Below are 72,089 nucleotides of genomic sequence, written 5' to 3' on the forward strand. Positions count from 1 at the left end.
ATCCTGTCGAACCAGAGCGGTGACCGCGCGTTCGCGTCCATGGCAACACCGCTCCGTTCCCGAACTCGCGATCAAGATTCTCTAATTTAGTAATGTACTCATCAGTTCTGTCTCTGTATTGACAGTACATCGACATAAAAATTAACCGCGCTCGCCCGAACTCACAGACTACCGTAATAACATTAGGGCCCCCGTGCAGGCCCAGCACGGTGACCACGAATGTCTCGTTCAGGATTACGATGGCCGCGCCAGAAGGATCGCCCGCACTCTTGACGAGTCTTCCCACTTTTGTCAAGGAAGCCTCTACCTTGCGAGAGAAGTAGGGCTCCTGCAACATCAAAACGTCTACCCCCCTCTCCGTCGCGCACTGCACTACCTCCCCCATCACTGCCTTTGAGTTTTCCCCGTGCTGAACAAAGCTTGCAACGCGCAGGGCGATCCTTGCCGGGACACTCGCTCTCGCTGTGGCCCTTGCCCGCACAGTGCCTACAGGCCACCTCCCCAGTACACATGCGCGCGATGTGGCCAAACTCCAAACATTTAAAGCATCGCGTAACCGGAACGTAATCGACGACTCCTGCACACACGACGGTCGATGTATATGCGCTGCAGGTTGATCATCTCCCGCCACACGGTCGGTGTCACCTCGAGAACAACGGCGCTGATGTTGGTGCTCTCCTTCTTCCCCAGCGTCGTCACCAGTTTGGTCTCCCTGTTGAACGCATCCCATCTCATGCCCTTCTCCTCCAGGTTCTTGTTGAAAATGTCCTCTTTTAGTTCATCGTCCTTCAAGTCGAGAGGCACGTCATAGATCTGGACCGTAGGCATCATCGCCTTCGGCTTCTCAACCCTGTAACCAAGCTCCCCTATTTTCGGGCATGTTAGTATCTTACTTAACTCAGCCTTATTAGCCGCCTCCAGCAGTATCCCAGTGTTTCTGGTCGTCCGGTATTCCGTATGAATAATCGACGAAGACTGAAGCAAAGAACCCCTAGACAATGGATCCTCAAGAAAGCGGATTGGTCACGTTTTGTTCTTGAACTCCGTCAACCGGCTTTCCGGGGCGACATCATGAACGATGTGGCCGCTTTCACGGAGGCAATTCAGAGCGCAGCCGAAGCGTCTATGCCACGTACGAGCGGACGCCTAAGAGCGGGATCCGTTCCGTAGTGGAACGCAGATATAGAGGAGGCCATTAAGGAGAAGAAAAAAGCGTTCAACTGTTTTAAAAATGTACCGACTCGGGAACGTCTCATAGAATAACGAAGCTAACGAACTCCGTGAAGTACGACGACAACTTCCTCGCTATTAAAATGGCGAAGGAATCGGCGCCCCTTGATTTCGTTGACGAAACGTACAATTTGCCTTTTACAATTGGCGAACTCCAGGAATGCTTTTAAAATACTAAACCGTCGTCCACTGGCCCCGACACGATCCCGTACGAATTCGTAAAACATTTTCCCATGATTGGCTGAAGCTGTTGCTAGACCTTTATAACGCTGTGTGGGCTACCGGGACGTATCCGGCTTTATGGAAGATTTCGATAATTGTCCCTATTTTAAAGCAGAGTAAGGACCCCACATTGGTGAATAGTTATCGTCCCATAAACTTAATGTGTTGCCTAGGTAAACTGTTTGAGAAGATGGTGAACACGAGGCTGATGTGGGTTCTTGAAAGCAAGCATCTCCTCTCCGATCATCAGTTTGTAGCAGTTTTTATTTTCATTTTTCGTAATTTTATTATTTTCATAATTTAACACCATCTATGGTTGGTTTGACGTAAGATTCGATGCATTTTTAGTGATTTTTATTATGTTATGATTGATTGGGGTGGGGGGATTTATTTCCGTTTAGATATTGTTTTCGTGGTTACAAGCGGTTTAACCAGTCGTCTTCGAACCGTTGTGTCTTTGGGTTCGATTGAGGAGGCGTCTGATTTTTAAATGGGCTGATACCACGTTTTTGAGATAAGAGTGTCTTAGAAGAGTTTTGCATTGGTGTTTTGGCAAGATCTTCGTTTGCGGATTTTCCGGATTGGCTCTTATACTCATTTATTTTGGTACCTGTTGGAGTGTTTCGTTGGATAGTTTTTTTCGGATTTATTCGTGGTTTATTTCACCCATCACGTGAAGCCGTTATAGATCGTCAGGTAAAACGCTTTGTTATTTTCATAATTGGGGTTTTGCATTGTTTATTTTTGGGTTATGGGTTTTTGTTCATTCATATTTCGGATTTTAATTTTTGTTTTCCCTTTAGGCTTTTTATTTTTGCGTCTTATTATAAACTTTTACTAATATATATATATATTTATATATATATATCTTCGAGCAAGAGGTTTTCCGTCGTAAAGCATCGAATCCAATCTTACGTCAACCAACCATCGTCTTCGTGGAGGTTTCGACCTCGTGGTTTACATTTCCTGAGAGCAGCCATCTTAATTTCCGTTTTCTACGTCCGGTTCCTTCCGAAGAAAGAGAGAGGGATAGGAAGCTGCGCAAAGGGTCTACGCAAGTAAAACATAACCAAACATAACCTTTTGGACGTCGGACGCGTCTTGGCGGTCTTGGCGTAATTCAGGATTAGTAACTATGAGAGAAAGATTTAATTCTTAGTGTTTTTTTTGATTTAACGATTAATTTAACGATAAATATATTTTTTTTTTGTTATTATCACCGATTTAAAATTTATTAAGATAGATATTTTTCTTTTAATTTTGTTAACTTATTGCTTGGACGTTACGGGCTTGTTTACCTTTTTTTTGACACTTATTTTGGGTGTCCCACAATTATATTTACATCAGCTGATGATAATTTATTGTGTACTAATTTTACTTTCTTTCAGGATTTTATTATTTGTATTTTATTTTTGGTTTCTCGAGTCAAAAGCGATAAGGTTTTTGGAGATTAATTTCATATCCTTACTTTTCATTATTAAAGAACATTATTGGTATAATATTAGATATATTATTAATATAATTATTTTGATTAACAAAGTTAGTCAATTTTTCAGAACATTTCAATATAGTTATTTGAATCTATTATCTCAACATTACTTTTTTTTTTGTGTATGTTAGTACTTGTTTCTTTTCCTTTGACATTGGATTCGGACTTACTGGGTCAAAGGTTTGTATTGATAGGTTTCGGTTTAAGTTCGTGGCGCCCTTATTTAGATCAGAACCCTCCCTTCTTCACTGAGTTACCGGAGCCCGATCCTATCAATTTGTGTCTTGTTTGGAATTTTCGGCGCTACATTTTTGGCGCCCAACGTGGGGCCCGATTTGTTGCAGGCTCGATTTGTTGCAGGCCCGATTTGTCGGAGGCCAGATTTGTTGGAGGCCAATTGGTTTTAGATATCTTTTGTGGTTGTTTACTTTCGAAATTAAATCTTCCTTTGGTTATGGCGTTGAGAGTGGCTGTAGGTTATCTGTCCAAGGAGGAATTATCGTATGAGTTGGAGTTGAGAGGTGTTGAACCGAGTACCGTAGATGAGATGCGTAGGAGGTTGACACGATTGTTGCAGACGGAACGAGTGGACCCAGGTGCTATTGCAGATTATCCCGAGTATCCTTTCACAGGGGAGGAAGATGATGCCGCGGTTGAGAATAAGTTGAAAGAGGTGCAAACGTTGTTGGAATCATTTGATAGTAAGGATGCTAGACGTGTCGAATCTAAGCTCTGGCATATACTAGGTCGAATTAAACGCATGAGTGAGGTGTCTGAGAGTCGAGTTACTTTTTTGAAGCGAGCTTTGGTATTGAAAGACCAATTTTCAGCTTCTTTGACTGCTTTGAGTCGACCACCCGATTTAGATGATTTGGAGCGTTCGTTGAATGAGTCTTTGACCGTCTCGAATGATGCTGCTTCTACCCCACAGGGTCTACCTTCTGTTTCACAACCGATTTTGTCATTCCCAGTGAAGAGTATACCAGTGTATAAATGGGACGTAAAGTTTTCTGGAAAGTATGGATGCTCTGTAAGTGCATTTTTGGAGCGAGTGGATGAGTTGTCAGGGGCTAGAGGTGTTCCTAAGGATCAGATTTTCATTTCAGCTTTAGATTTGTTCGAAGGACCCGCATTATCGTGGTATAGATCGATCCGTAAGTCTGTTTCTAATTGGGATGAATTAGAGGTTTTGCTTAGAAAGGAATTCCAGCCTAGTGACTATGGTGATCAACTCCTGGAAGAGATTAAACATCGAACTCAGGGTGATAGTGAAACTGTTTCGGTTTATTTTGCTAACATGTTAGGGTTATTTAGTCGTCTAACTAATAAAATAACAGATAGAACCATGGTTCAAATTCTTCGTAAGAATATCCTACCTTATTTTCAGAATCAGCTGGCTTTACACGATATTGTGACGGTTGAACAACTTAAGGATCTTTGTAGGAAATTAGAGGAGAGTCGTAGAGTATCGGAAAATTTTCAACCCCCTAAAAGAAAAGGTCGCGTGTTAGAACCTGAATTGTCTTGTACTAGTGTAGATCGAGTCTCTCTTACTGAAGACTCAGCCACGTCTCCGGGTCCTGTTTGTTATAATTGCGGCCGTCAATGTCATATAGCGCGTGGGTGCTCCGCTCCTCATCGTTTACGTTGTTTTAAGTGTCAAAAGGTGGGCCATTCTATTCGTACTTGCCCTAACTGTAACCCTTCTTCTTCCCGGACCGATAAACATCAGGGAAACTCCAGGCGTCGTTAGGAAATGGTCGTTTGACTAACACTGACGCCGTACCTCGTTCGACCGAAAGATTTTCGACTATTTTGAATTACATCTTGGATAGCTGTTCACCTGACGAAAGACCTTATCTTAGTGTATCTGTTTTTGGTAAAAACATTCTTGGACTCCTAGATACTGGAGCGACTCGTACTATATTGGGTGGTGAGGGATGGAGTTTGATTAGTGGTTTAGGTTTTCGAATTAAACCCTCACATGTGGTAATACGTGTTGCTAATGGTGATGAATGCATGAGTAAGGGTGCAGTTTTAATTCCCATAGAACTTAAGGGTAGAATTAAATTGATAGAAGCATTGGTGGTACCCGATGTGCCGCAAGCTCTTGTACTTGGAGTGGACTTCTTTAAATCGTTTGGTGTCGTACCTGATTTGCGTTGCAATAAGTGGAGTTTTCGGTGTGAATCATTGTCATGTTTGGAGTCGTCGGAGAACCTTTTGTCTCCCGAACGAAAGGCAAGGTTAGACGATTTGATTGGGGATTATTCTAATAAGATGGGTTCTGGTATTGGTTGTACGCACTTAGCGGTGCATAAAATAAGAACATCTTCCGAACCCGTGAAACAACGTTACTATCCCGTGTCACCGATTATTCAACAACATATAAATAAGGAATTGGATGAAATGTTAACTCAGGGTGTTGTGGAGCCTTCTTCTAGTGCTTGGTCTTCTCCTATTTTATTGGTTAAGAAAAAGGATAAATCGTATAGGTTCTGCGTGGATTTTAGGAGACTTAATGCGGTTACGGAACGCGATAGTTATCCGCTTCCTTATATCTCAGCAACCTTAGATAAGCTTAGGAACGCTAAGTTTCTTTCTTCCCTCGATATTAAGTCAGCCTTTTGGCAAGTTCCTATAGAGGACCAATCCAAGCAGTACACTGCATTTACAGTTCCAGGTAGGGGACTTTTTCAGTTCACTAGAATGCCCTTCGGTCTTCACAATTCCCCTGCGACGTGGCAACGCTTAATAGACAAGGTGATAGGTGCTGATTTGGAACCCAATGTCTTTGTTTACCTTGATGACGTAATAATCATTACCGATTCTTTTGAGAAACATATGTTGGTGTTAAAAGAGGTCTTTGAACGTATTCATAGCGCAGGTCTTCGTTTGAGTTGGGATAAATGCCACTTCTGTCGTGATGAGCTTCGTTATCTGGGGTATGTAGTGGACAGATATGGTCTTCATGTAGATCCGGAAAAAGTTGAGGCGATGTTACAAATTCCTATCCCCAAAACTCAAAGGGAAGTTCGTCGTGTTGTTGGCACATTTTCATGGTACCGTAGGTTTATCCCAGAGTTTGCTAAATTAATAACGCCACTTACCAGCTTGTTGAAAAAGGGTGCTAGAGTTGTTTGGGATGAAGCATGTGATCAATCTTTCAAAACTATAAAAGAAATGTTAGTGTCAGCCCCTATATTATGTTGTCCGGACTATTCCCTTCCTTTCGAACTTCATACTGATGCGTCAGGTGTTGGTTTAGGTGCGGTATTGTTGCAGCGTGTGGGTGATAGAGAACAAATCATTTCATATATCAGTAGGTCGTTGAATGCTGCTGAGCGTAATTATTCAGCCACTGAGCGTGAGTGTTTGGCCGTGATTTGGGCGGTAGAGAAATTAAGGCCATATTTAGAGGGTGTTCCGTTCACTGTATTCACCGATCACTATTCTCTCTTATGGTTGTTGAAACTTAAAGAACCAACAGGTAGAATCGCAAGGTGGGCTATTAGGTTGCAACAATTCGATTTTCAGATTAGACACCGTAAAGGTAGTGAGAATATAGTACCGGATATGTTATCTCGTTCGATAGAGGTTATAAATGAACTTAGACTGGAGGATAATGAGATCTGTTTTGCTAATACGACTGACCCTTGGTACATTAAGTTGAGAGGAATTATATTAGAACATAGTGATAAATACCCGCTTTATCGAGTGGAGAATAACACCATCTATAAACTTGTAGGTTCCCTCAGATTGAGTCATGTGAGTATTCCTTGGAAATGTGTCGTTCCCAAAGATTTTCGTTTTAAAGTGATTTCTCAGGCTCACGATCCGCCTACCTCAGGACACATGGGAATTTTTAAAACTTTGGGTAGATTGACAGAAAAGTATGTATGGCCTGGCATGAAGTCTGATGTGGTTAGGTATGTCTCCGGTTGTAAGGTGTGTGCGGCTTATAAAGTTTCGCCTTCTAAACCTGTAGGTCGTTTTGTGTCTCAGCCACATTGTGATAAACCGTGGCAGATAATTTCAGTTGATTTGGTAGGTCCTTTGCCCAGATCCAAGAATGGTCATCAATTTATTTTTGTAGTGTCAGATTACTTTAGTAAATTTGTGTTGGCATTCCCTTTAAGAAAGGCTACTGCGAATAAGGTTACTAAACTTTTGGAAGATGAAGTCTTTTTACGTTATGGTGTTCCACGTACCCTTATTTGTGATAATGGTCCACAGTTTATATCTAGGGAAATGACTGCTTTCACTCAGAAATTCAGGGTGAATGTGAGATTTAACGCGAATTACCATCCGCAGGCCAATCCCGTTGAAAGAGTTAATAGAACACTAAAAACGATGGTATCCATCTATTGTGGTAAAGATCAAAGATTATGGGACGCAAATTTGCCAAAGATTGTCTGTGCCATTAATTCTGCTAGGCATGAAGTCACAAAATTAACACCTTATTTCATTTGTACCGGTAGAGAGATAGTTTTGGAGGGAACTCAACATGATAGGGTTGATAAAAGGGACTTGAAGGATTTTAGTAACGAAGATCTCTTAAAGATTTTTGACGACGTAAAACTCCGAATTAGAAAAATGTCCGAAAAGAATAAAGCCCAGTATGACCTTCGTAAACGTCCTGATAGATTTAGAGTGGGTGATTTGGTTTGGAAGCGAAATTTTGTGCTTTCTGACGCTATTAAACATTTCTCGAGTAAGTTAGCCCCTAAGTTTGTAGGACCTTTTATAGTAGATCGAATAGTATCACCGTGGACATATGTTCTTAAAGATGAAAGGGGTAACATGAAAGGTACTTGGCACGCTAAAGATCTCAAACCTTATACTGATCCCTCTTGATAGATACGTTTATTGGCTCTCCTGGTTGGGGCCTTATACTACGCCAGATGTCTGGTTGTTTCCTTCCCGTTTAATATCTTTTGGGTAATCAACTCGTTTACACCGTAGAGTTGATGTTGAAGTGTTTCTTGATAGACGTTGTGTTGTGGGTTGACCGTCTTGTTTCAGGTGTTAGTGACCCGTATGTTGGGGCCATAACACTTTGGGTTTATTTTTTTTTTCCGGGTTGGGAACAAAACCCCCTGTCTTTGCTTTCCTCATCCTTTCCTCTTTGCATCCCTTAATTTTAGTGATAAACCTTTTTTTGTTTAGTCCCGTTAGAGTCATTTTTGCTTTTTGTTTTCAGTGTAGTTTCGCTTCACGAACTACTCTGTTTTATGGATTTGGAATTTGAGATGCGTGGCTTGGAGCGTCGCGTGGCCGCTCCTCGATCTCTTGTAAGCCGTATTTTTTTCATTATTTTTCATTTTCTTTTCTACCTTCTTTAGGTACTTCTTAGCCTTTACCGGTCTTGATGACTGCGGTCGATTGTAAATCCGGGTAGGCCTGTTTTGACTGTCCTTTTTCTAACCTTCTCTTTTTATTCTATCTTATTATTTCCATTTATTTAGTTTACGGACGCAAGAGATTTGAGGGACCGTCGCGTTTACGTAGCCTAGTCCGTGTCGATTTTCCTCATCTTTTGTTTTTATTTTCTTTTATTTTATTATTTTCCCTCCAGCCGAATGCTGAAGATCTGGCGGCTTAGGGCACGAGGTGGGCCAGATATAGGTTTTGTTGGGTATCGCGTTTGCGTTGGGGTTGGTTTTGTGTTTTGGGTTTTTGGCCTTTTGGCTTAGTAGGTACTAGGTACTTCCTTTGTGGTAGGTACTAGGCTTTGTAGTTTAGGTCTTCTAGTAGTTTGGACTTAGTGGTCTATTGTAGTAGGTATCTTCTGCCAGTTTAGTGTAAGTTTACGGAGTAAACTTCTTGAACTTGGGGGGGATTGTAGCAGTTTTTATTTTCATTTTTCGTAATTTTATTATTTTCATAATTTAACACCATCTATGGTTGGTTTGACGTAAGATTCGATGCATTTTTAGTGATTTTTATTATGTTATGATTGATTGGGGTGGGGGGATTTATTTCCGTTTAGATATTGTTTTCGTGGTTACAAGCGGTTTAACCAGTCGTCTTCCAACCGTTGTGTCTTTGGGTTCGATTGAGGAGGCGTCTGATTTTTAAATGGGGTGATACCACGTTTTTGAGATAAGAGTGTCTTAGAAGAGTTTTGCATTGGTGTTTTGGCAAGATCTTCGTTTGCGGATTTTCCGGATTGGCACTTATACTCATTTATTTTGGCACCTGTTGGAGTGTTTCATCGGATAGTTTTTTTCGGATTTATTCGTGGTTTATTTCACCCATCACGTGAAGCCGTTATAGATCGTCAGGTAAAACGCTTTGTTATTTTCATAATTGGGGTTTTGCATTGTTTATTTTTGGGTTATGGGTTTTTGTTCATTCATATTTCGGATTTTAATTTTTGTTTTCCCTTTAGGCTTTTTATTTTTGCGTCTTATTATAAACTTTTACTAATATATATATATTTATATATATATATATCTTCGAGCAAGAGGTTTTCCGTCGTAAAGCATCGAATCCAATCTTACGTCAACCAACCATCGTCTTCGTGGAGGTTTCGACCTCGTGGTTTACATTTCCTGAGAGCAGCCATCTTAATTTCTGTTTTCTACGTCCGGTTCCTTCCGAAGAAAGAGAGAGGGATAGGAAGCTGCGCAAAGGGTCTACGCAAGTAAAACATAACCAAACATAACCTTTTGGACGTCGGACGCGTCTTGGCGGTCTTGGCGTAATTCAGGATTAGTAACTATGAGAGAAAGATTTAATTCTTCGTGTTTTTTTTTGATTTAACGATTAATTAATTAATTAATACCTTTTTTTGATTAAGAGTCTTCAGCTTGATATATATATATATTTTTTTTGTTATTATCACCGATTTAAAATTTATTAAGATAGATATTTTTCTTTTAATTTTGTTAACTTATTGCTTGGACGTTACGGGCTTGTTTACCTTTTTTTTGACACTTATTTTGGGTGTCCCACAATTATATTTACATCAGCTGATGATAATTTATTGTGTACTAATTTTACTTTCTTTCAGGATTTTATTATTTGTATTTTATTTTTGGTTTCTCGAGTCAAAAGCGATAAGGTTTTTGGAGATTAATTTCATATCCTTACTTTTCATTATTAAAGAACATTATTGGTATAATATTAGATATATTATTAATATAATTATTTTGATTAACAAAGTTAGTCAATTTTTGAGAACATTTCAATATAGTTATTTGAATCTATTATCTCAACATTACTTTTTTTTTGTGTATGTTAGTACTTGTTTCTTTTCCTTTGACATTGGATTCGGACTTACTGGGTCAAAGGTTTGTATTGATAGGTTTCGGTTTAAGTTCGTGGCGCCCTTATTTAGATCAGAACCCTCCCTTCTTCACTGAGTTACCGGAGCCCGATCCTATCAATTTGTGTCTTGTTTGGAATTTTCGGCGCTACAAGTTCGGTTTTCGTCGGAGTCGTTCAACCACGGACAATCTGCTGATTTTGGAGAGGGCAGTGCAGGACGCCTTTTTCAGACGTGCGATGTGGTCGCCGCCTTTTTCGATATCGAAAAAGCGTACGACATGACGTGGCGATACGGTATATTGAACCAACTCCACCAATGGGGCTTTCGAGGCATCCTCCCGCTGTTTGTCATGTCCTTTTTGGAAGACCGTAATTTTAGAGTGCGAATAGGGGACGTTCTGTCCGAAGCAAGGGTCTTAGAACGGCATCCCTCAGGGGTCTACCTTGAGCGTCACTCTATTCTTAGTGGCCATAAACCGTATAACATCCGGACTTAACCCGGATATCGATCGTTGTAGTTGTGTGGACGGCGTAGCCATATACTGCGGCGGCAGGGATATGGCCGAAGTAACGCAGCGGCTACAATCGTCGATTGATAAGGTCGTAGACAACGCGTTTTCCTCGGGTTTTAAGCTATCGAGGGAAAATACGAAATACATGCATATCTGCAGATTGCGACGACCACACGCCAAGCCAAATCTGCGGATATCCAATTCACAGATCGGCTGTGTGGAATCGTTAAGGTTTTTAGGCGTCCTTCTCGATAAAGGCTTAAGATGGTCTGCGCATATAAATGAGCTCGTAACCCGAGAAAAAAAGGCCCTTAATGTTATTAGAATGACATCTAATATGAGAAGGGGGAGGATACGACCGTTCTCCTGAAACTATATAGGGCGTTGGTACTACCTATTTTTGATTACGGGGCCTTTGTTTACTCGTCGGCCAGACATTCCTTGTTAAGGAAGTTGGACGTCGTGCACCACCTGGGGCTCCGGTACGCCATTGGCGCCTTTCCGACAACTCCCGTTGTGAGCCTTCTCTGCGAGACTGGCGTTCAATCTCTGTGGAAAAGGAGGGAGAGATTTCTCCTTACTTACGCGACTAAAATTCGCGCTCGCCCGAACCACCCTGTTTACGATAGCCTCTTCGACCAATCGCTACGGTACCCCTCGTGTCCCACTGTTACTCGGCCTTGCGAGGTAAGAGTAAAAGAGCTTCTTGAGCGAATAGGTTGGGATCTACCGCCCGTTAGAAGGGTCGAGGTCTGCGGAGCAGCGCCTTGGGTTGTCGAAACCGCAGGCGCGACAGCCACCGAGCCTGACGATACCTTACCGCCCCCGCAAGAACAATTAATTAAAATTATTAAAGAGGGGGTTATGAGTAGATAGCAATGCGAGTGGGACGTCGACGGACACCCATATTTCCGTAGCGTAAAGCCGACAGTGGAGGGTTGGAAATTCCCCTCGGGTATTCCCAGGGCGGACCAGGTTCCGTTCCACAGACTAAAGGTTGGTTACACGGCCCTGACGTCCGCCTACCTACTTAAGGTGCATACACATCAAGCGAACGAACAGCGAACTCCGAACAACAAACGTTTGTTCAATATTTGGAAGTTTATACACACTAAGCACACGATTAACAAATCGAACGTTTTCTCCATGTTCGCTGTTTGCACTTACTACTCGGGGCATAATAAATAGGTTTTAAAATTGTAGCTATGTCGGATGAAGTAGTCATTGCCGCTGCTTGTTGTGTTGTCCTTAGTGGGTTAAAAAATTGGCCTAAACAATATTTAGGCCAATTTCATAATTTCTGAAGGATGTCAGCAAGTGATTTCGAATTTTTAGTAAATAAAGTTGGTCCAAAAATTGTAAAGAAAAGTACAAATTTTCGACAAGCTTTCGCTTTCTGGCAACTGGGGATTCATATTCAAGTTTTATGTATCTCTTTAAAGTTTCAAAACAGTTGATTTCAAAGATTGTTCCAGAAGTGTGTGCAGCTATAATAGAAGAATTACAGGAATTTATTAAGGTAAGAATAGCGATATTTCTAGGTTAATTTATTTATTTAAAATAGTTATCAAAATACATGCATTAAATAAAAATTATTTTTCTTTAAAAGTACTTATCAATTCAATAATATCTGTTGGAGTTTCTTGATTATATAAGGAATCTGTTATTAAAGATGTGTGTGGCAGCTGCTCGTTATTGTATGGCAGCTGCTCGGCTATATGATGATAATGTAGACGTATGGGGAGATGATACTGACATATGCGTATTGGCTAAGTATGCATGATGTGGATGTGTCAAATTGCCCATATCCGCTTCAAATAAAATATTATTTACATGATGTTCCACAATACTTCTGGTATGTTGATCATATTTGCGATGTTTATTAGCTACATGTTCACCAAATACAGTACTTTCGTCTCTCGTTAATTTGTTTCGAAAATTTGTTGTTTCAATCGTAGATTTCAAAATGTCATAAGCTTCATTCATTCTAGGATCCTCGTTGTTCTTCCTCCTTTTTTGATTTTGTGAAGAGAAAGATCTTGCTGTAGTCACTGCTTCTTTTAAGTTTTCCGATATTACCCAGATAGCTATGTTATGAACAGCAAATCTGCTTTAAAGATGTCGGCCACGTTGTAGACCACACAATATGAACTGAACTTGCATCTTTATTGAATGATTTTTATATGCTATAAGTATTTTCGTACAAAACCACACCTCAATACATCTATTGCCATATTACGGTTTTTAACGGTTACATCAAGGTCAACAGTGTTACCAACATAAAACATTAAAAAAAAAAACAACTTAAGAAACTAAAACCCCAACATACCGGCCGCCTTGACATATCCATGTCAAAAAAATCAAACAAAATCAATATCAAATATTAAACTAAAGTCTTACGATCAGTTTGTTTTTTTTTATTCACTCTTAGGTAAAAAGCACACCTTTTTCACACCACGTTTCACCTCACCCCGATTAGTGCGAACACTCACCACTCGTATTGCTCCATCATTGCCAGGATGCAACTCGGTCACTAGTCCTAAAGGCCAAAATAGTGTAACAAACCGCCCTGTATATTAAATTGCGTTTTGTATAATTATTTTGCTTAAGTCAGCTTTATCGCGTGAGGCGTTGATGCGCCACCCAGTTCGACACCAACAGGAGTCGAGTACCAACTACCAAGGTAGATAGAAGCTACAGTCTTCCCCTTGAGTTCGCTCCATTTCATTTTATTTTTAATTTCAATTCTCAATACTAAATTCGGAATGGCTTCTAAATACCCTGGTGGTTTGTGCTGGGTAATTTGCTAGAGAAATCGAATCCTCAGATCGAAATTGTGCCTTGAAGCCAGTTCCTGAAGCGTCCGAATCCTGGTGGAAGAGCGTCGTCGTGGCGTAGAATAAGTAAGCATAATTAATTACTATTGTTCTTGAAACTCATACTCATCGCTAGTATTTGTATCCATAATTAACGTTCCGTTATCCAAAATTTGTTCAATTCGTTTTTTTTTCTTCTTTAATATTTTAACTTAATTTTTCTATTTTTTTTTTATATTTTAATTTCCTTAATTTAATATATTAATATTTTTTTATATAAATTCTTGTTTCGTATTATTTCAATTTCAACACAAGGGCTACGATCGTCCCTCCTTTTACTCATTAACTTCTTAAACCGTTCGGCCAAGTACGTAACTTGCCTGGTGGCAGCATCTTAAAAATCTTCTATAATTTTTTCTCTCTTTCTGTAAGTACACGCTACCGTACTTCTATCTTTTCCCGTCCGCATAACGTTGGTGGAGGTGTTCCTTCCCTCCGCCTACATTACATTGGTGGCGGTGGTGTTCTTCCCCATCTATATTACATTGGCGGCAGCGCCCGTTACATTGGTGGCGGGTGTCCCTTTCTTCCTCTAATATTACAGTAGCGGAGGAATGTTGTCCTCCTTAAGTAGTACCAAGTCACCTATTCGGATACCTTCTGGAACGTCGATTCGCCATTTGTTGCGTTGTTGGACAGTATGTAAATACTCTGAAGACCATTTTTTCCAAAAATTTTGGCACATTTGTTGTAATTGTTGAAAATTATTTAATCTATTGGTTGGTATTTCCGTAACGTTTCGTTGAGGTAGGGTAGTCAATGACTCACCAATCAAGAAATGCCCCGGTGTAAGTGCTTGTAAGTCATAAGGATCTTGGGATAAAGGGCACAATGGTCTGGAATTTAGGATTGATTCGATTTGGACTAATAAAGTATAAAAAGATTCGTAAGTCAATCGCGCATTTTGTACAATTCTTTTTAGATGATACTTCGCCGATTTCACCGCTGCCTCCCAAAGACCTCCGAAATGTGGTGTACGAGCTGGGATGAATTGCCATTTTATTTGCTTTACCTCAAAATAATTTATCAGTTTTTCATCCTTCTGTAACTCGGTTACAATCTTAAACAATCCGTTATTAGCTCCCTTAAAATTAGTCGCGTTATCAGAGTATATAGTTCCGCATACGCCGCGTCTACCAATAAATCTCTTCAAACAATTTAAAAATGCGTCCGTCGACAAGTCAGTCACCAATTCTAAGTGTACTGCTTTCGTCACAAAACATACAAATATACAGAAGGCTTTACGAATTTGCGATTTCTCAAATGACTATTCTTCATTAAAAATGAACCTGAATAGTCTATACCCGTTATGTAAAAGGGTCTAACCGGTACGGTTCTGTCTCGAGGCAATTCGCCCATTTTTGGATTTGAAAAATTTGTCGGATTTGCTCTAAAACATATGATGCATTCTCTTAAAACCTTTTTTATTATGTTTTTACCATTTATCGGCCAAAATTCTTGACGAATGATCGTTAAAAGGGTTTGAGTTCCAGCATGTAGATGTTGTAAATGTTTTTGTTTTATCAACAGGTATGTAAATCTGTGCTGTGGCAAAATAGTAGGGTGTTTTTGATTAAAATCTATTGGTGCGTTTTTGAGTCTACCATCTACACGTAATATACCGTTTTCATCTAAATAAGGATCCAAAGAAATTAACTTGCTACTTCGATGTACAGTTCTGCCATTCTCCAAATCGCTTATTTCTCTTTTGTATACCGTTTTTTGCACAATTTTGATTAAAATGTCAAATCCAGTATTATATTCTGTTAGTGACAATGTATCTAATTTACGATCTGCTTTAGAAATCTTGCAGTTGTTGGAAAATCTGAAGCATAAAACCGTTACGTGCACCAATGTGCGAAGAGAAGAGAATCTCTCGAAAAGATCGAAGTCGAAATCTTGATGAGTTACTTTGAAAGATCTTATATCCGGTAGGCTTTCGTGTTGTATTCTATCATACTTTGTATTTGGCCATTCGTGTTCCATTAACTTCAACCAACGAGGACCTGTCCACCACAAATCAGATTCCTCTAGGTCGGTAGTAGAGATTCCTCTAGAAATAATGTCAGCAGGATTCTCTTTGGTCGATATGTGTCTCCAATGACTTACATTTGAAGATTGAATTTTAGAGACTCGATTAGCGACAAATGTTTTTAGTTTATTTGGTTGCATGCTTAACCAAGACAATACTATGGTGGAATCTGTCCAACACCATATGTCGTCGAATTTCATGTTTAAAGCTTTTATTGAACTGGTGATCAACTTTGTCAGCAATTCAGCTGCACATAGTTCAAGTCGAGGAATAGATATTACCTTTAATGGTAATAAATGCTACTCGCGATTTTGCCGTCAGCAGACGTACTATAATTTTTCCTTTAGAATCGATGCTTCTTACGTAAACACAGGCTCCATACGCTAGACTGGATGCATCACAAAAACCGTGTATCTGAACATGAACGCTATCTAACACCAATACATGTCGTGGTACACTAATTTTATTAACAATTTTTAAGTCGTCAAAAAGTGTAAAAGATTCGTTATGAATGTCTGGTGGTACTGTTTCATCCCATGACATTTTTAACAGCCATAATTTTTGAAGCAATATTTTGGCTCTAATGATGATTGGACCGATTAAACCCAGTGGATCAAAAATTTGAGATGTAATAGACAATATAGTTCTTTTCGTAATACGTTTATTCTTAACATCTAAATCCACTGCATACGCAAATTGATCTATTTCAGCCTTCCATATAATTCCAAGCGTTTTTGTCTCTATTAAACAAACGTCATTCGCAAATCTGCTCTTTATAATTTCATTGCTATTAGAATTAAATTTTCTAAGTTCAAATTTTCCTTTATGTAAAATGGAAATTATATCATCAGCCAATTTTATTGCATTTTCAATTGAATTTGATCCCGTCAACAGGTCATCCATGTAAAAATCCTCCTCAATAGCGCATGCTGCTGCTGGGTATGATTGTTTATTTTCAATGGATAGCTGTTTCAGACAACGTGTACTCAAAAATGAAGCCGGACCTGTTCCGTAAGTTAAAGTGTTTAAAGCATAATATTCAATCTCGTTATCCGGATCTGTGCGCCATACAATTCGTTGTAAATGAGTTTGTTCCCGTTGTATTTTTATCTGTCTATACATTTTTGTTAAATCTCCAGTGACCACGTAATTGTGTTTTCGAAATCTTAATAAAATTGAACAAAGATCATCTTGGATGACTGGTCCTGTATGTAAAACATCATTTAGTGATACACCATTGGTCGTTTTTGCTGATGCGTCAAACACTACCCTCAATTTAGTAGTTGTACTACTTGGTTTCAACACACAATGATGTGGTAAATAATTGTTATTGCATTGCTACATTCGGGTGTTCAAGGAGTGTCATATGGCCCAACCTTTTATATTCGTCCAAAAACTTTACGTATTCATTCCTTAACGATTCATTTTTTGTAAATTTTCTTTCCATTGCGTATAAACGTTTTGCTGCATTTTCCAGTGATTCGCCTAATTGAACCTTCTTTGTTTTTGTCGGCAATGTTACCAAAAATCTACCATCTTCATCACGTCGATGAGTGTTTTGAAAATGAGTTTCGCAGTATTGTTCGTCTTCTGATAAAAGTTTCTCATGTGTTCTTACCTCTTCGAGTTGCCAAAATTTTTCAATACTATTTTGAATCTCCTGATTTACACTTAAATGGCAGTGGTTATTATTAAAATTATCATTGAATAATCCTCCTGATATTAACCATCCTAACTTAGTTTTCTGAAGCATCGGTTTGTTATGACCTAGCTTTATTTGACCTACACATAATAAATCAAAAAATATACCAACTCCTAATAATACCTCTATGGTATCAGGGTTATAAAATTCTGGATCCGCCATCGCTATATTTTGAGGGATACGCCAATCAGATATATCTAAGTTTTGTTGGAGCAATCGATCAGTGATTTTATCAATAATTAGGAAAGATAGTTTCTTCTTATAATTTTCATTTGTTGAGCTTATCTGAGCTTGAGTCATATGGGATATCTTGGCAGATGATTCGTTTATACCTACAACTGGTATGGACATGTTAGATTTTTTCAGTTTTAACTTTAAAAATAGATCCTTTGTTATGAAATTAGATTGAGAACCAGAATCTATTAGTGCACGACACTTTATCGGTTGATTATTAATATCTTTTATAATTATAATTGCTGTCGACAATAAAACATATTCGAACCTTTTGCACATTGTATGTCCGCTTACTACTGACGACTCAGCCGGTTTTTCAATTGGTTTCTCCTATATTTTATTAACAACGTCTTCAAAATGCAATAATGTATTATGTGGTTTATTACACTTTTTACATGTACTTGCTTTACAATCTTTGGTTACGTGATTGGGTTTTAAACAATTTATGCATAACTTTAATTTTTTTATCGTTTCAAGTCTCGCCTTTATTGATAATTTTAAATATTTATCACATCTATAAAGAAAATGATTTTCCTTGCATAAATAACAATTAGAATTTGTTGTTGATAAACACGAATTTATGTTTTGCTTTGATGTGGCTTTGCCCTTATCTAAAGTTTCCAGCAAAATGCATTGTTTAATTAAAAAATCCAAAAGTTGTTTTAATGTTGGCAATTCTGTGGTTGTTATTGAACATTCCCATGCTCTTTTAGTTTTATTATCTAGCTTAGAAACTATTAAATGAAGCAAAATTGTGTCCCAACTATTGGTTGGTTGACCCAAACTGTCAAGCTCGTAAGTGTTTTCGAAAATGGTCGACTAATCTTCTTAAATGCGTATGTGATTCTTGGTTTAAAACATTTAATTCAAACAATTCCCTTACGTAAGTATGCACGATGATACGTTTGTTTTCATTCTTAGATTCTGACGCTATCATACGCGACGGCGGACGCATAATATTCTCTGATGTTTCATACAATCAAAAACACCAAGCAATCATTCGTTTACTGAGCTGGTTATCGCATAAGAACATAAAAGAACACTTAATGCTGGAATGACAAACACTCTAGCACATATCAGACGAAAATTCGGGCCCTTAAATGGCAGAAAATTAGTAAAGGCTCACATAAATAAATGTTTAACATGTTTTAGAGCTCAACTCAAGTCTGAACAAACCAAAATGGAGGTCATAAAGGCGATCATAAAGGCTTATATTGGCACAATTGTATGTCTTGCTACTAAAGCTGTACACTTAGAATTGATATCAGATATAACGAGTGATGGTTTTTTAGCTGTGTTAAAACGATTTATTGCTAGAAGAGGAATCTGCTCAGATATCTATTCAGACAATGCTACAAATTTCGTTGGGGCAAACAATAAATTAAAATAAATTTACAAATTTATTGAATCAAGCGCATTCCAGAAACATCGTAATGAATGTAAAATCAAATGGCATTTCATACCACCTAAATCAAATAAATGTAAACGTCAGCTTAAACGAGTTTTAAACGGCATACCTTTAACCTACGAAGAATTTTATACTTTATTGACCCAAGTAGAAGCGACTCAATTCCCGACGAAACTATTCCACTAACTTCCGATCCAAACGACCTTGACGCTTTCACACCTGCCCATTTTTTAATTGGGCAATCACTCACGGCCATGCCAGAAGATAATTTATTAGACACCGCATCAACTTTACGAAGAGGTACTTGCACTTGAAACGAATTAGACAACATTTATGGTCACGATGGCATAAGGAATATCTACATAGCCTGCAGCAGCGCACTAAATGGCAATTCCAAAAGGAGCCCCATCTACACATCGGAGCTTTGGTGCTACTCAAGGAGCACAACTTGCCACCATTACATTGGCCACTAGGCAGAGTTGTGCATGATTTTCCTGGACAAGACTTAATAGTGCGCGTAGTGAATGTGAAAACAAAAGGTGGAATATTTAAAAGAGCAGTGGCTAAAGTCTGTATTTTACCGAATGAACAAAACATGTATTAAAATTAGAATGTATGTATTTTGAAAGCCCAGCCTTGTAAGAGCGGGAATTATGTATAATATTATATACAGAGTTGTCGGCTTGGTTGCCTACATTACGGTTCATAAAGTTTGCTGGACCTCGTGCTCGACTTGAGGTCAAGAACGAGTTCCAGTCGCTTACAAGACTCTGACCTGTTTACGTCACAGTCAAAAATTAAATTAGATTTTATACGTAATAGTTTATAAGTACATTAAATAAAACGTTACAATTCATCAAAAAGTAATTCATTCCATTTCAAACGAAATAAAGTAAGAAAATTGAATCAACATGGTGTTTGTATTGAAAACAAGCTAGCAAACAAAAGACAGGTTGCTATATAAGGAATATTATAATAAGACATCAAAAAATTTAAAAGATTTAGATGTGGGTGATAATGTTTTGATGAATACTGATATATCACAAAATAAACAATGGCAAGGTGGTCGTATTATAGGTAAAGCATTTGAGCCAAGGTCATACATTATTCAAAGTGACAATGGTAGAATAGTGAGAAGAAATAGAGAGCATTTAAGAAAAACGCGCAAATAAAAATAAATCTAAAAGAGAAGGTACATCAGGATGATAATGGTAATAAAGAGAATGCTGAGAATAATACTGTAATTGTTGAACAGGAAAATAAAGAAAATGGCAGAATGGAAAATATTGTGTCACCGCCGCCACGTTTAAGTACCAGGCAACGAAAATTACCCGAAAGACTTAAAGATTATGTAGTTGGTTAAAATATATATGAAGAAAAAGGAAGATGTAACATTAATGTTAATGTTAGTTTCATTAAATATTTTATAAGCTCGCAATAACCTACGTAGTATATTGGTAGTGTAGTGTGCCATGCACCACACAAAGTGTGCCATGAAAAGTTGTTTTTAACACTATGCCGTCCGGCGACACCACAGTGGTGTCGCGCGAAAAATATCGCTCAACGGCCGGCGTCACCACATTACGGCCCGCTTACGGATGGATCTACTATCCGTGCAAAAAGTCAAGACCCCTCACTTTAGAGATCGATATCTTCGCAACCGATCGATGAAAAAAATTGCGACAAAGTTTGTTGTAATCACTGAACATTTCTACGTAACATATGTTAATTTGAAAATGTTCGGATCCGCGGTTCTCTTTTTATCGCGAGTTAAATGAAAAAAGTACCCGATTTTTGAGTGTGCCGGCAACTTTGTCAACTTTGCGATTTTTTTTCTCGAAAACTATTTGACGAAAAAATTTCAAATTTGAACTGGTGGTAAACCGATGTGTTCTTAATGTGGGGCATAGTTTATTTTTTCAATATTCCATATAGTTTCGCGGAAAATCGCGGTTTAGTAGGATGCGGTTATTTCGGAAACGACCTGGCGGATTTCAACGCGGTTTTTACCAAAATATGTCAAATCATGTCGGTTGTCGAATTCCGTTATCAGTTTTTCAAAATTAGGGCCCCCTATTTTGTTAAGGACGATTTAATGGAATTACAAATCAAAGAGAAACAGAAGTAAGCCATGCGGGGAGGGGTGGGATTCCGGCCAATCGGAACAGAGTTGAAGAGATGTTGCTGGCATGCGCTTCGGACGGGCCGTGGCGAATAATATTTAAAATTTTAGATAAAATTATTTTATTTCAAATTCAATAAATATGTTTCATTTTTGTATACAAGACATGAATAATGCATATAAATTTAAACAAAATAGCTTGGCACTATTTTCTTCAAAATTTTTAATTTTGTTTTTGACATAATATATCACTTATACATGGACAATTACTACAATTGTGTAGAACTTGCGGAGAATTTACTTACAAAGAAAATTCTAGTCTGTGAAACGATGCGACAACATAGAGGATTTCCAGAAAAATTAAACTTCGTAAACGAAGAAGATGCCGTGTTTGTTCCAAAAACAAAAAAAGAAGGACAACGAATTTAATGTGCAAGTCTTGTGGAGTTGCGTTACATCTTGGGGATCGTTTTGCTTCATATCATCAAAAAGAGAAACACTAAGTAGGTACCAATGAAAATATAAATCAAGAAACATATATGCCAAAATACGTATTTATTTGTTGTGTGGTTTACGTATTAGTTTATTGTTTATTGTTATTCTTACTATTGTTTTGTTGTATTTATTTTGTGGTTTCAATAAAAGTACATTATTATTATTATTATATAAAACATACAAATTTTACATTTATTTACATTTATTCGAAATTTCGTGAAAATAGCTAGACAGGATTGAAAATCAGGAGAACTAGCAATAAGATTAATATAACATAATAAAAATAAAATAATAATAATAATTATTAATATTCTTGAATATGTTAAAAACAAAATAAAAAATTTTGAAGAAAATAGTGCCACGCTATTTTGTTTAAATTTATATGCATTATTCATGTCTTATATACAAAAATGAAACATACTTATTGAATTTGAAATAAAATAATTTTATCTAAAATTTTAAATATGATTCTCCACGGCCCGTCCGAAGCACACGCCAGCAATATCTCTTCAACTCTGTTCCGATTGGCCGGAACCCCCATGGCATATTTCTGTTTCTCTTTAATTTGTAATTCCATTAAATCGCCCTTAAAAAATTAGGGAGCCCTAATTATGAAAAACTGATAACGAAATTCGACAACCGACATGATTTGACATATTTTGGTAAAAACCGCGTAGAAATCCGCCAGGTCGTTTCCGAAATAACCGCATCCTACTAAACCGCGATTTTCCGCGAAACTATATGGAATATCGAAAAAATAAGATATGCACCACATTAAGAACACATCGGTTTACCACCAGTTCAAATTTGAAATTTTTTCGTCAAATAGTTTTCGAGAAAAAAAATCGCAAAGTTGACAAAGTTGCCGGCACACTCAAAAATCGGGTACTTTTTTCATTTAACTCGCGATAAAAAGAAAACCGCGGATCCGAAAATTTTCAAATTAATATAGGTTACGTAGGAATGTTCAGTGATTACAACAAACTTTGTCGCAATTTTTTTCATCGATCGGTTGCGAAGATATCGATCTCTAAAGTGAAGGGCCTTGACTTTTTGCACGGATAAGTAATCTGAATATTCTGCCGGCGCCGAGCGAATAAATTTTTGCGAAACGTGCGGACGGCAAAGTGTTAATAAAATGATTTGTTATATAATTTACAAAAAACAAAAAATAGATTAAAAAAATAAATTATCCATTAACAACCTAAAATGTGGTAGAATAAAAATAATTTTTAAAATTCAATAAAAATATTGTACATGATATTGAACATCATCGTACAATATTTGGTGACCCCGACAGAAACACTGCAAAGTTGAGAATTGTTTGTCAAGAATTCTAAAATTGGACACAAGTCAACCCAAACCAAGTAGGTATAAAACAAGGCTATCTCTGACGTCAGAGGTAGCCGTAGTCAAGGACACCCTTCCCCCTCCACCTCCCGGCTTCCAGCCGACAAGGTTGCCCTCTAGCGGCGGGTAGCTGAACTACACGCACGTCATCAACGCCGCCGTCGCCGCCGCCGTCGCCGCCGCCGTCGCCGCCGCCGTACCGACGCCGCTGGCGCGCGGGTTCGCGGTGCCGGATGGGCTGGTGCCGCGCGGAACGGGTTGGGCGGGTGCGGGGCGGTTGGTTGCCATACTAAATTTTTTGTTTATATAAATATAAACAACTGACGTCGTTGACCGCAAAGATTGTGTTATTGCATAATAAGGAACTGTTGCGGTTACGCCAATGATAATAATAATCTACAAAGAATTTCCGATCGTTTGTTCGGATGCGGTGTCATTAAGTGAGACAAAAACATCGTTGGAGAGTAGTGTACGCATGCCTGAACATGAAGAAGGATTTTGTTTGTAGGATATTCAGTGAATAAAGGAAAAAAAGAATTAGTTTGTTGATTAACGTTCAATACGTCGGTAGTACAATGGAACATGAAGCGTTGGAATCATCAAATTTTATAAGTAATTTGCTTATGGATTTCGAGCGACAAATAGCGGAAGAGTATGAATTAATAAATGAAAAGCGATATGATCTCCCTCATTCGTTGAGTATTGGTACGGGTATCAGTTTAGCGCGCGGTGGATATCCTGTTGTGAAAATAGCTGCAAACAGTAAAAGAAAATGCATTCAATTGACATCGTACGAATGGGATAAATTTTGGGAAATACATGAATCTAAGGCAGATCAACATTTACTTCAAAGAAAAAAGTGTTCTTCATGTAGTGATGTAATCGAGCAAACTGATTGTAAAGAAGTGCAATTAAGCACTTACTTAAATATATTTTATGGTTGCAAAAACACTAACCTTAAAAATCATAGAAAAATTATAAGGATACAATCTCATGGAACGGAATTAGTACTTCATTCAACAAGTTATAAAAATCTTAAGCAACTTCGTGAAACAATTACTATGCGATTACAAAGACTACATTTGATGAATTTCCCTATATATTACACTAATTTAATACAATCTATCCTAACCAATCAATTTCAAGGCGAGAGTATGGCGGACTATATAAAAAGAATGTCAAGTCTTACTCCCTCACTCACTCCTTTTGAGGAATTGGAGTATCGAGAGTGTGCGCTCGAGATAATTACGCTAGTTCCGGATCAAATAAAGTCTGCTATAGGTGCTTTGAAAGCGGGTGATGTTTTCAAATGAAGACTTCGTCTATATCATAGATAAGAAACATAATTTTGTAACATGTAAGGAATTGGAGAGCATTTGGTGTAAACTTTCACCAGAGAAGCAAGAAAAATTGAAATATCATTTACCCTGTTACAAACATTATAATGTTGGTGGTGGGGGTGATGAAATAGACGGACCTCCAATCTCTATAACAAAGTGTAGTGTATGTGTTGAGAAGTGTGATATATGCACATATTAATTGTTTGAACGTTGTCGCGAGAAGAATAATGAATTTCACCATATTTTACACAGTAATGCAAAGTACACTACTCATCAAAGCACCTCAAACTACAAAAGAGGTATCAATTAGTTTCGATCCGGATTACACAAGAAAAGATCTAGATATAAAGTGGTTACCCATGAAGCAGATGATGGAGGAAGATGTATTTTCTATTATACCAAATTGTTCGCGTGAATCCATTATTACATTTAAAGCCAAATTCACTTTGGAAGATAATAGTATTATAACCAGTAAATGGATTTCGGTATTATACGATATAGATTTAATTTCAATATGTTATAATAATATTGCGATAGTTATATTTGCTTCAATAATAATATTAATAGGAATTACATATAGTTGCATACTTTTATTTAATAATATTTATGAAAGTTGTATACAATTTGGTGTGATAATATTAAGCTGTGTATAAAAAGTAGGATAAATAAAGAACTTGATGAAAATTATCATATTTTATTTTATTGTTTTCGATTTAATTACACAACATCATTTTTATTAATCCAGCTATTATGTGAAGAAGGAAACCCTAACCATTTAACGTAGGCTTTATTTTTCGATCGTTTAAGTATTCGTTCAATAAGATACACGTCCTTGAACTTAGTAGCTTGAAGTTCATGTTCATAAAAAGCACCCAAAATGGGATTATTTTCCATATCATTAAGCAGATAAGTAGGAGGATTTGTCATTTGAACTTTTCTTATTTTAAATAATTCCATACTCCAATTAGCTGTATACCCTTTTTCAAATAAAGATTTATGTTTACTAATACGAACCACCTGACCTACAATAAATTTCCCCACCCCAGCAATCTTTAGTTGAGTATATGCGCTATTTAACACTCGATCTACGTTTTCCCTGTTAACTTTAGAAGGAGCTAGACCTATGGTTCGATGCTTTGTATTGTTGTAGTGCTTAGTCACGTCTTGAAGTATATTAATCCAAACTTGGTTGCCCCTATACAGAAACGTTTTCTGTAATTTTTCTTTGAGCGTTCTAATGACTCGTTCAGCCATTGCTGCTTTCATGGTGGTAAATGTGGAATAATGGTTTATGTTATGTTTATCAAGCAATTTTTTTAGTTCTACATTATAGAATTCTTTTCCTGCATCAGTTTGAAAATTTTTCGGAATCCTTTTATCTTCAGAAAAAATGCTGCTTAATGCTATTCGTACATCTTTACCTGTCTTAGTCTTTAAAGCTCTAGTCCAGAGATATTTTGAAAAACAATCAACAACAATCAATATATATTTATGGTTCTTATTGCTCTTAGCATGTGCTGACATGTCAGCCAAATCCGCTTGCCATAAATCATCTAATCCTTTAACAATTGTTCGTCGTCTTGGAAAACGTTTCCTGGATGGTTTATGTAACTCTTCGATTATTTGCTTTCTTATGTCGATCTCATTCATGTTAATACAATAAAAGTACTTAATATAATGATAATTTTGTTAAATAAGCAGCCTTTTTTATTCGATTAGGTTATATTTCAATCAATCTAAATTATTAAATTAAGTTCGGTAGCTATGAGTGAAAAAGATTTTTCCATGCGTAATTTTAATTCATTGGTTGTATTTGAAATATTTTTAAGTTCATAGGCTACGTCTGATATTTTCGAAATAACATCAAGCATTTTATCATCCTGTTTATCTTTTATATATTCTTGAATAGAGGGTTCGCTATCTTTCAAATTCTGCTTCAATGTATTCGTTAGATTCGAAATAGTCTTTCCCATATCTAATTTTAATTGATTATGTTTTTCTGTTAACTCATTTATTTTCACAATTTCTTCATTGAGAAAATCAGTAGCTTTATTTAAATCACGAAAACCATTATCGTATATACGAAATACGTTATTGCAACGGGAAATTTCGCTTTTAAGACGATAATTTACTTTTCGAGCAAGTTTATCAACATAATCTTTTGTTGCAACATCATTCTCGTTAAGAGGATTGGATACATTACATATACGTTTGTTTTCTCCGTTTACATCTCCATCGTTCGTAATACCCATATGAAATCCTACATTGTGATATACAATTTGTACAGTGTTTTCATGAAAGTTTCCGAATTTATCCATTTCAATAAATGATGTTTGCTTCTTTTAGTTCTTCTATTATAGATACAATTTCGTTATTATGAGATGTATTACCAGCTTGTTGAGAACTAACTAATAATCGCAGTCTATCTACAAGTTCATTTATATCATCAAAATATACGTATTGATAGGGTCTAGTATCTCCAGCTATTAAATTTAAAGATGAGGAGCTATGTCCGAATCCAATTCGTGAACTGATTGCTGTTGCCGTCGACTTAGTTCTTTTACGAGAAGTGCGAGGCGTGCTGTCTCCTCCTTGACTATCAATCATCCGCTTTATAATGTTTCTATATTTAAATGATTTGTTACCCTTTATTTGCTCATTAGGATTATTATTACGTTTATGAGCATTTGTATCATTCAATATCTCTTGGTATTTATTCATATCATTTTCGCTATACTCCATAGGAATTTTTTTAAACAGCAATTCATATAGACCAGCAGTTCCTTTGTATTTCTTTTTAGTGGTATCAATAATTATATCGCCATTAGCATCAAACGTAACATTACTATTTCCAATGCTCCATGACTCAACGACCGGATCATGTACAATACCAAATGTTGGATCATGAAAGTCTTCCTTCCCTGTTAATAAACCATGTATATACTTTCTAGGTAGTTCATGATATTGTTCAAGATATTCATTCGTTGATTCATGCGATATTTTCATTGGCTCCTCTTGTTTTCTTTCATCTGTTGAAGATAAGAAATATTCGGGTTCGTACGTGAATATTTCATCGCTCGCTTGAAGAGGTGAAATTGTCGGTTGAGTTTTATTTTGATTCAACGGTTCTGTTTTAAGTGGTAGCGGCTTAACGTCCTTCGTTTCAGTTGGCTCCGTTTTAGGATGTTTTTTAAGCGTTTCAATTAACGTATCCAGAGGTTTAACTATTGGTTTATTGATACGTTCTAATTCTTTTTCTTGTCCTTCTTTACCAACTTTAATGGCTAAATATTTACGTCGAATAGCATCGCTGAGATGAATTATATCTGAATTCAATTTATCAGATTTTTTTGTTTTTAATGTCCTTTTAGGATGTAGCCGTTTCGTAGGTTTTTCCATGACTACACGAGCTATTTTTATTTATAACAATATATACTCATCGAATTTGAATTTATAGCGTCCGTCTTTTATATCTCTATCTTTATCGATAACGAGAAATCCGTATTTATTTTTCCAGCATAGATTACACATGGAATGAAAATCTTCAAATCTCATATCCGGATCAACGTGATTAAGGAATACATGTTTAAGATTGCAGGCGTCTTGTTTAAATAAAATCATTAAATTAACATTATCTCGAATTAATTGTTTAGGTACTTTGGAATACGATTGAGCTAAATAAAAACTATCAACAGAGTTATGTCTCCCCATGGAATAGAACTGTTGAATTATTTTCTGGTTGCTAAGGGAAACATCATCGAAAATAAAGACTGAATTAGGTAACGCCTTATTCGGTTCAATTACTTCATCATTCTCTTTATAGGGAAAGTATCTTACGCCTTTCACTGCATTTAAAATATGTTCCAAAAACTTATACTTTGGTTGATATAGCGATTTTGAATAAACGTATACATTTTCAAACTTTAAACCATTAGGATCGAAAAGAAGGGATAGCATTACATTAGTTTTTCCACAATTACTAGGTCCTGCTATTATCGCTCGTATAGTGTTCGGTAACTGTTCTCCGTGACGTCTAGCTAACAACGAATTTTTTACTACTACTCGATCATCGATGTCGTGTACTTCAATTTTGTTTTTTACTTTTATAAGGCGCATCTTTATATGGCTACATGAGCTTAGTCACTAGTTGCAGAATAAGAGAAAATGAAATTTATATATGCGTATTACGGTGTTCTTCATGTTAGTATAATGACTAGAGACATCGAGGGAGGAGGTGTATTTAATTCCTTTATAAACAAATTACCAATAGAATTACACATTCCGGGTTATCAGTATTGCGGTCCCGGTACAAAACTCGCCAAGCGATTAACTCGTGGAGATCCCGGAATTAATTCTCTTGATAAAGCTTGCAAAAAACACGATATCGCCTATTCGCAGAATAAAGATTTACATACACGACACGAAGCCGATAAGATATTAGAAGAGAAAGCGTGGAATAGGGTACTAGATAAAAATTCAAGTGTTGGAGAAAAAATAAGCGCTTGGCTTGTAACTAGCGGTATGAAAACAAAAAGGAAATTAGGATTAGGTATGAAGGAGTATAAACGAAGAAGGAGAGGGCTACATAAAAATGGAGGCTCTGTTGCTTTTAATTCAAACGTATTGAAACCAATCAAAATTAAATTAAAATCGAAAAATTTCTCTAATGAAAATTTAAATAAGTATGCGAAATATGCATTGGGTATAGCAAAAAAGACGGTAAAAAATGTTGGTGGTAAGAAAAAGATCCGCACACCTCGTATTATAGCAATTCCCTCCGTCAATGGTAGTGGTATCGCTAGTAAATCAGGAGGTTTTCTACCATTTCTCGTACCTTTATTTGCTGGTTTGTCGGCCGCCGGTGCACTCGCATCCGGTGTAAGCAATGTCGTCAAAGCAGTAAAAGATGTGAGAGCAGCTAAAGAAAAATTTATCGAAGACCGACGGCATAACAAGGAAATGGAAGCGATAGCAATCGGAAAACAAAAATCCGGTCAAGGTCTTTTTCTAAAACCATATCGCAAAGGATTGGGTTTATTTTTAGGAAACAAAAAATCAAAAAACTCTCGCAGACGCCCTTAACGGATGATATTATTATGCGTTATGGGCGAGAAAACATACCTAATTTTAGAGGAGTGTACATGCGTGATACATTACCTAAAAAACCGCTTAAAAAGGAATGTGCAGTAGTTAATTTAGATTCAATTCAAGGATCTGGCACGCATTGGGTTGCATATTATAAGAATAATAATTTAGTGCAATATTTTGATAGTTTTGGTAACCTAACGCCTCCTAAAGAACTTCTAAATTACTTTGGACCCAATACAAAACTATTTTATAATCATAAGAGATATCAAAAATTTAATGCAGTCAACTGTGGACATTTATGTTTAGATTTTTTAGAGAAAGTACATTTAAAATAAGACCGTGATGAATGATCATTAGTCATGTCTTGTACATTCACGTTGCGAGGCAGGAAGAATATCCTTTCAGCCGATTATTATCCTCCTCTAGAATTGGAGGAAACATCGGAGTACGCATTAGGCTTGATAGGTCTATTTACGTACAGTAGTATTCCAAATATCGAGACGGGATGTAATAAAATATACTATGGAGGTAAAGGAGAATTTATCGAAATACCTACAGGTTCATATGAAATAAAAAACATAAATGATTACGTGCGAGAACAATTACTTAAAAAGACTAATAAACAGGATACGGATGAAGATCCTTTTATTAGCATTAAACCGAACCATAATACGTTGAAGTGTGTAATTATTTCTAAAACGGAAATAGATTTTACTAAATCAGATAGCATTGGATCAATGTTGGGCTTTAGCAGTAAAATAATAAAACCGGGAGTAATGAGCGAGTCTGATCAACCAATACAAATAATCAGAGTATCAAGTATACGCCTCGAGTGCAATATCATAACGAGTGCTTTTTACGATAACGAGAGATCGCACACCTTGTTCGAATTTTCACCTCAAGTTGCTCCAGGTTATGCTATAAATATAGAACCAAAAAACATTGTTTATTTACCTATAAGCAGTCGTAGAACGATCAGCAACATAACCTTGTCTATTATCGATCAAAACGGTAAACCTGTGAATTTTCGCGGTGAGGAAATAGTTGTTAGACTTGAATTGAAGCGAATTTTATAAAAAAGAAAATGGGATTAGTATTCAATTCATCATCTTGCGGATATAAAAACGTGATAAAACATCGTGGAACTATAATTGGTGCCGGGTTGTCTACCAAACAACATCAACGTTTAACCAACGAAAATAAATTGTTTTTAAAATCGCTTGGATTTAAAATTAAAGCCCAAAAATGAGTGCCGAAATTTTAAATGTGTACGATGCAGCAATATTTGATGATAGTTTATCGAGTGAAGAATATCATACATATCTACCTCGCATACAATCATTCAATGCGAGTGATGAAATTAGAATACCAATAAACCATCAAGATATATACACATATCCCCACGATAGCTATATTTTTATTCAGGGGAAAATAGAAGAAACGCCTGCTGTTGGAGGAACTGGAGATGTTCAACTAGTTAACAATGCTTTTTTATTTCTATTCGATGAAATACGATACGAGATAAATGGTGTTGAAATAGATAGAAACATAAAACCAGGAATTACATCAACGATAAAGGGATACATTTCCTATAGCGATAATGAAAGTAAAGCGCTGCAATCAGCAGGATGGATTCCTAAACCGCAAAATAAACAACCAACGTTTATTACTCCTCATTTCACTGCTTGTATACCTTTAAACTTTATCTTAGGATTTGCTGAAGATTATAAAAAAATCATTATTAATGCTAGACAGGAGCTAGTATTATTAAGAGCTCGAAATGATGATAATTGCTATAAAAATAGTTTAAAAAATGGTACGAAAGAAATGAAAATATACCTCACCAATGTCTATTGGAGAATACGACATATAACTGTAAATGATAAACATCGTTTACAATTATTAAATGCTCTTAATAAGGATATGCCTATATTGTTACCGTTCCGAAAATGGGAATTGTTTGAATTACCTTCTCTACGTCCTACAAAGAAAGATATTTGGTCTGTAAAATCGAGTACTAGCTTGGAAAGACCTCGATATGTTATAATTGCATTTCAATCTAAAACAAAAGACGATGCTACTTTTGATTCATCCGATTTTCAGCATGCCAACATGAATAATATTAAATTACACCTAAACTCTTCTCATTATCCATACGATAATTTGAATTTATCCATGATTCAAAAACGTTATGGAAACGCCTACAATATGTATACAAGCTTCAGAAAAAGCTATTATGGGGGAAATAAAATTGGAGAACCACTACTGGATTTTAATCAATTTCATGATATACCGCTTTTCGTTATAGATTGCTCCAAACAACTGGAAAGTATAAAATCCTCTACAGTTGACATTAAACTAGATTTGGAGAGCGATGTTGCATTTAATGATAATATTTCTGCGTTCTGTCTCATAATTCATGATACTATCATACAGTATAGACCGTTAACAGGTTTAGTACAAAAAATTATTTAGAAAAATGATTATTAAATTTTTATTATGTATCTGCTGCTACTGGTGCTACATTCACGCTGAACATTTTAATCTAACTTACTTTAAAAATGGATCTAGTTCGCTTACTCATAATGTTCGAAACCGCAACAGTCAGATTCAACTGGAAGTAGCACCATTTTCCAGTGAAATGCTTAATTTAAAAACGGTAAAAAAAAAGAAAAAAAATCCTGTCAACATCGGTGAGAATAATTCATTAACTTCAATAACTTTAAAGCCTACGGAAACACCGATAACGACAATATTTCCATTAACTTTAAAACCCTACAAAACAACGCTAACAGGTTTAAAACCTTCTGCAACTGTAATATCTCATAAAACGGAAGCTAATGAAAGCGTGAACTGCATGAATGATTTAAAAGATTGTAAATTATGGAATAAGGACCTGGATGCGAGATATGTAAGATTATCGTTAATGGCTCATAGAGATCTTACAGATTTAGAAGAATGTCGTGAGAATGTAAAAAATTTGGATTCAATTCAGAAAATAGCAACATTAAAAGAAGCGCTCGATGAAAAGTTGCAGGAAATTATTGAAATAAGACAAGATTTGGCAAATTGTATGGCTCAAAATTCAGGTTTACGGTTGGAAATATCTATGTGGGCTAGTAAGTGTGAACAAGAAGTGTTGCCTAAACCGCAACTTCAGGTTGCAGCGAATGCGATATCTACAATTAGCCCTGAATGTAGTTGGCATTGTTCTTCATGCGAACAAGAAACAAGAAGGCTAAAATCTAAATTAAATACATGTAATTCAATAATTTTAAGAGAAGGAGGGAAATGAGTAGGAAGGTCAAGTTTTGTCGAAGTGTAACCGTTCATGAAATCGAATTAGTTGATATCGAGATTCCTAGCTGGGAACAAGCAGCCAGAGATAGAGCAAGATTTTTGAAGCGAATTAAAGAAACAGAGGAATTGATATCTCCAATTCTAAAACATTCACATCGTTTGAAAATTATGGCATCACGAAATCCAATAAAAATCATCGATATGCAGGGCTTTACTCTATTATCAGGGTTTCGGGTAAAAGAATTAGCTATAAGTGATGGTTACTCGATTTCCCATTTCCTTTTTCAAGCGGACGTAGCTCATGAAAAGCTTAATAAACGCGAACGACGACAGATTGCTTGGGAACAAAACAACTTACATCATTTAAACTATGACTATGGATATGTAGCCTACAATCGACTTAGAGAAATTCTGCTCGAGCATACATGTGAAGCGGAGGTGATATTTGTAAAGGGTTCGCAAAAGGAAACGGTGTTACGGGATTTACTACCAGAGACAAAAACTGTAATTATTAATTTACAGGATAATTTAAATTGTCCATTACTTTCAACATCGCAAAATAGTTGTGTATATCATAATAATTCATTTAGTAATTGCGCAATTGAAAATGTAAAGTTAATTTCAAAATTTTTAAAATTAGATTTGAATAAATTAAACTAAGAAGAAATGTTAAAGTGTACATGTAAGTAAATATAATAAAAAACAATAAAAATTAATTTTTTTTATTTTTTCTCTAAAATTTTATACATTTTTTCGTTTAAATCAACGATTTTTTCTAAAATATTGATCATCGTCTTATTTTCCGATAACGATTTTTGGGGGGCTTTTTCCAATCCTCTAGGGGCATAACAGCGGGAAGATCTGGGTGTTTCCAACGGGATTAGTGTTGGAGGGGGTGCCACTCTTTCATATCGATGGGAATGTCCCCATGCTTGTCGGGTAGATCTAGGTGTTTCCAACGGGATTAGTGTTGGAGGCGATGCCACTCTTTCGTATCGATGGGGATGTTCCCATGCTTGTTGTATATCCGATATGCCCCGCGCATAGTCCTCATCATGACCATTAATTGCGATGAGCTCCTCATCATCCATTACCTCACCTTTCGAGCGAGGTGAGGGTGACCTAGGACTATCACTCTCCTGCCAAGTTGCTATGAGTAAAAAGCAGAAAATATAATTTATTAAAGAGAAAAGAATTAAAAAAGAAAAAATTAAGTACTTACTTTCAAAAGCATCGCTGGATTCTTTCGCTACATCTTTCGAGTGAGGTGAGGGCGACTTGAGGTTCTCGTTTTCCTCCCAAGCCACTACGAAAAAAAATAAATAAATAAAAAGGTAGGAATTAAATAAGAATAAATTAATTACTTTCAAAGCCATCGCCGACTTCTTTCTTCACACCCCCAACATGTTCTTGCGTAGGATGACGGGATTTTTCCCGTCTCCGTACCATTTCTATGATCTCACACCACTTAACATCGCATTTCGCATCTAATTATGAGACAGTAATAGTAAAACAATAATAAACTCTTAAAAATAAATAAACATTTACATGTGTACTACTTACCGTCCACCACCTTGCAATCGGAACCGAAAATTTCGATTTCCGTTGCTCCATCATCACGTTCATTAATATAAAGAATATATTTTGGCATTTTGAATCGTTACGGTAGCACAATACGGTAAGAGAACAAACTATGAGAAACGGTAAACGATCAGGCGTATTTATATGAAGTTCATATCATTTGAGGTGCAACGGTTTTTTTTTTCAAATAATTTTTTTCTTCACCGCATGAGGAAAATTTGCAACCATCGCGTCTGTGGTTCAACATATTTTTTTTTAGCAAAACGATAGACATTTCCTCTTCTGCGGTGTCATGTAGGTTTACAAAATCCTTGATAGTTGCTGGCATTACGTAAGAGGAAAATATTTCTTACGTATCTATCACGTATGTGGTTCAACGATTTTTTTAAAAACGATTGAAACTTCCACTTTTGTGGTGTCTTGCATGTTTACAAAATCTTAGATAGGTGCAATCGTTTTTCCTCGCCACGGTTTTCCGCTTTAACATAATTACACAAACGAAAAATGTTTTTTTCCAACAACCGTGCGGTTCAACAGATTTTTAAAACGATAGAAATTTCCTATTTTACAAAAAGATTAATTTCTAATTAATTCGAAAAAATTTTGTTATATGTGGTCCAACGGATTTTTTTTTAAACAATAGAAACTTCCTCTTCTGCGGTGTCATGCAAGTTTACAAAATCTTTGATAGTTGCTATCATTTTTTCTTGCCACACTCTTCCGTTTTAATTCAATTATCCCAACAAATTTTTTTTGCGTGTGCGGTCCAACGGATTTTGAATCGCAAAATGAGGTTTTTTAAATTAGAACTATCTAATCCAAATAATTTCCTATATAAACGCTGCAGCCTAGAGGATTTATCATTTGTCGAATATCACTACACGAGTTCACATTACAAATATTATTCACGATGCCTAAATTTTTAAAAAAAAAAACTTCGTTAGTTCCTACATCTTTTCCTACTAAAACAGTTAAAAAGTGTAAAACCAAGCATCCCCTTTCGGGAAGCGATAAGGAAGACGAAAAAGAATTGGCTATCTCCGACAGCAGTTCAAGCTCCTCTTCAACTAGAGATAACATATTTGATGCAGAATTAAAAGCTGCTAACGTGTCGGTTTACGAAAGGAAGCCAAAAATATCGTGTATGGAATTCAAGATTGGGGAAATACATCCAATAGTTACTTTAAAGCAATTGTTTAATGCAAAATATCCGACTCTATTGGCGGAGCTGAACGAGAACATTGTCTTTCTTCCGGAAAGGTATTTATATCAAGTCAGCAATCAGTTTGTTGAGATGGTTAATTCGGGGGAACATCCCCAAATTGGTTTGACGTTAGTCAATCGTAAATTTGTAGGGAAAGACATGCTTTTACATGAATTTGAATTCATAAAAGTTTAAAAATTTTTTTTAACTTAGGTATATTTAGATGCTTAAATTAGAATAGATTAATAGAGTTTACACCTAGATATAGTTAGATCATAATGGAAATTGTAACAATTGAAACTGTTAAAACAACTAGAAAGTTATTGAATCTCTGTAGATCTGAGGATGAATTTAAAAGATTACAAAAATTAAACAGAGGAAATATTCGATTACTAACTAAGCTTTTACGTACTAAAAATGGAGGAATAGGGGTTAAGAGGCATTATCAATCAATCTTATGCGATCTACAACAAATACACTTAAAAATTGTAAATAGTTTAAAAGTAGTGAAAGGGGTTAAATATGGGAAAGGATTACATAAGAAACGCAGCGATCGGATTAGATGGCAAGACATAACTTCCGCTTTTCAATCTCGTGTTCGAACTGGAGCTATCATCAATTTAGTGCACAAAGAGCCCAAAACATTTTTAGATGATTGCATATTTCTTATAAAATCCAGAGTACAAAATGTATTAAAACGTGAAATGTCCGGGATAAAGATGAACTTAGAACTTTCCGCTAATTTCATCATTCCTACAAGCGGAGAAGAAGATGTTAAATATTTTAATACATCCAACGCTGTAGTATTGCAGTCTTCTTCCATTACTACTATATTGAAGGGTTTCAATGAGGATATATGTAATCAGGCAAGTACTTTTTACATTTCTAAACATTCATCTATTTATTTTTTATTTATTTCTTCTTTGTAATTATTTAGATGGGGGAGTTCGCTGAACGCAATTCCGGATGGTCATTCGTTTCAATTAACTATTTATTGGTATGTATCAATAAATATTCTCCGTTACTAGCAGGAACCTATATTCCACTACCTCCGAAATTATCAACACGGAAAAAAGGCGTCATTCTCAATATACGTAATAATGATAATCTATGCTTCATATATTGTATACTGGCGGGTTTGTATAAAATGTATTCATGCGAAATGAATTCTTATTCGAATTTTAATATCGAAAAAATGTTTAATCTAAACGGAATTGAATTTCCGATTACATTAACAGATATTTCTAAGTTCGAAAAACTAAATCCAACAATTTCTGTTAACGTTTTTGGATTCAATGATGAACTAGATTTAATAGGCCCCTATTTTCATACAAAACAGGTAAAAGAAAATCATTTTAATTTATTAATTCTAGAAAGTAACAGCTTACATCATTATTGTTTAATACATGATTTATCTGCTCTATTATATAAAAAAATTACTAAAGATAAGACTAAACTATATATATATGTGATCGTTGTCTTAATCATTTTAATAAACAAATTCTATTGGAAAAACATTCCTTAAATTGTATGAATCATAAAGTTGTCAAGATTACTCTCCCTGAGAAACGTATTTTACAATTTCAAAATTTTACGGCACTAATCGGCACAAATTTTAAGGCACTAATCAGAAAGCCATTCGTAATATACGCAGATTTTGAATCATTACTCAAAAAAATTGATGGTTGTCCTAATACAGATACAAAATCATATACGTTGAATTATCAATTACATGAAGCTTGCAGTGTAGCATTTAATATCGTTTGTTCATATAATAATAGCTACAATAGCTTTAAATTGTATCGAGGAAAAAATCCTCAAATATGGTTTATAGATCAATTAGAGCAACTTAGCCGAGAACTTCATTTAATTTTAAAAGCTAGTACTACAAATATCATAAAGAAACTGACTCCAACTGAAATATCTATATATCATTCCACATATAACTATCCTGTATGCCATTGCGAATTTTCCGTTGCAAATCCTAAAGTTCGACATCATGATCATTTCACAGGAAATTTCATTTCTCCTCTTTGTATGAACTGTAACTTACAAATTAAACTGGATTATAGTATACCGATTTTTTTTCATAATTTTAGTGGTTACGATATACATCTCTTCGTTTTAGATCTTGTTGAAAAGTATGATGTCAGCATTATTCCGATCAATCATGAAACATACATTTCTTTATCGGTTAAAATCAATCAAATTAAATTTATATTTCTAGATAGTTATAGATTTATGGCAGCCTCATTAAATGAGCTTGTATCCAATCTCAAACCGGAGCAATTAATTCATAGCAAATTTCATTTCCCTAATCCCGATCTATTCAAGTTAATTACACGCAAAGGTATTTATCCTTATGATTATATTGATCATTTCGATAAATTTAAAGAAACTTGCTTGCCTGAAAAACAACATTTCTTTTCATTACTCACAAAGGAGAGCATATCTGACGATAACTATTCACATGCAATCAACGTTTGGAATTCATTCAATTGTGAAACATTAGGTGATTATTCAGACATATATTTAAAAACGGATGTTCTTCTTCTATCGGATGTATTCGAAAATTTTAGGAATTTAACAATGACTCATTATGGATTAGATGCCGCTGCGTTTTATACCGCTCCAGGTTTAAGTTGGGCTGCTTCTTTGAAATATACTCATGTACAATTAGAACTGCTTCAAGATATAGATATGATTTTATTTATAGAAAAGGGAATTAGAGGAGGCATCACTCAATCTATTCATCGATATGCAAAAGCAAACAACCCTTACGTTCCTAATAGTTACGATGGAGATCCCTTTCATACATATTTAATGTATTGGGATGCAACTAATTTGTATGGCTGGGCACAGAGTCAATATATACCGATTAATGAATTTAGCTGGGTAAGCGATATGAATTTTGATGTGTTAAATGTCTCCAACGATTCTGAATATGGCTATATCGTAGAAGCAGATTTAATTGTACCCAGAGAATTGCATGACTTCTATAGTGACTTTCCGCTACTATCTGAACATATGAAACCTCCGAATTCCTCGGTTTTGAAACTACTTTGCACTCTTTATAATAAAACTTCTTACATCATTCATTACATAAATTTAAAACAAGCAGTAAATTTAGGTATTAAACTAGGTAAAATACATCGTATTTTAAAATTCAAACAATCTCCATGGTTAAAAAAATTTATTGATTTAAATACCGACTTACGAATGAAGGCGAATAATGAATTTGATAAAAGCTTTTTTAAATTAATTATTAATGCTCATTTTGGGAAAACTATGGAAATCGTTTTTAATAAGCCTATTTACATAGGCTATTAAAAGGCTATTTACATAGGCTTATTACGTAAGGTGAAAGGTATTGGTAAAGTTGCTTCGAATACTTTGACTTTTAATGATTTTGTAGATGTACTTTTTAATGATGAAGTAAAATTAGCTAATTTTAATACAATTCGAACTAAAAATCATAAATTATATTCTATGAATGTGAATAAAATTGCATTAAACAGTAATGATGATAAGCGCTACATATCCCCCGATTCCTCCATAGTTACGCGACCATGGGGACATTTTAAAAATAATGAGAATATGTATTTTAACTCGTAATTTGTTTTTCATTTTATCAATATATTATATTAATTAAAACTAATTCTTTCTTTCTTTATTTAATGAATATCCTGCAAACAAAAATCCTTCTCCTTGTTCAAGCATGCGCATATTACTCTCCAATGAATTTTGGATTCTCACTTACTCGTTTAATGACGTCGCATCCGAACAAACGATCGGAAATTCTTTGTAGATTATTATTATCATTGGCGTAACCGCAACAGTTCCTTATTATGCAATAACACAATCTTTGCGGTCAACGACGTCAGTTGTTTATATTTATATAAACAAAAAATTTAGTATGGCAACCAACCGCCCCGCACCCGCCCAACCCGTTCCGCGCGGCACCAGCCCATCCGGCACCGCGAACCCGCGCGCCAGCGGCGTCGGTACGGCGGCGGCGACGGCGGCGGCGACGGCGGCGGCGACGGCGGCGTTGATGACGTGCGTGTAGTTCAGCTACCCGCCGCTAGAGGGCAACCTTGTCGGCTGGAAGCCGGGGAGGTGGAGGGGGAAGGGTGTCCTTGACTACGGCTACCTCTGACGTCAGAGATAGCCTTGTTTTATACCTACTAAACCAAAAGAAAAAAATTAAAAAGTTCACCAATCAACGATCCCGATATTGAAGCTCGCCAATCAATAGTCCTGAAACTCAAGTGTCAACGTCAACACGTTACTGTGCCAGATCGCTATCCGCTACCTCATATACATGATTTCAACATTCATTTGCACGAATTTAAAATCTTTTCTAAAATCGACTTGGTCAGAGCGTATCATCAGATACCCGTAGATGAAGAGGACATACCAAAGACAGCTGTAACAACCCCTTTCGGTCTTTTCGAATTCGTTCGCATGCCTTTTGGCCTTCGAAATGCAGCGCAAACATTCCAAAGGTTCATCAATGCAGTACTTTCAGAACTAACCTTCATTTTTGTATATACCGGGTGTCCCTCAGAAGTGGCTCACCCCCATATTTTTTTTATTATTAGTGATATAAGAAAACCATTTGGAGTGCATAATTAGACCGTTAAAACGGATTATTACGACATGAAATTATTCTCTTTGTACTTCCGGTTATACCGGATGTGAGTACTAATTTCGCTATTTTTTTAAATCTATAATTTTTTTTTTCTTAAGTTGGGTAGACAGCATAATTTCACATAACTTTTACTTGAGAAAATTTTCACGATCGCTTATAATTTTTGAAAAAAAAGTTATTTTCGTTGTTTTTCAACGTTTTAGTATCTTCCGAAAATGTATTACAACTTTTGGCGCAAAGTAGCTAGGTTAATAGTATAAATTACGTTATGTTCCTCTTGATTTGCTATTTCTCGAGCAGTGATCACTGCTACGCTTTAGTCAGCGGTTCTTTTTTAATAATGGTGTAAATTAACAGTTGTATTAAATTAGTTTTAACTCGAACAAACAACTAAATTTAATTCAATTATTTTTGATCTTTTATTTTTTGTTCTTTTACACTAAATGTTCTGTAGCTGATATGGTTTGGATTGTTTACTTTATTTTGATTAAAACCTATTAAGGTGGCTATGGAAAAAAAATTGCTAGCAATTTGATATAACGTAAATTAAGTAACGTAATTAAGTTCATTAGTTGACAAAATTCGTTAATTTCAATTTAAATTATGGAAAACTTCACGCAAATCGAAAAAGTAGATATGATATTAATATTTGGAGACTGCAGAAAAAACGCAGTTGCTGCTGCTAGACTTTACGCGCAGAGATTTCCTGGTCGTCGCCACCCAACAAGGCATTACTTTCCAAAAATTCGTAAGTGACGACACGGATTTCGTTCCGTTTTGGCATATTTCGAAAATAACAACAGTGCTTCAGTTAGAGAGATTGCGATACAGTGCGAAATTTTAAAAATATCGGTGTGGAGGATTTTAAAAATACATAAACTTCGTACTTACAAATACCAATTACATCAACATTTGTACGAGATTGATTATGAAAGACGACGCCAGTATTGTAATTGGTATTTAGAAAGATACGAAAACGATAACGCATTTCCCTTCAAAATTCTGTATACAGATGAGAGTCGATTTACTAACTTGGGTATGTTTAATCGAAATAATAAAAAGTATTGGGCACAAGAAAATTTATATTTGATGGAGGAAGGGAATTTCCAAGAAGGATTTGGTTTTAATTGTTGGATGGAAATCATTGGAGAAAGAGTGGGTCCAATATTTTTTGATGGTTATCTTACAGGGGAAAGATACCTCAACTTCCTTAATAATGGAATTGAGGATTTGCTGGAGGACCTGCCAGTTGGAGCTTATAATGGACTAATTTTCCAACAAAACGGCGCCCCACCTCACAACAGCTTAGGTTACTGATTTTTTAAGCAGAAAGTACAATAACGATTGGATTTGTAATAATGGACCAATAAAGTAGCCACCACGGCGAGAATAAACCGGTTCTTTCTCACATTTCTCCTTATTCCTATCTTTTTACCTTCCAGATCACCTGACCTCATACCTTTAGATTTTTTTTAAACGTGTTAGAAACTGTATTACCCAAATATCTCCGCAGGAATTACTTCGAGTTGTTAGATCGACAATACGGAAGATACAATTATGTCAAAATTGAGAGAAAATTTAGAAAATTAGTTTTTTTGTACTTATAATAATTGAATTAAATTTACTTGTTGTTTCGAGTTTTTCTTTTAAAACTAATTTAATACAACTGTTAATTTACACCATTATTAAAAAAGAACCACTGACTACAGCAGTGATCACTGCTAATCACTGCTCGAGAAATAGCAAATCAAGAGGAACATAACATATAAATCTTAATTTGCAACTAATTTATAATATCCCAAAAATTTTTTCATGTAAACATTATGTGAAATAATGCTGTCTGCCCAACTGAAGAAAAAAAAATTATAGATTAAAAAAAAATAGCGAAATTAGTACTCACTTCCGGTATAACCGGAAGCACAAAGAAAATGATTTCCTGTCGTAATAATCCGTTTTAACGGCCTAATTATGCATTCCATATGGTTTTCTTATATCACTAATAATAAAAAAAATATGGGGGTGAGCCATTTTTGAGGGACACCCGGTATAGACGATATTCTTGTAGCAAATCGAAATGAAGAAGAACACATACTTCATTTAAAACAATTATTTCACAGATTAACTTCCTACAATATCAATATCCAACCGAAAAAATGCATTTTCGGTGTTAAATCATTGGATTTTCTTAGTCATCATGTTTCATCCGATGGCATTCGACCATCGCAATCAAGAATCACAGCCATAACACATTTTCCAAAGCCAACGACTCTAAAAGAGTTACAAAGATTTTTGGGAATGTTAAACTTCTACCATAGATTCTTACCTAACATTTCAAATATTTGATCCCTTATACACACTTTCAAAATTACTTCACTATCAAAAACAAAAAACAATTTGATCAACTCCTTGGACTCTGCAACACGACAACGCTTTTTCTTCAGCCAAAAATCTTCTATCAAAATCTATCTTTCTAAGACATCCCTCTTCACATGCTATCCTATCATTGTCAACTGATGCATCTAATACAGGTATGGGAGCTGTTTTAACGCAAACCGTCAATGGAAGGTCTCAACCATTAGCGTTCTTTTCCAAAAAATTTAATTCATGCCAAACCAAATATTCCGTTTTTGATAGAGAACTTTTAGCGATCTACTCTGCTATCAAATTTTTCAAACATTCATTACATGGAAATAAATTTACAGTATATACAGATCACAAACCCATTGTCGCATCAATTTTTTCGTCCAACTCAAAACAACAAAACTCCTCGACAAACCCGATATCTAAGTTATATTGCACAATTTACTTCAGATATCAAATACATCAGAGGAAATTCAAATATTGTTGCAGATACTCTATCCAGAACAAACATCGGATCTCTAAATTCATCTTATCCAGATTTTCTAGCCCTTAGCAACGCTCAACTTGCTGACACAGAATTGGAAAACTTACTAAATAAGCAATTTTCCAACAATCCTTCAAAATCTTATCGTTTAATACATCAAACAACATCACAATCCGATATCAAACTGTGGTGTGAAACCTCTTCATCATCTCCAAGAATTTATATTCCGCAACAGTTCAGACAAGCAATTTTTGACAAAATTCATAGCTTATCTCATCCCGGAATACGTTCCACCAGTCATGCAATCAAAACAAGATTCTTTTGGCCACACATGTCAAAGCAAATTCATGTTTGGACCAAAACCTGCTTAAAATGTCAACAAGCAAACATTCAAAAACATACAAAATCGCCAATCATCAACATCAAAATTCCTAAAATTAGATTTGATCATATACATATCGACTTGATTGGACCACTCACTCCGTCCCTAGGTTGTACTTATGTACTTACAGTTATCGAGCGCTTCACTCGATGGCCAGAAGCTTTTCCGCTGAAAGATATCACATCTTCTACTATAGCAAACACACTCTTCCGGCATTATTTTAGTCGATTTGGTATACCTACCACAATAACACATGATCAGGGACGGCAATTCGAATCAAACCTCTTTTCAAAATTTAACACATTACTTGGCACACGACAAATACATACATCATCTTTCCATCCCCAAGCAAATGGAATGTTAGAACGATTTCATTGATCATTGAAGACGGCTATCATCGCTAAAGGAGACTCTACTAGATGGAACAACAATCTACCCCTCATCCTACTATGATTAAGAACATCACTTAAGGAAGATCTAGGTTGCACCTCAGCAGAACTGCTTTACGGGCAACCACTAAGACTTCCTGGAGAGTTCTTCATACCTACTAATCCATCTATTGACTATGAGCCTTTCCTCTCCAGTTTAAGAGACACTTTTTCAAAATTAAAGCCAGTGAATATGTCTTTTCACTCTATTCAAAAACCTTTTATTCATAAAGACTTGCACAAATCAAATTTCGTTTTCATTAGAATTGAAGGTTTGAAACCGTCGTTATCTCCGCGATACGAAGGACCTTTCAAAGTTCTGACAAAAGCAACCAAATATTTCGTAATTCAGAAAGGCAATGATAAAATTATTGTTAATATCGATCGCCTTAAGCCCGCTTTTATCTTTAATGAAAGTATTAAATTTAATAATTCGGAAATAGATAAACATGTGTCATCCCCGAATAGAAAAGTACATTTTAACATATAATCGTTATTTTTTATTACTACAACATATTACTTTCTTAAGTTGTACAATTGTTTTACCTTCCTCTTCTTATTAATTTCTTTTTCACGGAAGGGGGAGTGAGTATTGTAGTGTGCCATGCACCACACAAAGTGTGCCATGAAAAGTTGTTTTTAATAAAATGATTTTTTATATAATTTACAAAAAACAAAAAATAGATTAAAAAAATAAATTATCCATTAAGAACCTAAAATGTGGTAGAATAAAAATAATTTTTAAAATTCAATAAAAATATTGTACATGATATTGAACATCGTACAGGTAGTAACAAAATAACCCTAGATCGGGTGACAAGAAAATGTAAGGTTCGAGGTTCAAGAACGTGTAACGGTCTTAAGTGTACTGGACGTGTAAAAACAATGAAAGAAGAAGAAATCGTTTACTAGGAACAAATTCCTTTTTATTTAAACAAATCAATATAAAACAGAGTTAAGTTTTGTGAGTGGGCTCGATTTCGCCTTTAAGAAAGTCCGTTTTTTTATCAACGTGTTATTTTATGATGAGGCCACATTGCACAACAACGGATGCGTCAACAGACATAATTTCTACTATTACGCTACAAAAAATCCAAAAATTATGAGAGAAATAGACTCTCAACATCGTTGGTGAATCAATGTATGGGGAGGAATCGTTGGGGAACACGTTGTAGGTCCTTACTTTTTTAATGGTCATCTTACCGGCCAAATGTATTTAGAATTTTTAACAAACGATTTGCCTGGACTGCTTTTAAATTGACCACTAAATGAACAAAATATGTGGTTACAACAAGATGGAGCTTCCAGCTCATTTTTCCCAAGAGGTCAGAGTTAGTGTCCTTGTTAGACAACACTTATGAAAATCGTTGGATTGGAAGAGGGAGACCAGTTAGATGGCCTGCAAGATCAGCTGATTTAACGAAACTTGGCTATTTTATGGGGGTATGTAAAAGATCTTATTTATAAGGAGCGCCCAATAACCGAACAAAATATGCGGCTAAGGATAATCAACGCGTTTGCAACAATTCCTAAAATCACATCCAGTAGTGACGGATCGGGGAAAGAACGGTCCTGTAATACCGGGCCGCTGTGTGAACGTACCGTAAGGTGTAGCGGTTTCCGAGAAAAAAGATTTGTTATTAGACTCTATAGGTATATTGCGCGGCGAGGAATTTGAGGGTGAATTTGACCCCGTTGGGCACCTCCAAAATAGATGAAATTTTATGATAATTTAGAGGATGCCTTTAGCGATTTAAATCGACCATCCAAACACCGTAAGGTATAACGGTTTCCGAGAAAAAACATTTGTTATTAGACTCTATAGGTATATTGCGCGGGGCGGACTTTGGGGGTGAATTTGACCCCCGTTGGGCACCTCCAAACTTGATAAAATTTTAGGATGATTTAGAGGATGCCTTTCGCGATTTAAATCTACCGTCAAAACACGGTAACCCTTAACGGCTTCAGAGAAAAAAATTTGTTATTAAATTGTACACGTATGTAGAGCAGATAGTAGGTGCCTTTAGCGATTTTAATAGATTATGAAAACTGCGAAACTCTTACTATTTCATGGAAAAAATAAATTTTGTTAAGAAAGGTATTTTGTAGTTTTACGGGCTTTTAGTCGTTACTGGCAAAGGGTAAGAACTCCGCCACGTGCAGTTACTAAAGGCGCAGGTATTAAGGAAAAAATATATCCATATTTTTTGCATTATAAGGGCATTCCGGGAAAATAGTTGCCGACTTATTCGGTGTTGTTTTAGAGCGTCATACACATTTTTTAGATTTTGCCAGAAGGGTGAGGAGTAAACTTATAAATGTGCTTAAACTATTCTATTGGGGACGGAGATCACTAGTTGATATATTTTGCTGTAGTTCGCGCTTTATGGATGTTTTATCGTTTCTTTTTAGAATCAATCTGCTTCGATATTTTCGTTAATATTTTTTTGTATATATTGTGTATAAGTGTTGGTATTAAATATACAGGGTGTATCTGAATGACTGCAACAAACTTCAAGGGGTGATTCTTTTGTGAATTTTAAGGGTACTTTGATATATGAACCATGGGCGCCTTCGGCTCCCCTAAGGAGTGTTGTGAGTTCGAAGGGGTTGATAAAAACTCAAAACTCCTTAACTAACCTTTGTTTATTTTACTAACTAGACAATATGTTTACCTGTGTGGTAACTTAAGAATAATAAACGTCGAACAAGTATGAAGTAAAGAGGTTAAATAAAAAGTGACCTCTCCTCGCGATCTTTCCCTATTTATAGACAATAGTGGTACGATGTTTCGAAGACGTATTTGACCAATAGAAAATGAAATTGTATGTCACAACTGACCAATGAAAAAGAGGATACCAAATTGCTGAAATGGTATCACACGATCTAGGATCGAAACATCGTACGTGATTGTAAATGCGATATCTGCATTTATTTCCTAAGAATTCGAACAAAGAAAATAGTTCGGATCGCGAGGCATATTTCTAAGAAAAATAAGAGTTTATTATACTAGACTAAAATAAAATAATAAAAGAATAAAGTAATACTAAAATAACGCTACTACACAACACCTCCCCCCTAATTTTGAAAATTGTACCTAGGGTTTGCGGTGTTGGTGCAATTTTCTACATGGGAAGTAGCTGACGGCTGCGACACGTCTTCCGGCGGACTTAAATCTAAAGTACCAGATGAATAAGTTATATTTGTTAAATCCTTTGGTTTAGATCTATCTTTAATTTTAACGATTACTTTATAACTACAAAATCCAATAAAACAAGCAATTACAAGAATAGAAATTACATAACTATAAGTAACATAACTTGATACATTTTCTAGTCTCTCTGTTTCAATACTCAGGTCAGAAAGCGATTTACTAGCTTCATTTAAAGAAGTTAAATCTAATGGATTTACAAGAGGCGTTGATAAATGATGTGAAATGGAAAAGTTAAAATTATTGTAAAAGGTTGCATTCAATCGTATATTAGGTATAAAATTTTTATAAACAGAAGAATTTGACTTTTCCGCATAAGCTAAAATAATAGATTTTAAAAATACTTTGCAGTCACCACCTGCCCGTAAAATGCCTGAACCTTTGATATAAGTGAAAATTGTATTTTCCTTGCAATCAAAATTTACTTTTACTTGTTCGGGAGTAACAAATATCCAAGTATGGGTTTGTTCAAGTTGGATAAATAAAGGTTCGTTAACGTTAATGATTCTTATTTGACAAACTTTTGGAATAGAGTGTCCATGAGATATGAACAACTCTGATTCGCACGAGGGATGAGAACGAGTTAACAGTAACGGTGTAGTTTGTTTACAAATATAATGATTTTGAATTTTAAAACAAGACTCTAATTCATTATCAAAAAGAAAATAATATTGGTGCACGTTATCAATTACAAGAAAAGGCTTCTGAGGTGCAATGAACTGGTAAGTATTTCTTTTAAGATTAATTATAGAAGGCATTGGAGAGATTTTATATAAATCGTAAATTTTTGACTCTATAATTGGTAAGGTAAGAATGAATGTTATTTTGTCATTGAGTACATATATATTTGGTTTCAGCATCTGCATTATGATATGAGCATTTTCCAAGGAAACGTTGAAAGGAAAGGTAGTGCCTATAGGTAAGTAGGATTGAATATTTTGTAATTCTTCAATAAGTTTAACAGGATTCATAACAAATGGATTAATAATTCCTTTTTGTGACATTGTAACGATTTGTAATAAATTCAGTTGCTCTTTAGATACATCATTAAGAACCAATGAAAATAAGTTAACCAAGAGTTGAAATTCATTTAACTTTTCGTATTGACTACCATGAGTAAGATTAATTAAATATTCTTTCATTCTTAAAAGTTGGGTTTCAATTAGGTACATTTTATTTCGCATTTCAAACCCTGTTTTATTAAAAGCTTGCATTGACATGTTGAAAACAGAAGTTTGTTGTTTCATTAATGTCAGCAAATGATTTTGATTTGTGTTTAATGTGCTTATTTGTTTGTCGAAAAATATGGCATCATTTTCATCTAGAGTGCCAAATAATTGTTTAGAAAGAGATCCTACGATATTGAAATAACCTCGCTTTACACGATTAGTTACTTTAGAATCAACGGTTTCGCTAATGATATTGTCGGTTTGTATTAATTCAGCACGGATGTTAGAAAGAACAGGTTTTAATGCTTTACATTCGTGTTGGAGAATATCTTTTTCCAACGCTTTTGAACAAAAGAGCATTAGATGATCGTAATAATCTAAGAATGTTGAAACTAATTGTTTATAATTTTGATAATCGTAATAGGTCATTAAAGTCCATTTAGCATTGTAAATCTTGACCTGCGCAATTTCTTCGTAATATAAACCGGCGCTGTAGTTGTAATAGGATACGATGTATTCGTGGTCTTGGCCTTCAAAGAAATGTACGTTGCTGAACTTGCAGAAAATCGCGAAAAGAAGTAGTAATGAGGTCATTATCTGCAGGGCAGAAGAAAAGGAACGAATGATTAATGAATGAATACCCATGATTTACCCTAATTCTAATTTATTAAATTTTATCTATTTACTACAATTATTCTATTCATGGTAAAGCTTTAGTCTATTTTTATGAACCTTAACGTGTTTCTTTTTAACTTTTATAGTGACATTAACGGGTGAATCAATTGATACTACTGGATAAGGTCCTGTAAATAAAGGTGCTAACTTTTTGCTTGTACCGGGCCCAATGGTTTCATTTCGTAACCATACTAGGTCTCCTACATTCAATTCTAAATTGTTAATGGACCGGTCATACTGTGATTTAGATATTTCCTTGTTTTTAATAAGAGTTTCTCTAGCTCGACTATGACAATTTTGGAGTCTGGATTTTAATTCGTTCGCATAATCATCATAGTTATACGAAATTTCTGGATTTTTAGCAATAGAGGATGGTAAGGAAGCTTTATGACCATACAAGAGTTCGAACGGTGTAAATTGAGTAGATTGATGAGGTGTAGTGTTGTACGTAAACATAGCGTACGGTATGAATTCCTCCCAATCTGTTTGATCACTGGAAATAAAATTTCGTAAATATTCTTTTAATGTGCGATGGCTTCTTTCTAAAGCTCCATTCGATTGGGGATGATACGCTGTACATTTTATATGATCGACGTGTAATAACTTACAAACATTTTTGAACACTTCGCTACAAAAATTTGTTCCTTGATCAGTAACGAGTGTTTTAGGAATACCATACACACAAATTATCTTGGTGACGAATGCTTTGGCAACTGTTTGTGCCTCTTGATTTTGTAAAGGAATTGCTAAGGCGTATTTCGATAGATCATCTTGGAAAGTTAATAGGTATTTATGCCCAGAATATGTTGTTGTTAAGGGTCCAACGATATCTAGAAAAACTTTTTGGAATGGTTCAGTTGCGGTAGTGGTCACCTGCATAGGACACTGTGTCGGTCTCGTTTGTTTGTTTTTCTGACAGAGATCGCACGATTTTATGAAGGTTTTTATATCGGCATACATATTTCGCCATCTATAGTACATCTTGATGCGCTTGTACGTTCTTAACACTCCTTCATGACCACCTGTTGGCGTAATGTGTAAATCCTTCATAATTTGTTCAGTTTCTTCCTTTGTGAGTGATTCGATGATCTTATTATGGTGAATTTGAACCTTAATGTCGGAACCTTTAAACACATATCTAACGATAGAACGAATGATATCATTTTGTAGCTGATCTTTATGAGATGAGAGTTTCGGCAATGCTAAAGATTTTATGTTTTCTTGGATACAAGTTTTCCTTAAATTAAGAAGACATTGGAATATTTGCTCGTATGTGATTTTCTGATATACGCTATCACCAAGTAAAAGATATAGAACTAGACGATTTTTGTTTAGTAAAGGGAGAACGCTATGAAGTGGAAGATCAGTAATTACATTCTCATTCAATTTTCCATATGTTGTAAAACACTCTTGAGTAAGTTTACTCGCATTGTGAACATCTCGTGTGATGGGAACAACTGGACTAAATTCCTTAGGAACTCTTAAAATAGAAGTATCAACATCGTGTACATTGGAATTGAAAATAATGCCGCTAGATCTATCATTAAGATAATCCTCATATGATTTATTAAATTCATTGGATTCAAGTGATTCGGGTTGTGTAAGACAAACTTGACGACTAAGTGCGTCGGCTACATTATTAAATCTTCCAGGTTTATATTTTACTTTATATTGATATTCTTCTAACTTCAATCTAAACTTGGTTAAACGACTACTAGGATTCTTGATAGAAAAGAGGTAAATGAGGGGACGATGATCTGTATATATTGTGAACTTTTTCCCAAAGAGATATGGTCGGAAGTGTTCCACTGACCAACAGATTGCTAAAAGCTCTCGTTCAATCGTGGAATAGTTACATTCCGCTTTATTTAACTTCCGGCTGGCATAAGCTACAGGGAGGTCATTTCCGATATCTAATTTAGTTAAAGCTTTCCAAGTGTTTGGAATTCAATTTAGGAATCCCGATGAGGACCCCGATTCTGAAAGTGAAGAATTAGTGTTTCCAGCAATTGAAATTCCAGGAAGTACTGAGGCACAGCCTGTGGAAAGAAATGTTCAGTTATTATTACCACCACATATTCGATGCGCCACCCACACATTAAATTTACTTGGTACAGCCGACGTGAACAATGCAGTGAACCCCTCCAATACTTTAAAATCTCGTCATATCAGTGTTGTTCATAAATGTAACAACCTCTGGAAATTATCATCGAGACCTAAAAGTGCAGAGTTGCTACAAAGTATCCTTGGACATGCACTGAGTTACCCGGCTATTACAAGGTGGAACTCTTTTTATGAATCTGTATCTCAAATATTGTCCATTTGCAAGGAAAATATGATGAAAATAGTACGTGAATTTGAAATTCGAGATTCCCTTACTGATGCCGACATTGTTTATTTAAACGAGTATCGTCAGATCTTAAAACCTATTGCCGAGAGTGTAAACTTTTTGCAAGGGGAGGACAGCACTTATTATGGATATCTTATGCCCACCCTGATATCACTCAGAGTGAAGCTTAATAGAATTAAGCAAAACCTGCACAACCAAAACATTTCTTTGAAATACTGTAATCCCATATTAACACATTTACTTGAGAGATTGCAAGAACGATTTAAGGATTATTTCATCTTCGACACCAACAACGGAAAATGTGTCACCGCCATTATTGCAGCAGTTACTTGTCCCAACATAAAACTGAAGTGGATTCAAGAATACAACAAAGATTCTACTTCTACGATTAAAGACTTGGTAATTACCGCTGGCACACAAATATTTTTGAATTCTTCTGGAATCGATAGCACTCCAGCAGAGAGACATTCACCAGAAACGGAAAAAGCAAACAATTTTTTTGACTTTGGGAACCAGGACAGAGACAAAGATACTTTGCCTGCCGAAACAAAAACAAATGTGTCTAAACTGGAAACTTTGAAGGCTAAAGTTGAGCTGGAAGTACTTAAATATCTGGATGATCCTCGGCAGAATTTAAATATGCTGAACGACTACATTATTGTGAAAAAAATGTTTGTGAAGTACAATACGCCTTTACCGTCATCAGCGCCTGTAGAGAGGATATTTTCGTTCGCGACAATGATAAATGTTCCAAAACGATCTGCGTTAAGCGATTCCTTGTTTGAAAATTTGGTTTTATTAAAAGGTAATAAAAGTTAGGCTTAGACTCTACAGTTTACTGAATTTAAAAACACTATCGAAACAGTAACTTTAGGTTTAAGTAAGATTAGTAAGATTAAGTAAGATTGTAGCAATTTTTGTATTTTTGTACCAAAAATAAATACATTTTTCTTTCATTGTGTTACGATTATTTATTTTATTGTCACGTCATTCCTATACTATACACAAAAATATGAAATAAAAATAATGGTCATTAAATAATTGGTTCTATGCATATGTCTGAAATCGTGAATTCGGGTAGTTGATTAGTTGGAAGCAAAATGTTATTGACTTCGGAACTTTTATTTGTGGTAATTTGTAAAGTAATTTAATTATGTAACAGAAGTAATTGGTAATTCAAATAAATTTGTTCGAAAATAATTAAATAACTCAATTATTTAATTCCTCTTTTTCTTGGGTAATTGATAATTGTAATTAATTCCTTTCTGAAAGTAATTTACCCAGGTCTGTCACTGAGTTAGTCTATAGACTCTATAGGCTTATCCCAACATGCGGAAAAAATTGTTCCGGGAACCGAATTGCTGTTATATTTAATTCTAAAACCGTTTTAGAGCGGTTTTCTGGCTTGTTGGGACAAACCTCATGTCAACTGAAAAGTTCTTTACCATTGTTATACAATTTAATCAAGTATTTGAAATAATTGCAATTATCCCAACTTTCAACAATTCCTCTGGTATGTACATTTCTTAATGACTTTAAAAACAGCTGACTGACAGAATCAAAGGCCCAAGCGTTGTGTACACTAAAAATTTCTGAAATCAATTTGACATTGTTTTTGGGTTAAACAATTCGCGTTTTTTAAAATGCATTTCTCCTTCCTCTTTCCATGAAATGAAAAATCGCTAGATTTAAAATTGTTTTTCAAGTAAAAGGACCCTTTCTGCACTAGTCCTTTGTAGTTTTCCGTTTCTCGTGTAGCCAACACTTTTTCCACGTTTTTCACCGAACAACTCTTCCTCCGGTAGACTTGAGGAATATTCAACAAACAAATGAACAGGAGTTTAACAAAGTATGCATCTGTGAGCTCCTGTAGGCATGTCTCCATTTTGGCAGAGCAAAAACGGGTGCTAGCCTGTCTGCAACTTCTGTATGGCATTAAATATATATGGCGTTCAAGCGTATTGTTGTGGAGTTTCTATAAATAACTTATTTTTTGTATCTCTATAGTATTTATTTTTTTTTTATTAGTCAATAAATGAATTTGATGAAGTGAATTATCTCAAAAAGCAAATAATAATTATATATATAATAATTTATAATATTATTATTATATTTATTATTATTATTTATTATTATTATTTATTTATAATAAATTAGAACAATTTATATCGTAAAAAAAGATAAAAACCAGCATGTTCGAACACAAACTAGTAAATATTAAAATTAGTTCGATTTAGAAAGAAGTTTCTGACAACGCCAGCGTTTCTTTGTTTTAATATAATAATTATTATCATTCCCTTCATGTGGGTGATCCAACCGTAAAAACATAAAATATACAATGATTTTAGATGGTGATAGTGCGTACTAAAAAAATAACGCTTATAGAAAATCTAATAATTACAATTTGATTCTATATTAGAATCTTCCTGCATCAAATCAGTAGCGGCTACTAGATTAGCACCATCAATGCTTCCTGTCTTCGTAATGTGCTTTAACAAATTTATCAATTCTTAGGGATACTTTTTTTCGTAAAAGTCTGGTTTTTAAATTGTTAAAATCAGATTCAACCTACGTACTAGTTGCAAGTATCCGTCCATATCCAAAGTGGTTCGTCATGAGACATGACCATAAAGAAATTTGCTTACAGTCCTTAATTAGTCTTTTTGCAAAACTTGGCAATAGGTGCGGATTCGGTTCATCACTTTCGCTGTTCTATTGAATGTTAATTAAAACTTTTTGGTTAATACCTTTGGCCCAAGTAAGAAATAAACTTTCTTGTTGTTCGGTTTCACTGTCAGGAAGTTATTGTTTGTCATCATCGAATTTGTTCTCAAATGATTCTGTAAATTGTAAATAATTCAACAATGTACATAAAAGAAAGTCGCCTAAACTTGCAAAAGTGATTCAATTTAACTGACTTTTTCTTAATATTTTAACAATCTATTAGCTTCTGTGCTATTAGCTGTATCGTCTATTATTGTATAAATTTCATCTATTTTTTATGCCATAGCTCTATCTTTAATTGATTGGATGCTCCTAGCACAGTCGCTTAATTGCCCTGAGCTGATTTTACCACTCGACTTTGCTTGAGTTATAATTAATAAGTCTTTAAGCACCTCGTAAGCGTCATCCAAATTTCAAGAAGAATGTAATTGAGCCAAAGCTTCAGGAGAAGTAAACAAAGACGGAATTCCAATGATAACCGTAATTGCGGATGGTGCCTGGAGTAAACGCTCATACAATGTCAATTACGACGCATCGTCCGGAGTTGTACTGCAAATAGTTGTGTGTATCGTGTGTTTCAAGCCACCCGTATATTCAATTTTTTTTTAAACGGATCTAACTAAATAGTTGAAACAAAAAATTATCGAGAAATAAAAATACGTTTATTATAATTCTTTAAGAACCATTTCATTATTAAATTGGTGACAGCTGTGTAGCTAAGTTTTCAAATAAAGTAGTCTGTACAAGTGGTCTAAATCACCCTATACATATTATATTCCACAAGAATACTATCATAATTATTATGTTTTCAGGGTTGTATCATAGGTCAAAAAACAGGAAAAGTATTGTATATAGGTGTTAAAAATAAATATTGCTGTCTCTGTGCACAAGTTAAAGAACAAAGTCAAGACGCTAAACCGCATAAGTGTTTTAAAAATTATTCTGTTACATCAACATCCATCCATGGAAGCAGACATTATTACCGAAGGATTTAAAAGTAGTTTGACTATGCATAATTTACTTTATAATACATTAGTAGGTGATGGCGACAGTAGCGTACATAAAAAATTATTAATATCGAAACCATACGGTAATTTGTTAAAGGTTTGTGCAAAAGGTTGAATGCCGAAATCATCTGCTACGAAACTTCTCAACAAAGCTGCGGGATATAGCATGTACGCAACAGCCTTTTTGTAATAATGTTTGAAAATTAATAGTATTAACATTTTGATTGAAGATAGTGGAAACATCAATACAATTAATTCCATAATTATTATTGTGTAAATCTGTATAATATAACTTCTTCCCAATCATACGATGTGAAAATTGACAACTTTGTTGTATTGTTGGTGGTGAAAATGTGCCCCTTTCACCGTAAATTTAATAATACTTATATTTATAATAATAATTTAATAATTTTTCAAATTTCTTTTGCACCGATTAATTTTGGTATGACGTGATAATCTATGGTTAATAAATCGGGGAAAAAAAATAGATTGAATTGACACAATGAGAACCTTTAACATATTGACAAAAATTAAGTGTGTCAATTTAATTGTTTATCAATTGAATAATATTATTGTTTTTCAATTGTTCATGTCTGTTAACTAACTGCCAATGTGCTACTCAAACAAATAATACATACCAACAGAGTTATGAATTTTCTCTTAACTTCGTATAAACACTAATATAAATGATTTTTTAGTACGGTAACGAAGCAATTCAAACAATATTCTAGTGTCACCTTTCCTGCGAAATCAATTTCGAGAGAAATCGCTTCGAATGCGAATTTCCATAACCAAAGCAGTACGACATAGAATAAACGAAAACACCACGTTAGAAGAAAAAATGAATCTTTTAAGTGAAGACATTTCGAATTACCCTTCGCATGTATTTGGAGAACATTCAAAATGTAAGGAAATTGGGTATTCTGAATGTAAGAACACGGAGGAAGAAAGAAATTTAGTACCGAATATGAAGTATTGTGGTTTATACGACGATATAATGATTTGCTTAAACCGATTTATACAAAATGTTAGCAGTTTGTTATTGAATATGAACTCGAGCAGAACATTATAATAGCATCGTATGCAAATTCATTGGATGGAAACGGATAAATTTTTCTAGAAGAGGGTCTTATCAGACGATATGTGTAGCTTCAATTCGCAAGAATCGTATTACGATACAATGTACCGATCGCTATCACATCGAGCTTTCGATTCAAAAACATCGATCAAGAATTCTTCGACAACGACAATTACAGCAAAATCGAAAACGTCGTCATTGACCGAAAAAAGTAGCGAGAGCCGATCAGGATTATGGTGCTGTAGATAGTGATAGCAATTCGGTTACAAGTGACATTTCAAACGAAGACTACAAAAGAAAGAAGAATTTATTGCAAACTTACAGGATGGATGCATCAATAGAAATCAAATCCAAATTCTTAGCAGAGGCCAAAGTACCAATCACAACTGAATCCAGGAAAGGTCTTTGCGCCTAACTGGATCAAGGTTTGGTGAAGTGTGTAAGATGAGGAATGGTACATCTTGCATAAATAAAGTAAAATCCATCTTGTATTCGAAATTTGCTGGAAACAATACAACTAAATCTGGCCAGACCATGAATGGCTTGCAATAAAAGAATTCGGAAAGATATGTAACTTGTCAGTAAACTCTTGCGAGCTATTCATCCACAAGGAGTATGGATTCGTAGCTGCAAGTTCAGATGGAATAGTTGCAAACGAAGACGCCATTGTAGAGGTGAAGTGTCCAACAAATTCAAAAAATTTACATACATTCGAAGCAATAAACCAAAAAAAAATTACATTTGCTTTCGTAAATGATAGCGGAAATTTTCAATTGCATCGAAAGCATAATTATTATTATCAAGTACAAGGTCAACTTGAAATAGCAGACCGCGAAAAATGTTATTTTATTTGTTGGACATTCAAAGGCTTCGAAGTAGAAGTGGTAAAGATTACGTAGAAAAGACAAGTTTGAGAACTCTTCGAATTTCGTTTTTTATTGATTAATAATAAATAAATTGTTTATTATAATTTTTTTATGTTTCAGATATACAGGGATCGTACTTTTTGGAAAACTATGTTTCAAATATTAAATTTTTTTTTTAATTGTTTATTACCCGAGTTAATTGATCCAAGGCTTCTTTGTGAAAAATAAAACTCACATGTTGTGAATATGTTTTTTTGGTATTGTTTCAAAAATGTTGGTGTTTAGAATTCATTCGATAAAATTTCATTCTTGTTATTTTTATTTTTCATATTTTATTTAATTCAATTTTTCGGATAGATTGTACATTTTCGTTTTATTTTCGTGCCGAAATTTTTGTATGCGTTCGTTCCGCCCGCAAGTAGAAAAAAACCAGTACTCGTTTTCTTCGATTTGCTGTTACGACACAGAGAATAAAGATGAGTTTTACAATGATCTTTGGTGCGTTTCTGTTCAACAATTTCTTTTACAAGTTTAGTTTTCATTAAAGTTCTAAGTGTACATTCTGGACAGTAAAAGCAAGTATAGTTTTCTATTGACATTTTCGAGATCGTATAATTAGTAGATCAATTCATTTTCAAAACCGATCGTGAATAGATTAATCTAAAACAGTTCGTGTTGGTGTTATTTTTTGTTGGAAATTAGAACGTTTCATACACTGACAGAACATAATTTCGACTAGCCCTATAAAGTCATGTTTAGAAGCGGGGACGATTGGATGAAGGGTGAGCCTCAACTGAAATGCGGAGCTTGGTACATGAGAGACCCCAAAGATAGCCTTATGCTGGAAAACACTTTCAGGACACAGACAAGCGAAAAGTATGATAACTCCGTCGTAAAAAAAAAATCAAAGAAGTTTCATGCCTCAGCAAAGAGAACCTAAGGTCGCTCTCTGGTTTCCTGATCGGCCATACGCCCCTAAAATACTGAAGTATTTTCTAAACTAATATTTTACGAAAGTATTTTATCTCCGGCAAAGCCGAAACTATTTTTTTAACTTCTTTTCTGTTATCATGTTATTTTATTTTATTTTGTTGCTGTTAATCATATTTATATTTATTGTTACTAAGCAATTCGTCAGACGTACCTTTTATAATTGCTGAATAAGTGTAAACCCTTCGTCTCTGAAAGAAGAATCCACAACTAATATGGTGATCCTGCCACAATTTTTGTGTTATGGCTAATTGCCAACTGCCCGTCTTAAAAACAGTGTATTTACGACTTTTAGAATATTTCTTATTTTCATTTTGATTGTATAGTTTATGTTCCATTAACTCGACAAATTCTTCTTTTCCAAAATAAATGGAGATTACTTTTCCTGGATTAGGAGCTTCAGAAGTTGATTCGTCAGATTTCGAGTCAGAATCGATAACTGGTATACTCTAAACATTAAATAATATACAGAATCAATGTCTGTTATTTACCTATCTATCCGAATTCAGTCATTGCCTAATTTTTTTAACCTTACTGCGTATGTAACTTTAAATGATCAAATAGTTATTTATCTATTAAGGCGAAAAAAGTAAAGTTTTTAATAACATAAGAAGTATTATCAAGCGGGACAACTTTTTATGTAAAAATTTAATCGTCCACATTAATCACCTGCCTCCGAGAGTTATCGCCTTAAAAATCGTAAATGGAAAGGGGTATCGAGTAAAGTCGAGTAAGAAGTACCTCCCGGGGGCAGGGGGTTAAAGTGGGTGAGTAAATTTTTCTATAAAAAGTTGTCCCCCTCGATAAAACTTCTTACGTGTTTCAGCGATTTTTTTCATAAATTTCCATTTTTACAGAAATTGAGGTGAGAAGTGTTCAAATGAACACCTGTCTATAGTACATAATCATTATAGTCATATTTATTAATTGGTAATATACAATAAAATAATGTACAAGTTGGTTATACTCACCTCCTTACAACTTTTTTTCCTTACTCTATATTTTTTGGCACACCAGCTGACTTATCCAAATCTTCAAACATTTTTTTCCATAGAGGGTCACTCTTTGATAATAACTTTCCCGTATCATTATTAAACATCTGATCATAATCAAAATTTACCATTGACGGTCCACGTTTGTTTAAGCAATTGAAATCCTAAATACAACAATTACACGAACACATTAGGTTGGCCTGCGATTCACTTTAACAATAGTCAACCACCAAGTACTATTATTACTATTTACTCTAAGAAACAATAACTGGAACGTTCGTTGAACTCACCAGTTCTAACAAGTATAAGAAATAATTTAGGAGTTCCCATAACTAAAATTTTTCATTTTCGGATTTACCAATAGGTGTCGCTAGTATAGCTAGAATTGCCAAAAACTGTTAATTGCGAATATTTTATACTGTGACCCTTTCTAATTGATTTTATAACCAATATAATTTCAATAATTTATAAGTCATCCACTTCCGGTCTAACCGGAAGTGATGTAGTAACAACACTAACTTCATTAAGTAAACCTTTTGGTCCTGTATAGATGTGCCAAATATCAAATCTGTGGTAGTTATAGTTTAAGAGAAATAAGGGGGTACCAAAAAGTTGGGACAACTGTATAAAAAAAATACTAAATGATTAGTACCAAAAATTTTAACATAGTACAAAATTAGTAAATAAATAGCACTAAATTATGGCACTATGAAAATGCTGATATCTTAAAAAGGGGGTGTAACTGGACGTCCAGCTTTGATATATATAAAAAATAATAAAAGCGAACTCAAGATGAGACTGCGCTCTGCATTACACGAAAGGGAGGAAGTAACTGAATCAGACACCGAATTGGATGACTCGTTCGTAAGTATGGAGACTGTTATTGCTTCCAACCACCAAACGGTGAAGAGAAAAAGATCGCGGAAAACGACTGCTTTTAAACTCATCAATAAAATTAAGTTTCTGGAAGATAAAATAAATAGATAGTCAGTTCAATTATCTAAATCAGTGAAATTATTAAAACTTAAATCAACTAATAAGATCAGTAAGGCTGTGTCATCCTCATCACCTCATCGATGTACCCTGCCCGACAACAAGAGGGTGGATACTAGGGGCTTCGTTCAGCCAACTGTAACTCGGTCATCATCAAGGCCGAGCACTTCCTATCACCGAAAAAGTAATAGATTTAACTAAATTCTAGTAACTTGTAACTCTTTTTAGAGTGAAATTCATCTTTTTAAAGATGTTAAAAATACGGAGTTAATATAGTTACTCCATATGGGTGTCATTTTACACTTTTTAACTCCATGTGTTAGTTCATATTAGAATACAAATAATTCGAATACACAAGCGGTAAAATGTGAACGAAAATCAAATTTTCGAAATTTTTTTTTCGTTTTTTTTTACATGTTACATGTGTTTTAGGTCCTAATAGACTGAGAGGTGAAAGGAATAAAGTCTTATGTACTTTCTAGTGCCAACTGTACGCAATGAAACAGTATTACAATTCTTGTGTATTAAATATCATAAAATACTACAACTTTAGATGAAGAAAATATATTGTGTTCCACTTTTCCAAGACAATGCGTTGTTGCTATCTTGAACAGTATAGAAAGGTCTTCATTTGGCACTTTTCTAATTTTTAAAATATTTTTGCAGAAATACGTAATAAGCACTTCTTTTAAAGCTAATAATTACCTACTTGAAGTTACAACCAAATGTTTTGATATATATATCTCGCAGAAGACGCAAGAAGAACTTTTGTCGCTAGAATATTCTTATTCTTTGATATGTGCTCTATATAACATGATAACCACATCTTGCTTTAACTTGCTCCTTACCAAGATATTAGCGATCAAAGATGATCAGTGCCTGAGTGTGTTATTTGAACTAAAATTAGAACTAAAACTGCTACTAACTCTTAACTAACTAAACTGCTTCGAAGTGTTTCTGAAGAAGGTTGCAACATGACATCCGAAACGTCAAACCTTTTCTTAAAAGACGCACGGCAAAACCCGAAAGTTTCTAGTGTTAATTGATGAACGGTAAAGCTAGAAGGTTTTAAGTTTGATTTGACTGTTCTCCATGCATACATTGGGTTTTTTGTGTGTCTGCTTCACATTTCATATAGATTAAAAATTAGAACTTGGAAGGTGACTGGTTCATACGTACTTTTACTAAATTATCATCAGAGATTTCATTAAACAGTGGGTACAATATTAATTGCAATGAATTTGATAAATACTGTTTCAAAACTGCCGAAAAGTACGTCCATTTTATGGTTGGTACTATATGCCAACCAGCGTTCATAAAATTTTGATACACGGACCTGCAGTCATTAAAGAACCTCTACTACCTATTGGAGAGTTGTCGGAAGAGGCGCAAGAAGCTAATAACAAAAAAATCTGAAAATTTAGAGAGAGCCACACAAGGAAATGTAGTACACTGGATACGAATGAAGATCTATTTAAAAGACTGCTACTCAGCTCAGATCCACTTATAAGTAATTTTCAACAGCACATTTCTAGAAAACATAAAAAGATGAGTATGGAGACTAAAAGATTACTTATAATAGACAATGTAGAAGACCAGGAAGAAGAAAAAGATCGCTAAGAAGAAGATGAATATGACGAAGAACAAGAATCAGAACAAGAGCTATATGAGGCAGGATGCAACGAAGATGAAGATGACGAAGAATGGTCTGAAACAGAACAAAAAGAAACACATATTGTTAAGCAACGTAGATAATTTATAGAGAATTAAATTCCCTTTCTGATAGGCTAAAAAAGCATGGTGCGTTCCATTTAAAATTTTCTACTTTCTCGCCATTGAAAATGGAGAAACAATAATTCAATTTTTGACCACTTTGTATAAGATACTCCGATACAACAAATGACAATCTATTTGACAGCATCTGAAAAATAATCGCTCGTTTTAAACAGCATGGTGAAATTTACCAAAATAACTAGAAAACGAAAATCGCTAGGTACCAATAACTTTTATCAAAGTTAATCTATTTTTTTACGTACAATTAAATGGCGTAATAAAAACTATAGCATTTTATTTAAAATAACGAAGTTATGGTCTACTTCCGGTAGACCGGAAGTAGCAGCCATCTTGAAATTACTTTAGATGGAAAGTTCCGAATGAACAACCCATGCTACCAAAATTTCAAAATTGTACGAATAGTGGAACCTGAAAAAGTTCTAACGAACCAGTTACGTGAGACACTCTGTAGTTAAAGATTTATTTATAGAAACCTTACATCGAAGTAAACTATATAACCAATTTAGTTTAAACAATTTTGTATTTAGCTATCCTTCACGATATAGCGTAAATATAATAGCGTTGTATAAAATTTTGTATTTATCCAATTCTAAGGACCTAAATTATATGAAAAAAGTAGAATGTGACCTCAAGTAAATTAGTACTTCCGGTTGCCATATTTGATCCAAAAGTTCACAAAGTCTTTAGCATATAGTCCTATAGCCATATACCAAGTTTCAAAAAGTTATCTCAACCTAAACTGCGTTAAAATATTTTTGTTCGGGTTTTTTCGAATTTAGACCACTGTGACCACTATAATGCCGCGGCATTATAATAATTATCAAAATGTACGATTGGTTTGTACGCGTGAAATACGGCGACCGAAAGAAATGGGCAAAGTGGTGAAGAATTCTCGGAGGAATTAATTGATATATCTGGTAAGTACATATATTATATTTTGCTATAATTTGTTGGTATAAATGATTATTATTCGTTTAATTCATAATATGTTCAATAATGAAAGTTGCAACACCGTAAAATTTGCATGTAACTCTATTATAATTGTTCCCAATGCCTGAAAGTCGCGCCACATGTTGCACGCCAGTACTGTTTGGCGCCCTTACCGAACGCCATTACGTTTAGGTGTTGATTTTACTCATTTAAGGCGTCTACGCGCTAATGGAAAGATTACAACATTTCAACATCATTTCAATCGATTCAATTGTTCTATCGATAACAGTGTACTAAAATATTGTTTTGGGAAGCAATCTTGCTAAACTTTCAAGTGTTGCAATGTTGATCCAATATTGTTATAATAGTACTAGTAAATTTAAAAAAGTATTTTAAATTAAAATTAAACAAAGTTTCGATTTAAACGAAACAGATACTATCGAATACTGCGACGACGCACGGTTTGATATTGGAAATATCATTTGTAATTTTATCTGGTTAAGCGCACGCGGAGTGAACATTGAAATCAAACTTCAAAACACGGAATTTGAAGAACCGTACAGGTTAATTGAAAGTACGTATAACTTGCACTCAATAATTACTTCTTTTAAAATTGGTTATGAAGCTGCAAATTTCTGTCTTTGTTTATAATTATTCATTTACTTAATTGTATATTTAATTAAACTTCATAGTGGTAGAAACTTGGCATTTCTTACTATAATCATTTTGTCAACTAAAAATCGATATTTTTGTAATCACTGGGAAACCATCTAAATAAGCCTGAACAATAAAAAAAGGGTGTAAAAGTTACGGAAAATTCGTCCGAAAAATTTCGAACCAAGTCTCTTACTAGCGGAACGAGCGATCTGCCCGTTAGTGTATTATTACAAGCACCTTTGTCTCCTATACCTGAAGTTCACGAAAACTCTGGAAATGTAGAGGTAGATCTCATCTTCAAACTCAAATAATTAAATGTGTAATAATATCGGCAATCCACAGGAATTCCAATAAATATTAATGACAAACTTTGTTGTGTCAATAATCATTGAAAAACATGGCAGTTATCTTGGAAAAGATGTAAAAAGTAAATATGCTAAAGAAATAACAAAATTATTTCAATGTTATGAAAACAATGATGGAAATGGATATGTAAGTTTCATATACAATTAAGTAAAATTTCATATTTAACTGCTATCATTAATATTTTCTAGAAACTTTTTTTTAATCCGGAAGATAGAACAGGATTTCTCGAGAATCGTTTGTGGACCGTAAATAGATCTAATCCTCAGCAAAAGAAAAAGAAATTAGCAGATCATTCACACACAGACTCCGTATAGACATTTGAATCGGTTGTCACTGAAAGTGATGATGTTACTGATACATACACTGGCTGCAAAATGCTTGTGTAAGGAATGACAAGAAATTGATTTTTGACTATATGGTTCTAAACTTTCAACCATAGAAAAAATGTGGATGATATTTTTAGATAAGCGCAGTAGCAGTTTTGGCATTAAAAACAGAAGTATTTTGAACGATTTGCAATATTTTAAATTATGTCATAATTTTTCGTTCGATATTATGCACGATATATTAGAGGGCGGTGCCCTAAAATAATAATATATTTTTTAAAGTACTGTTTTCAATGTAACAAAAATATGTCTCTTGAGGCGTTTAACAAACGACTAGAAACATTTAATTATGGCAAATTCGATAAAGCAAACAAACCTAGCATCGTTATTTTAGACAAACCGGGCAACCTTATAAACCAACGAGCTGCACAAACACATTGTTTAATTCGATACTTACCGTTTATATTAGGGACGATGCCGGACGAATGTCAAATAAAATACAATGTTATTATTCTTTTAGTAAAATGTATGCCAATTGCTTTTGCACCTACCATATCGTTAAATATGATAGATAATTTGAAACATTTAATAGAACAAAATCATGAACAATATATGAAACAGTTTGATGCATCGCTGAGCACAACAAAAGAGCACAACATGTTCCACATCCACAGATAATTATGAAAATGGGACCACTTATCAATTTATGGTGTATGAGATATGAGGCAAAACATAAATTTTTTAAACATGTCGCAAATTGTTTTATAAATATTTGCAAAACTTTGAGCTGGCGTCACCAACTTAAATTTTCAAAAAACCTGGATTTTAGCATGAGACTTGAGATTGGTCCGGTAACTAAAAACTCTCCTATTTCCGACGTTCTTCAAAAATGGACTAACGACCGCAAAGTTAGTATACTTGAAGACTTTGTGTGGGTCACATGGATAAAATATAATAATAATCAATATGCAAAAAATTTATTCATTTTTCAAAAGTTTGATAACAATAAATTACCTATATTTGGAAAAATAGAATATTTGTTTGGACTTAATTTTATAGGGTTTGTCGTTTGTGTGATTTATTCAAGTGTTTGCTTTGATGACTACTATCAAGCTTATGAAATTGAAAAGACTGAAGGAAAAGTTATTTTAGACCTAAGTAAACCTAAGTTTGTTCCATTGTATGAATGCCATTCACCTTTTGGTGTCAATAAAAATTACATTTCTACCAAGTACGAATTAGTTGAGATTTAAATTTAATTGAAAAGTCAATGAAAAAACTGTTCAAAAACGATGAAAATTTTTATTAAAATGTGTGACGTCTGTGCTACCTATATATTTCAACTACAAAAATATCATGTTAAACGGAAGAAAAGACAATAAAACTCTCGCATAAATTGGAATAATATATTTATATTTAATATATATCTAAAAGTTTCTTGATTTAGTTTAAATTTCTAAGAAAATGTAACACTAATCTTTGTTTTTTAGTATTGCAATAGTTAGTTCTAGTAGTTGTGTTCTACTCAATATTTTCTGTATTTTTTTACTTTTTTATGTTTTAAATATATTATTAAAAAATAAATAAAGCTGGTATGACTTAAACACGGTCCTGTTCATAAATCCTTAAAACCTGACAAAAAAATAAAAAGTTTAATTACATATAATTAGTTATCTAGAAAGGAGTTACATTTCTCTTTTTCTTACATTTTCTTCTTTCAAGGAAACGTTTAACTAAGAAAAAGATTAATTTAACTTGTAAGGAGTTCAAAATATCCAAAAAGTATATTTGGGAAACATCTCGAAAACAACCGATTATGGATTTCGCAAGCTTTAAAAAGAGTCTTTTATTCGTGGTGGATACCACTAAGAATAACGATTAAGAAGCCGCTTATTATGGTTTATTTTCTTAGTTTTATTTATTATAATTATTAGTGATGTAAAAAAAGTAACAATTCGTTATACGAGTACTCGTTACTCCGCGAGATCCGAAGTAACTGTTACCGTATCACATCGGTACCAGTTACTTTGGATCTAACAGTTACTTTTTCCAAAGGCCAAGTATTGTTGGATAGGCGAAATCGACTTAAAAGTCGAAATGCGCAACAAAATTTATTTTTACATTGCAATAATAAGCTGTAATATCTTTTATTGTTGTTTTAATATTTTTATTCTATTTTATTATTGCTTGTTTTATAGAAGAAGTTTTGTTTTCCATTGTTAATGTGTTACTACTTTGAAATATTTTTGTTATATAATAAGTGAAACGTAAGTTATTAATAATTAAATAATAATAATTAAGAAAAATTCTTCGTTATAATATGCAGTGAAAAAGTAAATCCCATAACCTACACTCTATTTTTTGATATTAGTGCACAGTGCATAATAGCGTAACAAACACAATATAATATACGTACAGTATTTGTTTTCAAAAATAAGTGTAATATAAAATAAATTCATATAAGTATGTAGTCCAACTAAAACGAGTAATCGAACCTCAAGCGCAAACTAGTACTGGAACCTCAAGCGCAAACGATTACTTGTAACGAGTAACGAGTACAAAGTAACGAATACCTTTTCTGAAAGTAACGGATAGTTACAAATTCTAAAAAGTAACTAAACTTTACATCACTAATAATTATATTATAACTGATGAGATATTTTTTTAATTTTATTGTTTTTTTTTCGCGATTTCTCTCGATAGTTATTTTTAAAGAGTTGATCGACATTCAATATGTGTTCACGGGATTTATATTTTTCGGCGAGATAACGGTTTTTTTTGATCGTTCAACTTGTGAGAAGAAGAAAGTTTGGTCTCTGACTGAAAAGCAGTCCGGACGTTCCTAGATCTATTTTTTTCGTTAATTCGGATTGCTCCTTTTTTTGTTTTATTTGAACACCCCGTTGTCTCGGTTAAGCACATTATTATTTTTGTAATTACTCGTGTGAATTGTCGATCACTCATTTGTTTGTATATAATTTAGGGTGTTTAATCGTGATTGTAAACCATCGAGGGGAATAAGTCGACTTCAAGTTTGGAAAAGATCCTGTTATTGGGGAATCAAGTTTTAAGGTTGTAAGGTTAGATTAGATTTAATGAATAAATATTTCGGCTCAAATTGAAACCAACCTCAGTCAATAATTACTAATAAAAGAAGTTTATTATTTTACATATTGATTTTTCTTGAAGTAATAAAAATTAGTCGTGGCACGCTCCATCCGTATCATGTGAGGTGCGCATCGAAATTTAAACCGATAAAGATTTTTCGCCTGATGCAAAATACCGCGCATAGTGCACAGGAAAAAATCATGTCGTGTAAAAATTTTAGAGTAGTTGGTAAAAAGAATTAGAGTAAAAATTGTAATACCACATGGTAAAAACAACTCTAATGTACACTATATTTAATATTAATGTAGAGTTCATATATTATTCACTTAATAGAGTAGTTTTTACAGTTCTCTAAAGGAGAGTTCTTTTTTACTCATGTTAGTGAAGTTATGTAATATATAAAACGTTAAATTTTACACAAGACGTGTAAACTGTACTTTTCCTCCAGGTACTTCATAGGCATCGCACTATTTTGCTCGGGATTACTCGTCGGTACCACGTGATCAACATGTGTGGTGTGATATAGCTAAAATTTAACGGTCATCTACTGAACGAGTCAGAACTCGACAGCGTCTCGAGACCTGATATACGCGATATAAAAAGAAAGAACGATTATTTTTATTTTAATTATGTTTGCCAAACATTCGTGTTGTGAAATTAGTGGAACTTCCGGAAGATTTTATAATATATTACAAGTAAAAATAAAAACAAATATTTTATAATTTTGATTTTTATTACAAACCTAAAACCTTCCTAAAAATACTCTATACTTCCTATTAAAAATTAACACTAGTAAGTGAAAGATACGCACTATTTAGTGATATTTTGTCAATTAATAGAGTAAAATTAGTTTGATTTTTAATAATTTACAGTGCTAATTTTACACTGATTAGATTAGAAATGTATCTAATTAGAGTCACGACAACATCTAGTTAGATTACATATAATACACTGTTATACAGTAACGATTTTACACAATTTAATAAACACCATCTTCTCACTATTTAGTGTAAAATTTTAATCTATCCACCTACACTATATAGTGCAGAAAAATAACTCTAAATATATTGGACCGATCTGAACCATGTTTTAGAGTTGATTTTTACTCTATATTTTTTCCTGTGTAATTATAAGATGCAACAAATTAAAGAGCAAAGTAGTACGCTCTTAGTTGCGAGAAACTACGGCAAAATAAAGTCGTATACTGTTCTTAGAAAAATAAAAGAAGCGCGTATTGCAGCGCGTGACCGATCAAAAGATGATTATATAGACATGTATTTAATGGCTCAAGATCATCCCGAGTACATCAGTGTTTTACAACACCCTTTTATGGTAGTTATACAAAGTATAGAACAGATATTATGTCTGAAAACATGTGTCGCTGCTCAATTACCACCGCTGTATATAGACGCTACTGGGAGCGTTAGACAAATAAATGGTAAACAAGTTTTATAGTACTGCGGCGTTATAAATTTGCCTAACAATAGAATACTCCCGATACTAGAAATGTTATCAATACGGCATGATCAAACCACAATAACCATGTGGTTGATGATTTTCAAAAAAATTTGTGAAGAACATTTCAAGCGGCCTGCTTTCTCCGAAGTAACCACTGATCATAGTTTTGCGTTAATTAATGCTGTTTCAATGGGTTTCAATAACATGAAGCTGTGTAAGTATATTAATAAGCAATATATGACCATACAGTCGACAAATCTGGTAAAATTGCGACTTTGTTGTGCACATGTCATAAAAAATATGTACCGACATGTGAATGGTTGCTATAAATCGATGTCTGCACGACAATTATTCAAGAATGTTATCGCAAAATTATTTAATTGTATAGATATTAAAACAGTAGATTATATAATCAAGAAAATGGTTATTATAACTTGCTCAAAAAGCACAAATGATTGTGCAATTGATGCGTTAAAGGAATTATCTTTACGTGAATCATTTGCAGAGGAACTAGAAGTTCCAACAGAGAGCGAAACTGAATTAGCAATAGAAGAAACGATTGCTAATGAATGTTTAATGCCGCGATATAAACTATCACCGTTTTATTTTAGATTTAAAGATGTTGTAGGCATTGCAAAAGAAAATTTAAATGATACAGGACATAACAAACACGAATATTATAGTAATATTGCTGAAATTTTATTAAAATATTATTTGCCATACATCAGCATGTGGGGGTCGCTTTGTCATGGAAGGAGAAGTAGCAATGTACATGTGGAATGTTATTTTGGTATATTAAAAAATAATAAATTACAAGGCCATTTACACCTGAAATGTTCACGGTTTATTCGTAACGTAAGAGAGTACGTATTAAGTGTCTATAAGGAAACTAAATATGAAATTAAGAAAACTTTTCAACGGAGAAGGAAAAATAAAATAAGTAGTAAGAAGGAATCGATGTCGACAGAAAAAATGGTGTAAGAGAAAAAAATTAAAGCAAACCTATTGAAAAAAAGCAACATGTAATAAAATATTTACCAGCAAAAAGCAGCCACAACAACCATCCAAAAATTACGTTGTGGCAAAAGTAAATAAAGACAAGTTGTATTTTGAGAGCTGGCAAACTTTAAAATATTCGAGTAATTCATTAGATATGTATCTTGATAATTTTTTAATAGGTTATGTATTACGAATTTATAATGGCACTAACACCAATATCTATATATTTTTCAATGTTACCAATCGATAATTACTTTTAACGGAGAGTCACGAAAATGTAAGATAAGATCGGCCAAAATATTGATCTTTCTGCTAAATCTTAACAATCACTGGATTTTAATAATCGCAAACATTTTTACACATACCTTTTTCGTCTTGGATCCACTAAATCAAAATCCACCAATTGATATGTATTTAGATAAAATGCATAGTTATTTGCAATCAGTTTCGTTTCCCTATCTATTTGTTATATTTAAACCGAAGAAAATCAATTATCCAATTGAAAAGATAGTTTTAACTGTGGCGTATATACTGGGTGTTTCATTTAAAATGACATATTGACATATGCTTATATCTCAAAAACAAAAACTCTAATCGAAAAAAGTTTCAAGTAAACATTTTTTGGTGAGAAGGGGAACACATTGTACACATGAACAGAATTTTTTTCAGGGTTGCCTAAAGGCCCTTCTGACGTCATTTTTATTTTTTCAAATGGCACATATACTTTTTTCTTTCAAAGTCTTAAACAACTTGACAAACTGACTACTTTTTACTTAAAAATTTTTTTTCTTAAACTCTCCGTTGTAAATAGGGTAAACCTACCAGTTGTTGGACACCTGCGAGCTATTGGACATCCCAATTATTTCAGCTGAAAATAAGAATTCTGTATTCAGTAGTTTGCTTAGTTTTGTTGAGATGGTCCCATTGTACTATTAGTATCGATATTGACATAAAAATAATTACCTATCATGTGATAGCTGCAAGAAAAGAATTCACCGACGATGTGTTCCGAAAAAATATAATGAACATGTTCCTGAAGAAGGTGATGAGGATTTATTCTTGTGTCACATGTGTTTCACTGAGGAAAGTGATGATGATGATATTTCAGAAATAGAAAGTGAAGGAGGAATCAAAACAGACGATCAAATAAAACCTGACAGCAAAATGTGTGAGGAACCAAAAATGGGAAGTGAAGAAGATTCGGAAGACTATGGAACAGAACATGACGACTTGGAAGTCGAAGAACTATTTAATATGTACCAAAATGAAATGAAAAATAGGTACACCTAAGTGATTAGTTTTAAGTTAATAAAAGTTTTGAACACTAATTTCAATGTTTTATTTGCTTTTAATTATTACTTTGCCAGTGTCCAATAACTGAAAATATTGTGTCTAGTAATTGAATTTTTTGTCCAATAACTAACTTTTTGGAACCCTTTCAAGTTTTTTAAAATTTTCTGAAAGAACTGTAATATTAGAAATATTTAAAACCCGTTAGCTTAAAATAGGATATATGTACTAAGATCTGGCATAGGCAGAATAATATCGTTGAAAAATAATCCAGTGGTAGCGACCTGAAATTGAAAAAAAGCTTAACTGTCCAATATCTGGTATGTTTACCCTATATCAACAAAAACAAAATAAAATAACATGTTTCAAAATGTAATAAAAAAAATTATTTAATAAAAAACACTATTTAATTAATCGTAAAATAATATTAAAGTTCTTCTTAACTTTTGAAATCGTCTTAGAAAATTTATTAAGAAATTTTTTTTAATGTTTATAAATCGAGTAAATCCTGTTCTAAACCTTGTTTGGATGTGCGCTAACTCGCACGTGGAATATAAAATTTCAAAAGAAAAAATCATTGTGATCAAAGCAAAAATGGAGCACTTCTCTACTCCACAGAAAATTCAGATGGTGTTAGCTTACGGTGAAAGTCGTGAAAATTTCGCTGAGGCCCATTGCATTTATGTTCGAAAATTTCCTGGAGAAAGACCGCCTTGTCCTAAAACTTTATATTAAATTGTTACAAAGTTTCTGGAATGTGGTAACTTGGACGAAAAAAAACGAATACGTGCAAGATCGATTACGAATGAACAGAATCAAATAGCTGTTTTAGCAGCTGTAGATGTTAATCCTCATGTAAGTTACCGTCAATTGTCAAAAGATTCAGGCATTTCAATAAAATAATTGGACCTTTTTTTATTGATGGCAATTTGAATGGCAGAAAGTATCGGAATTTTTTGTTGAAAGATTTACCGGTTTTGTTGGAAGACCTTACTCTGGAGTGAAGACTTGCGCTATGGTATCAGCATGATGGATATCCATCTTATTATGCTCTAGCCGCAAAAGAAGTTTTAGACGAAATGTTTCCTGAAAAATGGATTTAACCCGACTTAACTTCTCCCGATTTCTTTCTTTGGAGTTCCTCGTTCATGTGGGGTTAACCCAGGAACTCAAGCCACTGTAGCAGCTTGAGCTCACAACATTCTGGGTTCCTTTGGCTACCAAATTCCTTTCTTCTCCCCAAAAATCCCTCAACAATCCTTTCTCCCTTACGCTTCACCACAACCCCCCCCCCCCTTTTTTATTGTAATTTTTAGATATTCTTTTTTAAAATTTGA

General features: G+C 34.5%; 3 protein-coding genes across 3 annotated transcripts; 1 reads left to right on the forward strand and 2 right to left on the reverse strand.

The window, feature by feature from the left end:
* Positions 1 to 16,963: 16,963 nt before the first annotated feature.
* On the reverse strand, positions 16,964 to 17,689 carry LOC139430145 (uncharacterized). The gene has a single exon (XM_071196799.1). The coding sequence runs from the start codon at positions 17,687 to 17,689 to the stop codon at positions 16,964 to 16,966; it is 726 nt and encodes a 241-aa protein (XP_071052900.1).
* Positions 17,690 to 30,620: 12,931 nt separating this feature from the next.
* LOC139430146 (uncharacterized) lies at positions 30,621 to 31,850 on the forward strand. Its single transcript, XM_071196800.1, has one exon. The coding sequence runs from the start codon at positions 30,621 to 30,623 to the stop codon at positions 31,848 to 31,850; it is 1,230 nt and encodes a 409-aa protein (XP_071052901.1).
* Positions 31,851 to 33,387: 1,537 nt separating this feature from the next.
* On the reverse strand, positions 33,388 to 35,820 carry LOC139430064 (uncharacterized). The gene is made up of 4 exons (XM_071196677.1): positions 34,239 to 35,820; positions 34,040 to 34,162; positions 33,898 to 33,981; positions 33,388 to 33,825 (listed from the first exon to the last, which is right to left on the reverse strand). The coding sequence occupies exons 1-4, from the start codon at positions 34,324 to 34,326 to the stop codon at positions 33,398 to 33,400; spliced, it is 723 nt and encodes a 240-aa protein (XP_071052778.1). The 5' UTR covers positions 34,327 to 35,820; the 3' UTR covers positions 33,388 to 33,397.
* Between the last annotated feature and the right edge of the window lie 36,269 nt (positions 35,821 to 72,089).

This window comes from Onthophagus taurus, chromosome 6 (genome assembly GCF_036711975.1).
Source record: "Onthophagus taurus isolate NC chromosome 6, IU_Otau_3.0, whole genome shotgun sequence".
In the NCBI taxonomy this organism is placed as follows: domain Eukaryota; kingdom Metazoa; phylum Arthropoda; class Insecta; order Coleoptera; family Scarabaeidae; genus Onthophagus; species Onthophagus taurus.

Bases quoted from the DNA above. Each gene is read 5' to 3' on its own strand.
- LOC139430146 (XM_071196800.1), top strand. From the start codon at position 30,621: ATGAGTGCCGAAATTTTAAATGTGTACGATGCAGCAATATTTGATGAT.
- LOC139430064 (XM_071196677.1), bottom strand. From the start codon at position 34,326: ATGCCAAAATATATTCTTTATATTAATGAACGTGATGATGGAGCAACG. The intron at 34,163-34,238 runs GTAAGTAGTACA...TCTCATAATTAG, and splicing joins CGATTGCAAGGTGGTGGACG to ATGCGAAATGCGATGTTAAG. The intron at 33,982-34,039 runs GTAATTAATTTA...TTTTTTTCGTAG, and splicing joins AGTCGGCGATGGCTTTGAAA to TGGCTTGGGAGGAAAACGAG.
- LOC139430145 (XM_071196799.1), bottom strand. From the start codon at position 17,689: ATGTCCATACCAGTTGTAGGTATAAACGAATCATCTGCCAAGATATCC.